The following is a 72,089-nucleotide window of genomic DNA, read 5'->3' on the forward strand; positions in this document are numbered from 1 at the left end:
GAGCTTTATATATGCTAATCTCTGTCACACAGGTCACAAGATGACCCAGCAAATAAGTAAAACGACATGCTTGTTATTTGGACAACTCGAGACATTTTTCTGGTCATCTAAATTAGCCTCTTTGGTTCTGATCTCTACGGCAATGAATTCAAAGAGAGGAGGACACACTTAAAAATTAGTGCGATCAAATAGTTGGCCGACAAACAGATGATACAGCTTGAGTTATCTCTGTCATCCACACTCACATGACAAAAAACAGATGCGGGATTAGGAAGGACGAACATGACTGGAGTCACTGATTAAAGAAGCCTTGTCCGTGACACTGGAACAACTCTTAATGCAAGAATGTCAATAATCTTTACTTTTTTTAAAAATGGGATTACATGAAGTCCCCAGTAAATCATACTATGAAACACATGGGAGCTGATAGCAAATCACCCTTTTTTGTTATTGTTATTGTGTATCTTTTGAGAATACATCAACATGCAAGAAGCTTATAACCTGATAATATTATTACACTGAGCTGCATGGAAGTAAAATGCAACCGAGGTTAGTTCTTTCAATACCTGTCTGAATGTATTACATCCAAGCAAGTAGAAAATCCTGCTTACATGTACCAGAATCCTTAGTTGAAAATGGAGGTTAGTGAGGAGATATTCAGTACTCCCTGTGGATAGGATCGGTTAATTGGCGACAAAAATGAAAGATTGAGGGGAACGTCAGAGGGCCCAGTGCAGTGAAACACATGACGAGTTGTCTGTGTGTGTTACTCCAGACACAGAACAATGGAGTTAAGTGGGTCGCCATTGTAGACTGGCTGTCTCAAACAGCTGGAGAGATGAAGTGGGGGTATGACTGAGTCATGAGGAAGGAGCAGGGGGGGAGGTGGTGAAACCCAGTGGGAGTGGACCTAAAACATAACCAGACTGGGGAGGGAAAATGGGCAAAAGGGAGTATCGTTATTAAAGTGTTAAAACAATATTCAAACAAAAGGTCGATCATTCAACGTATATGGTTCTGCTTTGCCAGATTTCAAGAAATGAAGGGGTCCACAACAGTACAGCAGACTCTGATCAGACTAAAAGCAAGTGTATGTAAATAATAGGTGCTCACAGACTGGATTTCTTTCACAAAACATCCAAGCTGACTCCTGAACATCTAAGCTGTAAAATAATAAGTTACACTGTAACTCAGGCGTGATCATGCACATCACTGAACCATAGCCAGTTTAAATGTTACTATTTCAAGGCTGTTCTTTCCACAACCCATAAATCAGGACTCCCAATTATCACATCAGTGAGAGGTCCAAAGGCGCAGACACAGTATCAGACAGCCGGCTTCACTGCGAGACATGCGGCTCTTAGATTATGTTACACTACGAGACTTCCTGTAGTTTGTTTGTACACCTAAAAACATCTTCACTGACTATTTAAGCTATCTAGCTGAAAGCTAACAAGCAGGGTTGCGTGTTATCGTTAACCGCCATCATGAAGTGTGTATTTACGGTGGCTGTTAACGCGAAGACTGTTGCTTGGTTGGTCTGCCCCACAAAGCAACGCTGTATTGTTCACTGAATGAGCGCTGTCAAGGAAACAAGACAATGTTTTCATGTTTGCCACATTTTCTTCTCGACAATGGGTACCAACAGCTAAAACCGGCTGAGCTTATGGCTACATAGGTGGCTAGCAGCTGGTATAAACCCTGGTATTCGTAGCTATCGATATTACAAGAAGGGATTGCTTGGTTGTCTTTGTGGCCAACACAGAGCTATGAAAATAACCACCAGACAAAACACCAATTCAATGTTAAACTGAACAGTACCTCTTCTGTGTCGACTTTGGCCACTACAGGAACATTTCCTGGCACAAGTTCTTTGTTTATGTGATTCGGTGGCTTGTTTTCATCAATCCGCCTCGTCTCTCTCCTCCAGGAATCGTGCCGCCCTGGCTGACAGCACCACTGCTTGGGATGACAGTGCCCCGCCCATAGCAACCAATCGGATGCTAAAGCGCTACAAACTGAGGCAAGACGCGTTTCCAATTGGTTTGCTGCTGTGCCAATCAATGGGAAACCAAGGGCAGGACACCTGCTAGGGAAAGATGCAGAACATTATGACGTGATTAAAGAACTATAGCTGTACTAGAGCAAATATGTGTATCTTTCTGAGACACATTTAATTCCTTTAGCCTGTACTTTTAAATGGTCCCTTCTTCACAGCCTAATTTGTGCAATTAGGACTTAAATCATTTATTTCTGACAAGTAGCCTTTAAAGCAATGAAAGCTTTGCTTGCTTTCACAGCAGTTTCATTATTGTAGATTTAATAGCTAACAGTTAATGCAGAATATAATCTTGAAGAGTGTTTTACCTTGATTAAAATCAGTACCTCTTCAGAGATTACTTTCTCACTCAGCTTGCAATGGGTGCAGCTTTTTAATGGATTTAAGGAAAGTTTTTAGGAGCTCAAGCTCTCTGCTGTGCTCACAAAATAATTCTGGGTACAAAATGTTGTCTAATTAGTCAGTGTTATACATGACACACTGACTTCTTTACAGGTAAGTGCAGTTTAGTTTTTGCACAGAATGGAAAAATGTTTAAATGTAATTCATGTTTATTCTTGTCTGTTTTTTTTTTATTTCAGTCAAAACCTAATACAACCAGTAAACACAAATAAGTGTTTGAAGTTGAATCCATAAAAAACACCACCACATACAGAAAATACACTAACAAGATAGCTTTTTGTACCAAATTTTATATAATAGAAATAAGTATATACACATGAATACAACATGACAGGAAGTGTCTTCCCATTTCATTATGGTGGAAAATGAAAGACAATTAAAGCACCCTTTTATTCAGCTTTATAGCTTTACTTCTATTCTTCTACTCTTCCTCAGTTATTAGTTTTTTTAATGATTGTCATTGAGTTAATGCAGCTGTTGAAAGGCAAGAAAGAATTCAGAAAAATCCAAATATAAAACAAAACCAGAACAGTCCAAGTAGTTAGGTCCCCATCTGTCAATAAGTGCATAAACCAAAATATATCATGATTTAACCAAAAACATTTTAATCCAGACAATATGAACTCAACAAATTAAGCCTGAGTAAATGGCATGCAGATGCTGCAGCATATTGTTAAAGCTTAAAACATGTCAGAGCAGACATTGTACATGCAGATGACATAAACAAAATGTGACAAAAAGTCGAGAAGATTATATTGGTCACAGAACAAGAAAAATATGACAAACCTGGGCATCAACATGCAAAGAACAATGAAAAATGCTGCACAACATTCAATTTGTGCCACCTAAAGAATATCTTTGCAAGGTCACACCCATCAACGCTCTGTCCTTTGCAGCCTCTTTTCACATTTCAGTGCAAAGCGAAATCTAATCAAGAATGCTAATTAGGTCTGTAAACCCAATACACTGATGAAGGAGAAATTACAGAACAAGAGGATGACAACAAAAGCAGAGACAGAGACACATTTGAAGAAAAGAATGTAATAAATACCATGGGTTGTTTATTTTGCCATAATGCATGACAACTATATACCTTCATTTAATTACATTATCAAATGATGTCATGGATACAAAAATTACATTGGCTTTAAAAGTCACACTGCATTTGCATTTTAATTGGTAGACAAAGTAAAAACAAAACAAACAGAAGCTGGATTTTGCTGCACAGTGAATGAAAACAAAATCAAAAGGCTGATTTGCATTTTTATGTACATTGTGCCAGCAAATGAATTCCATAAACAAAGTTTCAGTGCTACATTTTAGACAATCCAAGTCCTGTCTCTTTTTTTAAAATTCTGCATCAGAAACCATTTATCCTTGAACCCATTTCTCGCTGTGTAATGAGCTTTTATGAGCCCAGTTGTTCAGTCTCTCCACAGGAAACAGTGTCTGTAGCCGTGAGATAAAAGAGATATTTGGAAATGCCTCCCAACTCTTTGAACTCAATCAGGAGTCTCTTAAATGGGAACTCCGGTATTTTTAAACCTACAACTCATTTCTGGCATAAAATACGTTTATCTACTCACCGAGAACAGTTTGGCAAAAGTCGTCGTCCCTTGGAAGCTATTTAGATAACTTGTGATTCATATAACAGAGTAAACGGGGCAAAGACGATGCAGCCTCTAAATAAGGCATTATCTGTCTTTATTTCACCAATACTTTAAGACAAATGAATGAACGAATGTGTACTATAGCTCTGTTAGCTCATAGGTGCTGTTATGTGGCTACTTGCGGCCACAGTTTATTTACTCCTTGCTCTGTGGCAGTCGGTTAACTTCAGACAGAGTTTGCTACTGCTAGTTTTGTGCAACATGGAAGGATATTTATCAAATTTTGACAACGTGAACGACGACTTTGAGTAAGATGGACGTTCTTACCGGAGTGAATGAGCTGTGCTGCAGCCATGCGTGTCGATGAAGTCGTCCCTGTAGAGGTGTGTGTAGAATTCCCTCCGTTAGCTCTCCTATAGCTGCAAGTAGCGACATAACAGTGGCTATGTGCTAACAGAGCAATAGTATGCGTTCGTTCATTCATTTGTCTTAAAGTATTGGTGAAACAAAGACAGATAATGCCTTATTTAGAGGCTGCATCGTCTTTGCCCCATTCACTCCGTTATATGAATCACAAGTTATCTAAATAGCTTCCGAAGGACGCCGACTTTCGCCAAACTGTTCTCGGTGAGTAAATAAACGTATTTCATGCCAGAAATAAGGTCTAGGTTTAAAAATACTGGCGTTCCCCTTTAAGTACCAGCTGAGGACTATAAGGGCATTAGGCATTTTTCTTGTTTTACTGAAGAAATTTGTAGTCCCATGTGATCACCCTCAGAGTTTACAATGTTATTGCAAATTCATTCTGAAAAATATAAAGAGTATGGCTACATGTGCATGTAAATACAGAGGCAGCTGCAACTCAAACACGGACACTCACCCACTAAATGTTGGGTCAGTGGTTTAAGCCTTTGTTTCTCATGTCCACACGTAGAGGTGACTTTGAGTGAGACTCCTGACTTCAAGGTGCTACTTTAGCTTATAAATGGAGAGAAAAGCATCACATTCTCAAATATCAGAGCATGATGAAACAGCACAATGAGTTTTGTTAATTTCCCCATGGAGGCTTGTCCCTTTTAAACAGTGCTGTTGTCATGTGGGATCCTAAAAATGTAGCAAGGTATAGGCCCATGACCCGTAGAGTACAAAATGGCACGGTTTATAGAATGCTTCTTCAGGCGTAACGAGGATCGGCGCCAATCAGTGAAGCCTGCTGCAGATAGGCAGGTGGCTGGCAGCAAGGTGCCCGTGGCGTCTCCATGAAGATTGTGGAGGAGGTGAGGCTTTTGCGGTCTTTCTTCAGGGTATGTCTTCTCTGCCAGCGACAGAGTAAAACTTCCACCTGCTCTCTGAAGAAGCTCGTGGTCAAAGTGTACAGGATGGGGTTCAAGGCACTGTTGATTGGAAGGATGAAGATGACAACCCAGCTTGAAATTGTACCTAAAAAGGGCAAGCAGAAGCCAAACAATCGACAATTTAAAGCTGGATTTGCATGTGTTTTTTTGCTGCTATATAAGCAGAAGTTTCTATGAACAATAAATTGATCATTTTCAAAATTATGCAGGTTTGAATTGCTCAATTTAATGTTATGAACTGTCTCAGAAGGGGCTTTTTAATTTCTTACCGGGTATCTCCACCTCCAACAGTGAGAGAATTTTGACTAAAAATATGGGAATCCAGCAGAGGGCATCAGAGAACACAATGAAGAAAAACCTGTTAGCCACAGCCACATCTCTGTGCAGTCTGCTCCTTAGGTCTGTTGCATTTATGCCAGTTTTATAGATGGAGTAGAACATGCTGGAGTAGGAGAAGACGATCACCAGGAATGCCACCAGGTTAAGACCTAAAGGGATGCACAAGCTATTCACACACGTATTCACAGAAGGAAGAAGCATAAAGACATTTTTACTTTTGTAAAGTGTCACCAACAAAAATGCGATTACATTGATCAAAATTAATAGAAATATCTGTGCGGAAAAATAAGCTTGGGCTTCTTCTGCCATGTCCTGGGGATACTAATTCACACAAAATATTGGGAGCTTGGACAGGCCTTTTGGTCTTTTTCCTCATGTCAGTGCTTTGCATTGGAACAAGATCAAGAACAACTTTTAATATTGTGGCTCATCAGTGTATTTCATATTGTTAGATTAATGATACAGAAGAATCAATGAGTAATCCTCACTTTAATGTCCCTGTAAGTTGAGATGGAGTTACTTTTGATGACTGCATATACAGTGTGATGGTTTAGTCCAACTCACTGAACCCCTGATCTGGCAAACAGTTGATTGGGAATCAAATGTTTAACACATGACAGTACTGCTTTTGTTTGATTAATTTTCTAAAAGGTTTTCATGTAAAACCTTAACTTTTCAACTTTAACTTGAAAAGAAACAAATATTTTCAAATATTACTTTTAACTGGCCTCAAGAAGCCAGCTCTATACACCTGGACCGATCATGAGCTGATTGTTCCCATCTACACTGGTAGAACGGATCGATCTTGTATCTTTATCTGCAGGCTAGGGCTTCTAGCGTAAGTTTTGGAGCTTCACTTCAGTCAGTAATGTTTTAAACTACGTAGCTGCCTTCACAGTTGGAGCAGAGCGTGTCTCGCAAAAATTTGCTTGTCATTTTTTCTACCATTGCCAATCAGGGCTGAAGCCAGTAAATATCCATGACTAGTCATTTCGCCTTGATCTAAATGCAGATTGTACCCTTCTACACTGAAGACAAAAGCCAAAAGTTAGTGGGTGTTAAAGCAACACTAAACATTCACTAATTAAAATGTCTCTCTTAATTGAATGAAAATGCTGGCTTAAATGAAATGCTGGCATCCTTTAAGACGGAATATCAATTCACTGATGTCCAACTTTCACACCAGAGCTCAGAGAGAACAGTGAGTAATAAGAGCCCTGGCGAATCATGCATTGTTGATCGAGTCACTGTGTTTTCAGAGTGCATACTAGCCTTCTCAAATATGAAAAGTTCTTCACTGTTATTGAAACAAAGACACTTGAGTTCAGATTAATCTTGTAACTTAAAAGACGAAAAAAATGTAATTTGCTGCATATTCTACGGCAATTACACAGAAAGCCTGCAGGACTAAATGGATTTTTTTTAACTGATTAAATATAAGCACCCTTTCCTGGAAATATCTAGTGTATGCATGAACAGAGTTGCATTTATTTTAAAACTGTGTTTTCAGGAGAAAAAAGCAAAACTTTTTTTTTTTTCAATTTACCCAGAAAAATCCCTGTGGAATATCCTCTGGCAGTAGGTTTTTCTTGCATGTCTGAGTGCAGGGGAAAGCAGACCCCATTACGTCCATAGTAGTTGCCGAATACCTCCTCATTCATAAGCGGCACGGCAGCAATAATGAATCCCATCAGCCAGATAGAGGACAGGACCACCTTGCAGTAGAAAAACAAAGTTTTCTGATACAGAGCTTTTCAAACGCCACCGTAAAAATGATTTATGAACATTCATGACATATTGGATTTCCATATTCTTATTGACATTTGATCATCTAAAGCAGACTCAAAACATCAAGTTTAGCCTGATCATTTTCTGTTGACTGACATTTCAGACTCTATCTCCGTCTGGAGAAAACAAGCAGCAGATGGCAGAGCTTACACACGGACACGTTCATTTAATGACAAAGTTGTGACACTGTGTTGAACATCAATAAAACAGAACGCTATGGTTTATGAATCTCATAAACCAATATCTTATCTATGATAGAGAACATGTCAAATGTTTGAAGTGACACATTTTATTGTTTCATAAAAGATTTAGCTCATCTTCAATATGATGGCAGCAACATGTCCCAGGGACAAGGTCATGTTTACCACTGTATAGCATTCACTCTTCATTTAACAACAGTCTGTAAATGTCTGGGAAAGGAAAAGACCAGTTGCTGGACTTTTAAAAGAGAAATTATGTCCCATTCTTGCCTGATATAGGACTCTGCTGCTCAACAGTCCTGGGACTTCTTTGTTGTATTTTTTTTTTGTTGCGTTTCATGATGCATCAAATGTTTTCTATCAGTGAAAAGTCTGGACTGCCGTCAAGCCAGTCCAGGACCTGGAGTATTCTGCTATGAAGCCATGCTGTTGTACCAGATGCATAATGTGGTTTAGCGTTGTCTTCTCTTAAAAAGATGCGGTCTGGATGGGAGCAAAAGTGTCCCTAAAACCTGTATATGTCTTACAGCAGTGATGATTCCTTTTGGGAAATTTTCCAGATGGGAAATTTTCCAATACCACGGGCCCTAATGCCCTCTAGTACCTCAGTGATGCAGCCTTTTGAAATGAAGGCTGATAACAAGGTGAATAGTCCTTCTGCTCTTTAGTCCAGAGGACACGCTGTCCATGATTTTAAAGAAGAATTTCAATTTTCAATTTGTCTGACCACAGACCACAGTTTTCCATATTGCTTCAATCCATTAAAATTATCTTTTGCACAGTGGGGACAACATATGTGAACACGTTTCTGGATCATGTGCACATATGACTTCTTCTTTGCATGACAGATCTTAACCAGCATTTGTGGATGGAACTGTGTTCACAGACCATTATTTCAGGCAGCAAATTTCCATAACAGAATCATGTCTGTTCACATGGGCATCACAAGCATCTGATACTGATTTTTAGCCATGCCCCTTGTGCACAGAGAGTCTTCAGATTATTGGAATTTTTTGTCGATTTTAGGTATTTATCATGGAGAAGTAAATTAATAGGAACATTAACACAAAATTAAATGAATGCTGTTGGGAATTGAAGTAGAAATTTATTTCACATTATCTATTGCATAAAAAATTTTTTTTGCTATATTTCCAATTAATTTATTGAATTATATATTTAGTAGAGCAGATGAATGACTGTTCATAAATAGCAAATAGTATATACACACACACACACAAATTAAGATATTCATTTCACTTATCAGTGAGATGAGAAGACACACCCCTGTCTGAAGTTTGCCCGGGCGCAGATTGCTGAAGGGGAAGACAATGACCAGGAATTTTTCAAGAGTCAAGTAGGTCAGGAGGAGGACAGACACCTGCAGGAAATCAATAAATGAGAGCAGTATTTCCTTGTAATAAAATCTCAAAGTCTTCCTTATCTTGAAACTGATAATAAGACTGAATGTTGCCAACATCCTTGCATTGTTGACTCACTCAACACCAGCCTTATGGTTTATAGAGTATGCCGAAATGTTTTGCTAAGATTTCGTTGGAATACTCCTGTTTTGTATTTATCTAGTATTTGCCTTATTTCTGTGATCTGAATCCTAGTCTGCTTGATTTATGTTTTATTTTGTATAAATGTTTTTCCTCTTCACCTTGGTTAGTTGCAGTACCAGTTTTATTTAGCAGAGGATGCTTCCGTGGTGTGTTCTTATCTGCTTAGCTTCCTGTCCTTGTTTTACCTCTTAGTTTGGGTGCCACACATTAATTTTGTTGGTCAATACCCTACTTTTTACATATGCCGCTTGATTTTCTTTGGTTTTTGTCAAATCACTGCACCGGTTTGGTTGAGAAGGTTGACAGATTACTGTTTTTTGAGGACTTCTTTGACGTACCTGCACTTTAGCACCTTGAGCTTTTAACATCAATGTATATGTATGTATCTGTGTGTGTCATGGATGGAAAAAGTGGGTCTCAAGTGTTAAAATGTATAAAGGTTCAAACAAAAGAAATTATTGTGTTTGTCACATTGAAAAGATCAGTCAATCAGATTCAATGAGGCGCTGAAACAAGCAAAAGCCATACCATACTTTGAATAACCCTGAACTTACTCTAAAAAATTATGCCTTTATCTGCAAGCATATTTGTTCATATAATTGTAAATGGGGTGTGTATACAGTTTATTAAAGTACCTCTGAAGAAAGCATGGCTAGGAATCCAATGGTGCGACACTCCACGCTCTCCATCCACAACAGGGCATTACGATTGTACTGTCCGCGGAACTTTACATCAAAAACTCCAACGAAAAACAGGTAAACCCCCATGAGGCAATCCGCACCTGGATCATAAGACATAGAAGAGTCCATTTACAAAGAACTATTCTGAGTGTGAGTTTGCTAAAGCTGCTTCTGCTTCCTGCAGCAAAACCAGAAATGTCTCATTAAAATACTCTAAACAATACAATATAATATCTACCTTTAAGTCAAAAGTAATCACCTGCATGTCGATTTAGATGATGGCGTATGGAAGCAGGTAGTTGGGTGGGTGAGAAAATAAATTCTAATTATGCTAATGTTACCATAATGAGCCAAGATCCTTTTTTATATATATATATCTTGAGCATTTGTTTAGTTTTCCTGTTATACTCAAATTTTGCATGATCAGATATAATATCAGCTTATTCTTTCTGTAGGACTTAAAGCAACAATATCATTGAAAAAGATCCATATGAATAAAGGTTAGGTGAACAGGAGGAAGCCTGGAGTTATGTGCAAATTACAAAGAAAGAAAAGAGGGCTGACTGGCACAGAGAGGGTGAGTGACAGGGGATATTATTGCAGCACAGACATAAAAAGCAAAAATAAAAAACTGACTCAGAACACAAATAAAGAAAAGAAAAAATGTACTTAAAAGGAAGTCAAAAACACATTTATGGAATATTTTGGAGAAATCTTCCAGAACTGATTTCCACAATGTTAAAAATGTCCAGCCTTTTTAAGTACTTTTCCTTATATCCAGAAAACCTTCTGTGGTATGTGTAATAACCCACCAAGATATGTTTTTTTTCTGATTAACTTACTGCAAAATGTGATTTTAATAATACAACTAATGCTTTTTAAAGCTCCACTTTAAAAAACAATGTCTTTAAACTTAACCAAATGAATTCAAATTAAATGAAAATTAAACTTACTTGGGGTCTTTGTGATAGACTTGAGCAGTTTACTGTAAATGTTTTCTTTAATTCTTCACTTTGGCAACAATAGTTTTCAATGTACTCTTTCATTGAGCAAGGAACTTATAATACTCAGACATTGGAAATGGACTGTGGACAAAAAAAATCTTTATATATATAATCTAAATATTTTAGATAGTAATTATTTGATTATAATTACTCAAATTATTATTTAAACTGGCTCCCTTGGACTCTGTTAGCAAAAAACTGCACTTAGATCCTAAACTTTGGCACTAATGTAATAAAGAGTCATTGGTTTGTTTGTATTACAAACCCACTCGGCCTCCCCCCTCTCACGTGTGCCTGGATAAAGGATTTTCTCACTGACCAGCTCTCCTCAGGGATGTGTGCTGAGCCCCCTCCTGTACTGTCTCTACACCTACAACTGCAGTCCAGCCCACAAAAACAACCGAATCGTCAAGTTTACTGAAAACACCACAGTGGTCGGACTCATCTCAAATGGAAACGAAGCAGCCTACAGAGAGGAGGTCCTGAAGTTGGCAGCCTGGTGTTCAGAGAATAACCTGGCTCTGAACACCAAGAAAAACAAGGATTTCATCATCGACTTCAGGAAGCACAACACCGACCTAGCCCCCCTCTACATCAATGATGAGTGTGTGGAGAGAGTCCACACCTTCCGGTTTCTTGGCGTCCTCATCTCCGCTGACATGTCCTGAACAAACAACATCACGGGGGTCATCAAGAAGGTTCAGCAGCAGCTACACTTCCTGAGAGTCCAGAGGAAGCACAATCTGGAATCAAACCTGCTGCTGACCTTCTACCACTCATCCATTGAGAGTCTGCTGACATACTGTATCACTGTATGGTACGGCAGCTGCACCAAGGCAGACAGGGAGAGGCTTCAAAGAGTAGTGAAGACAGTGCAGAGAATTATTGGCTGCCCTCTCCCCTCCCTGATGGACATTTACACCTCCTGCTGCCTCAGCAGAGCAATAACCATCATAAAGGACAGCTCCCAACCTGGCTTTGATCTGTTTGACCTGTTGCCCTCAGGTGCATCAGAACAAAGACCAACAGACTCAAGAACAGCTTCTTCCCAAAAGCCATAACCACTCTGAACTCAAACATGCACTGATTTCTCAGCCAAACCCCCTCAACCCCCACACTTCTCCTACCCACATACTGTGCAATATTGAAATACTTAATATTTGATATTCAATAACACTTGAAAACACTGTGAACCCATTACTGTGCAATATCTGTATATAAGAATTTCTGCACAATACCGAAATACAACCTGGATATTTCTCTGCACAAGCAGTTTTTATGTTGCACATATCTTTGCACTATGATGTTGAGATCTTGATATGTATATTTGTTTTGCCTATGTGTTTGCACTGAATGTGGAGTTGATTTCAATCTCATTGTACTGTGTATGGTGACAATAAAATACATTCTATTCTATTCTATTAATGGGCTCTCCTCTCTCAGAAGGCTTTAAGACAAAATGTTCCCACACTACAGTTGTGGAGTGGGACTTAGAAACCATTTGCACGTCATTATTTCATCCTTGCAGTCCGTAGGAAAAACCCCAATCTTTTAAAGCAGAGAAACTCATGTGTGTGTGTGCGTATATTCCTTTTTTTTTATTCTTATATTTCACGAGGACCTGGTACTAACACAAAACACAAATGGGGGAAAGAATGTCCTGGTTAGGATTAATTGTACGATATGGATTGAGGTTAGGTTCAGGTTAACTGTTAACTTCAGCTTCTGTCTTTCTGTTTATTCAATTTTGGTGCTGGAAACTACAATTATATTGGATGAGTTCAGAACCATCATGTGAACTAAAATAATAAAAATAAAAAATAAAATATGACATTATTGTGTACACCAAGCATGATTAAGATATATCAATGTATACAATAAGTAAAAGAGGAATTTTAGAGACAGGCGTAATTAAAATAGAACAATGTTTATCATGAGGGGTTTTCTTGCTCCAGCACTACCTTACAGGTTTTCCCCTATTAATACAATTACTGGCAATGTGAACAAACATCTTGATAGATGGTGTCTCATTACAACACATATTATCAACAATGACAAACAACTTAAGAATAACAAAATATGTATTTGTTTTATAAGCAAACATCAACTGTAGAGATAAGAATTAAAATGAACAGGGCAATAGGGCAATAATTGCTGCACATCTTAACCTTTATAACTCTTTAAGTTCCTTAAAGCGTCTGTTCAGTATTTTAACCTACATCTTGAATACTTTCCTATCCTTTATAAATATTTTTCACTATGACTAAAGAGCCATCTGAATGAAAAATACAGAACATAAAAATGAACAGAAATGCTCTCTGCTCACTGTCTACTGGTAAAGTTTCAGATGTAGTTATCCTACAATCCTAAAATTGTACACTGACAAAGGTCACAATCTCAGTTTTGACTAAGAAAATGGATTCCATCACAATCCTTTTTCCCCGTGTTCAGTGTAGGTTGTAATTCAGAGGGGATTGAAGATGTGGTTGCTTCCTATTATAAAACTAGTAAATAATAATCCAGACATTTACTTTAGTGCTTTGTATCACGAATAACGGAAAATGCACAACGTTATAACTGCAGCCTGTTCATCCATGTCATGATAACTCTCAGGTAATAAACTATATTTCAATTTCTGATAGTTATTACCTTAGAGTTATCCTCTCTGTCTCAAATGTGAAGCCTCAGCTTCTGTTTTTTTGTCTTGCCTCTTCGAGAGCATTTTTGTTCATCATATATTTAACACTAAATGAAAATATGCAGTCTAATTAATGTCCTGTAACATTACAATTCTAATCTAACTATCACTTTTTAAAGAAAATTATATGGTTATTATTGTTTTATCAATCCCAACTCCTATATGCAAAGTCAGATGTATTTTAGCTCTTCTGTATTTGCGGACAGGGTAGCTTTATTCGGTCAGAGTCTGTGATGTGTTGTGGTGTGCGGTTTACTTACAGCAGAGGACTTTGATGCAGGCAGCATGCAGGTTGTTCTCTGCACGAATCAGTGATCTCATGCCGATGACTAAGAGATTACCAAAGCAAGTAATAAATGCCATGACCCAGACAGACACCCGCAGCACTATGTTAGCCAGTAGGTCCTCAAATGATGAGATGCCATCTGTGTTGGGCTTGCAGGACCTGACATGAGGTGCATATGAGCAGTACTGGAACTTCTTAAAGTAGCTGGTTGAGGCCATGAAGCACATCAACATGAAAAGGTAGTAGCAGAGAAAACAGTGGAAAACAAGTTAGACAAGGACATACAGAGGTTGTAAAAAAATGACTGCTTATTCTGCTGAGATAGTTCATCATCGCATAAAATTACAAACACACATACATGTGGGAGAGGTTCATCATCGGAAGAAACATTTTTGTCTGGATATCTGGGATCTCAATCCCTTCCAAAGCCCTGTATTGAAAACAATATATGTCACCGTTGTACAGTCTGCAGCAAACAATGTCAGTAAGGTTCTTCCAGACAAACAAATGTAGGAGTGTGTGTACTTACAGAGACTGAAGATGTGTCAAGTGGTTGAAGTGGCTTGGGTAAATGTGAAGAAGTGGATTGTGAGATATATTTCTGTAACAAGAAATAAATAATGACAAACTCAGTAAAACTCAGTGTGATGAGAAAGTGTCCTTGTCTTCTGTAACCCTCGGATTCCTCTGTTATGGGTCTGATTTTATTTGTTTTTAAAAACAAAAAAGTGGCAAGCAGATTTATAAGAAGATTAACTCTTACTAAGAGTGTTACATGCAACACTGGGACAGAGTTACAGAGAGTGCCACATGCATAGAAAGACAGGACAACATAACCTGCACGTGTGCATAAACATAATTGCAGTGCTAACATCACAAGACAAGCTCACTGAGGACAATGGGAAAGACAGACAGTGCAGCTCTAACCGAGTATACGGTATAAATTAGTATAAAGTGACAAGTGAAAATTTATGTGCAAAACATTTAAGTAAATGTAAACAGTGAATAGAAGGCAGCAGCAAAGAAATGTAAACACAGAACAGTGAACATTCTTCTATTCCAGAAGATAGGTGGGTGATGTAGTGCATTCTTGAGGGTGTGTATGTTTTCAGTCCAGTCTCTGTGTTTAAGAGTCTTGTGGCTTGGGGGAAGAAACTGTTGTGCAGTCTTTTAGTGAGGGACCGAATACTTCGGTACCTCTTGTCAGATGGCAAGAGGGTAAAGAGTTTGAGTGACGGGTGTGCGGGATCAACCTGTATGATAAATGTCTGTGGAGGAAAGAGAGGCACCAACAGTCTTCTCAGCTGTTCTCACTATCCACTGCAAGATCTTGCAATCCGATAAGGTGCAGCTTCCATATCAGATAGTGATGCAACTATTCAGGATGCTCTCAATAGTCCCTCTGTAGAAGGCGGTGAGGATTGGTTGTGGGAGATGGGCTAGAGAGGTTGCTGAGCTTTCTTGGCCATATAGCTGGTGTTGAGGGACCAGGAGAGGTTCTCCACCAATTGAAGATGCAGGAATTTGGTATTCTTGGTGATCTCTACAGAAGATCAGTTGATGTTCAGTGGAGAGTGGTTGCACCATGGTCTTCTGAAGTCAACAATAATTAATTTTGTTTTGTTCACATTCAGAGACAAGTTGTTGACTTTGCACCACTCTGTTACCCACTACACCTCCCTGTATGCTAACTCACTGTGCTTGCTGATGAGTAGCATGTCGTAGCATGTCATTCGTGAACTTGATGATCTTATGTGACTTCTTTGGCACGGCAATGGTGGTGTTGGTTTGAAGCACATCAGAATGATAGATGTGGTGCTATGGAGATGTTGAAGATGTCACTAAGAACATCTGCCAGCTACACATTATCTGAACATTCTCCCAGGGATGTCATCTGGTCCAGCTGCCTTGCATGGGTTAACTCTGCAAAGTGAGTGAGTTTTCCTCACATCGGCTGCGGTCTTACACAGTACCTGGTCACTGGAAGAGGTTGGTGGACTTCCATTCTGTCATGTAAATCTGCAAGCCAAACCGTGCATAGAAGTGTTTTAGCGAATCTGGTGAGCTCATACCAATTGTATGGGAGGCATCACTATCACAGGCAGGTGTTGGTGTCCTGTAGGTCGCGATAGCCTGGATACCTTGCCACATGTGTCGGGTGTCGCCACTGTCTTGGAATTGCCTGTGGATTTCTGGCCGTGTGTGTGCTTTGCTGCTCTGATGGCCCAAGACAGGTTGGCCTTCGCTGATCTTAAGGCTGGCATATCGCCTGCTCTGAAGATGGAGTTTTGGGTCTTCAGCACCTCTCACACCTCTACAGTAATCCATGGCTTCTGGTTAGAGCATGTAGTGATGGTCTTGGAGATAAATACGTCGTCAATGCACCCGTTGATGTAGCTGGTGACAGATGACGTGTACTCCTCCAAGTTGGTTGCAGCCTCACTAAACATATGTCAGTCAGTGTGTTCAAAACAGTCCTTAAGAGCAGAGATAGCTTTATGTATCAAGACATTAAAAAAGGAAAAATCAGGTCTTTACGAAGGGAAATACAACTACAACTGAACAGCAACACATGACATGTACTGTGTCATCATTTGTCTAACAAAAATGACACCACAAGGTTGAAACAATGTGTGCAAAATAAATCCCCTCATTCAATAGCTTGCAGAACCACCTTTAGCAGTATTAACCCAAGAAGCTCATGGTTGACTCAATAAATACAAGGTCAATGCAACTGCAAAACAAGCCCAAAGCATCACTCCTCCCCCACCATGCTTGACAACTGGTATGAGCTGTTTGTGTTCTGCACATTTGGCACTGTGAATTATAGCGCAGCATCTCCACTATGGTCCCAATCGTCCAAAATTGAGACCAAGGTGGTTTGCTCAGATTCAGCTTTCAACTCTGCAACTCTGTACCACCATTTTCTGGCAACCTTTCCCAACAAGCCATTCTTGTTCAGTCTTCTTGTTAATCGTGCCCATACTTCACAGTTTCAATCAGTGAGTCCTGGGATATTATTTATTGTTTGAGTCATAGCTCTGCAGCATTTATCCCAGAGTTCAAGGCAGAAGTGACAACGATGACATATGAGAGCATTTGAGGAATTTCTTTGCTTTATAGATGTACAGCACAGACATAGCTATCCCTGGGGCTGTTACCCAGAGTTTCTCTCAGTGTTTCTTTCGACTTTTCAATTTTTCAGTCAAGCCAGAGGTGACGGACAAGGACAAATGAGGCTTGGTGTAGAAAATGTTTTCCTTGAGAACCTGAACATACTGTTATTTTAAAGGTGACTGCAGGAACATTCAAACCACAAATCTCTTAAGTTCTGCTTATCTTTTAAAACTACTTTCAAACTGTAAATTCACATCTCGCATATTAGTGCATTTTGGGGAAAAAAAGTAAACATGATGCAAAGAAGAGACTGCTAACATTTGTATATGCCATTTTACAGATAAACACTGGCTAATAGTCTTATGTTTGTGTTTAGATGCAATCAGGCACAAACAACCCAAGACCTGATTAAACTTTGTCAGCCCACAAAGCTGAAAAATTAATGGGGTATAGATGAATCCATTTAGCCAAAATCAACACTAAATTCTTGCAGAACATATATCATGGAAATTGTTTTTCCAGTGAACGCTGTGGCAACAGCAGGAGTGGTTTTGTCCTATTGAGTAATAAGTTTCATCGATCAGTGAATGAGTGTAGAGAGGGATATTCGTGTGGGCTAAAACATTAAACTCTGATGTAAACTTTTCTGCATGTCCTTTCTGTGGGGATGATAAATAACTGCTGTCTATATTTAAGCTAAATTTAAATCACTGCCAAAATTTTCCAGTCCTTTTGACCCTGAACAGGATGATGCAGGTATAGACAATAAAATAAGGAATGACTGAAAGATTGTGCTTTGATGAGATTGCCTCAGTGTGCAGACAAACTTTAGTCTAGGGAAATTTTTACTTTGGCTGAAACTGGTAACACAACAACTCTTAATGCTAGGCAACATCCAAACAGAAACCACAACTGCAGTCCATCAATCAGCCTTTAGCCCTGTGCACAGCAGAGCAGACCACACAAACATATGTTAGAGCCATATGAACCAACTCGGACTCTGAGAACCTCAGGGAGGGGTCTCCTGCTGGTGCCCAGAGTTATGACTAAACAAGGTGACGCTGCATTTCAGTTTTATGCTCCTAAGATCTGGAACAGTCTTCCAGAAGATGTGAGACAGGCCTCAACTCTGGCAATGTTTAAATCCAGTTCTGAAAACAGTTCTTTTTGGCTGTGCATATGACAGCTGAAAGCATTTTGTCACTATTTTATCGCTATACCTTTTTATCTAATCAATTAATTTTATGTTTTAATGATTTTATTTGCCTTCTTGTGATTTTATGTAGCTATAAAGCACTTTGAATTGCCTTGTGTACTAATTGTGCTCTACAAATAAACTTGCCTTGCCTTACCGTTAAACTGCCTTTAGTTTTACTTCCAGTGGGAGCCGTTAAGGCGCACCATTTAACCCTAATCCAATATTGCATGGATAATATAGCATACTATACTCTATACTCTGGGTCAATCTACATATCAGTTACTTACAGTTTCAGGAGAGACTTGGCGAGGTTCTTAAATGTGGTCTTTGGCAGCTCCCGTATCCTGTTGCTGGACAGATTCCTGAACAAGATCAAAGTGGGACAAAAAGGAAAACAGACAAAAGACAAATTCAAGACTTGAAGATTCCTCTGCAGGTTTTAAAGTTTACACATTCAGAGTTAAACATTGAAACAATGAAAGCCCAAACATGTCATGTTTGCATGAAATTAGCCTTAATCCTTAGCCTTAAGTTTTTTTCTTTTTAACTTATTGTCAGTCATTATAAAAAACATTTAATGTATTTAATCTGCTTTATTTGGTACAATGTTTTTCATTCCTTGTGCACATTTTTTATTAATTAGTTTTTTTTCGGTTTTTCATTAAATTAATTTCGTCTATGTCAAAATGACAAAAACTGAGGGCATAATTATCTGAAAAAAAAACACTTATTTTCTTGACTGAAAAACAGTCCCAGTCCCATCAATGATCAGCTGCTATAAGGTGAAATGCTTATGTGAAAAGATTGATAAAGACAAGAACAAACTGGCAATTACTTACAGTTCAGCAAGTTTCCACAGAGACTGGAAGGTGTTTTCGGGGACTGCTTTGATCCTGTTGTCCATCAGTAATCTGAACAGGATAGATCTGCTGTTAGTAGCCATGCTGCATCATAAAAAGTTCTGTTTCAGCCCCCCCCCGAGCTGTGACTAGATGAAATCAAGTCTAATACTGATCTCATGTTACAGCATCTAATTAAGCTGTTCTCTTTTCTGAGTTGTAAATCAAAATTTTCTAAATGTCTCTTCTCAATGCACATTTGCATATTCCTTCTTTAGTGTGGGCAGAACCACAGCCCAGCATTTGGACAATGGCTCTGTGTTCTTTCTACATATAATCTGAGACCTCAACCTCAATACACATTTTTCAAGTCCACCAATCAAGATGAGCATTTAGGTTGTTTGTTCATTTTCTTAAATACAATCTATGACAGTGACCAGTAAAGTGCCACCCCTTACAATGGCAGGAGGGACGTCCAACTCATTCTCAAGTCATTTGTTTAAAGGGGTACTCCGGTATTTTTGAACGTAGACCTTATTTCTGGCATGAAATACGTTCATCTACTCACAGAGAGCAGTTTGGTGAAAGTCGGTGTCCTTCGGAAGATATTTAGATTACTCGAGATTGGCGTATATCCATATAACGGAGTGAACGGGGCTTAGAAGATGCATAGACGATGCAGCCTCTAAATAAGGCATTATCTGTCTTTATTTCACCAATACTTTAAGACGAATGAATGAATGAATGCGTACTATTGCACTTTTAGCTCATAGCTGCAATGTTGTTGTTATTAGCGGCTATCAGGGGCTTATAGAGGGCTTTCTCCACACTAGTCTACTGGGATGACGTCATCAATGCCCACCGCTGCAGCACAGCTCATTCACTCCGGTAAGGACGTTCATCGTATTCAAAGTTGTCGTCCACATCATCAAAATCTAATAAATATCCTGCCATGTTGCACAAAACTATCAGTAGCAAACTATGTGTGAAGTTAGTAGACTATCACAGAGCAAGGAGTAAATAAGCTGTGCTACAGCAGCGAGCGTCTCCATGTGCTCCAGTGTTCCCCCACTATTAAAAAATATTTCCTATATTTGATACCCTTTAACAACCATGTTAGGTTTAAAATAGATAGCAAATGCCACCCATACTTTTGGAAATCCAAATTAAGAAATACACTTTATACAGCTGCCTTAATGAAGAGTTGTTGATAGTTTTTCTGATTGGGCGCAAGTGAAAACACTATGACAACAAATCTCAAACCAAGTTAGATTACAACACATGAAAGATATTAAAGCACTGAATCAACAGCATGTCCGTCATCATGATATTCATTACTTGCATTATTCATGAATAAAGTTTGGCTTAAGACTGGATGGGATGAACATATAGAGCGAGAAAAGGAAAAGCAACAGTGAATCACATTCCTTCTCCTTTTGAGGGAGGTTGAAAATATTCACTTGAGACAAACTTTAATAATTGTAATTCCTCTTAATTCAAACTATGGCTGAGGCTCAGTGGTTAGAGCGGGTCCCTCTCTGAGACTGATCACTGCTTGAGTTTCTTGTGGTGAAAGGCCCTTACTATTTAGTTCTTTGTCATCATTTCAAATTTTGTCAGTGCAATGTTCTGGCCACCATACAACAACCGTGCAGCCCAATTCTTGAATCTCATATAACTAATTTCTACTAATGTGGTGGAACAGGAGCACACTACTGAGAATTTGCTGTTGTCTTTGATGTAGATCTGCAAATGCAAAGGAGGGAAATAGTGAAGTTGAGATAATGTAGTGAAACAGCAAAGGTTTTAATGAAAATTAATCCTATCTCTAAAGAAAAGTAATGCATTGAAAATTACAAAGACCAAACACTGCATGATGAGCAAGAGCTGAAAAAATAAGACATTTCTCTTATTTCTCTCTTGAAAGAGAACAAGACCACCGAAGTCAGATTGTGTTTATGCACCACTGCACCTTTATGGCTCTATTATTAGGCTCCACTAATAAGTTTTTAATTGCTTACACTGAGAATTTAATATTTGAACTACAGCTAATGGTTCCTACTGTGTGATTACACAACAGAGGCCTCTGGTCATAAAGATGCAGGTTTTTTTTTCTACCAAAGCTATGGCAGATCACACTTTTCAAAAACTTGTCAGATTTTCAATTAAGTCGGTTACTATCAAACATACAAACTGCCAGACTGCTTTTAAAATGCTGGGGAAAAATGCAGATTGGTAAAATATTACATTAGATAAAGCTGAAAGACTAATGCTTATTTGAGGAAGAATTTTTTTTTCTGAAGACAAATCTGCTGCCTGAAAGGCAATATCATGGTGAAATATATATATATGACTGTAACTAAGTATTAAGAACGTCTGATGTGGCCATATCTGGGAGATCTATTCATGTGCCAAATATCTCTGAAGCAAAATGCCCCAATTTGAATTCTACAGCCAGCTTAAAAGTCTAAACAACGTGTCTCGAGCAATTTAAACCGTTATCACACACAAACACTGGAGATCTCAAGGAAAATGTGCAACCAGTTTTGTCCAGACTTTTCCCACAATTGATGTTGCTTGGCAAGAAATGCGAGCGAGGGTTTTTTTCGCAACATGCTGAAAATAGCCGATGAGATGCCTTCGTGTGCTGACTGATTACAACATGTATCTGTACATATCCACAGCAATGCAGAGGGAGCAGAGAGCAGCATACAGGTCTGAGGAAAGTACAAACTCTCACCAGCAAACACACAATCACTCGCGCAACAGCAGCATATGCTCCAGAATATTTCTTGACATGTTCATATGCTGTCTCACTCAGGGTTCTTCTGGAGATTTTAAAAGAGGGCTGGGTGGAAAATCTCCCCAAGAAAGTGCAGATACTGTTCTTGAACATCTCTAGAACATTTCAGGACTCCAGTATGTATGTATGTGTGAAAGAGCCTCTTGTGGTAATTACATTTAAAGTTATACTCACAGAACTTCAAGTTTGCTGCACGTCTTCAAGATAGAGTAGTTTAGAGTTTGAATTTGGTTCCCCTCAAGATCACTGAGAGAAGACACAAGAGACAGAGAACATAAGATGTATGCTAAACAAGACACAGAAGATGCAAATACAGTGCATGATGATTTTCAAAAGTTTGAGCGTCCCAGCAGTGGAAAAAGAAAACATAAAACATATGTGTCTGGTATTTGGCTGAAAAGAATAGCTGGACAGAATTTGAATAAACTGAGCGGATATGAGTTCTTAGCTGGAGCATGCTCCTGACACACACACACATAAACGCGACAGCATGAGGTCATAATGAGTGTCATTCTCATCCTGCAGGGGCTTTCCAAACTGCACAATCCCAAAATATCTGGTCAAGCTGATCGGTCACAGTGACATTAGCTGAGGATACCTTTCAGTCCAGGAGGAGCACTCGTAAAAAAATCTCAGCTGTGCAACTCTATCTGTCACCCTTATCTACCTTGTCTTCTTTGCTTTTAAGTACACACACACAAGCACCAACACACATCCACACAACTAGTATATTCTTTGGTGCATAAAAATCCACTGAATCTTCCACACGCATGCACTACACACCTTCATACACACAAGAACACTGTCAGAGCAGACTCACAGCCAGTCCAACGCGGGCATATGTTGACAGAAGCTCGGATGAGGAAGCTGCTGCAGTGAGGTGTGCACCATGGATCTGTGGAGAGGGCAGAGATTAGTAAGGAAGAAGAAGAGCTGCCACTGTAATGACTGTTATCTATACTTTAAGAAATTTCACACCACAAACACTACTCTTTTTGTCAAATTGCATGCAGTCCCACCCAAATTACCAGCAGGTGAACTATTGCTGGATCAGATATATGCCAGGACAAATGCCCCATCAGAGGTAGAGTAGCGACAACTGCAGCATACGCAGATTTTAATCAGCTACAGCTCAACATCAATGGAAATAGGATCATTTTTATGATCCAATCAGGCTCAATGACAATGATTTTTTCGTTTTCAGATTTGATAATCTGATCAATGGGAAATTACATGTCTACACTTACTCTGACAAATTATCTGTGAATAAAACAAATGTTTTTCTTTGTGCACAAGCTCAGACTCCGTGGGGGTAAATGCTTATAGGCAGCAAAAAAGTGTGCCTATATGCTGTTGAGTTCCCTGCTACTCTAGAAGTAGCACCTGAAAGATAATCTTGTTTATTTGAAGTTTTTTATTTTTTCAACTAAATTAACAGAATTTCATCAATAAAGCTGGAAAAAAATGCTTTTCCTTCTTTCTTATATTGGTGTGTGGGCCTACTTTTTAAATGTCATGCTGATTAAATGCTCTGCAGCAAATAATAAATGAGATCTCATGAGATCTTCAATTAGTGAAAACACTTTGAAACTGTGATCAGAATTATTTCAAACAGACTGTAAAAATGTGTTCACGTAAACCCAGCTTATTTTTGTTAGGATTACAAAAAACGTTTATTGCTGAATTTTATGAGGCTCCATCCCTGATGTTTGCCTTGGCAGAGGATGCACCTGATGTCAGCATTCATTAGTGTATTTAATTTTTCTGTGCGATGGACTTTGGTTATTCATTACTCTTGGGGAACCAGATTTTTCCCATGTTCCATGTGAGCTCAGCTGGTCCTAATTAATGACAAAGAAACCTTGGTGGTATAACATCCAAATGGTCTTATTCATAAATGTACATGAACTATGCATTCAAGAGCAAATATTAAAGTTGCAGTCTAACTTTACCTTTAATCTCTGCTGACCGGAGTTGAGCTCTGTAGCACAGTCATAAACTCACATAATCTAATGACTATTGTACACACATATAGGGAAGTTTTGAGTCCTGTCTTTGGGTCACCACAGTTTAATATGACACTGAGATAATAAGAGGCTGTTCTCTCTCAAGTGAAAGGTATACATCTACAGTGGGAAGCGAAGCAGAGTCACGTTAGAAGGCCAAAGATAGAACGACGGAAAGAATAAGGGGTGGAAATGTTGGAGGAACTACTCGTCGTCACAACAATTTCTGTAAGTTAGACCTTATCTAAGTCGGCTTATCTAAGTCAGCAATATTTTCCAACAATCTTAAGCCAAACCGAAATGACCTGCTGGTCACCCTAAGTTGATTAGGGGTCGACGTCTTGAGTAGTCATATTTGACTTGATCCAAACTAGTCAAGCAAACTAAGCTGACAGGACAGACATCCATCAAAATCAAAAAAACTCCACCAGCCCACAAAGGTCTTCCTATGTAATTTAATACAGAAAGGATTGAACATGAAGTAAGATGTGAAATTTAGCTAAACAGACGTTTCAGCGAGTGCAGCCTAACTAAAATATTACATGTGGAAAAGCTCTTGATCACTTATGGGTATTTTGGTGAAAACTAATTAGGAGAAAAAGTAATCCGAGTGGTTTGCACTTTGAAGCTCAAATACCACACATAATGATATGGGTGAATGAGGGGTATAATTTTGTATGTATACCTTTGTGATTTGAACATGATGCATTTCTGTGATCTGATTCAGGTGCTTCTTTCCTCTGCCGAGTACTATCAGGTTAGCAATTATTCTTCAAAAGTTTTTTTTTTTGTTCGAATAAAAATATCAACATGTATAAATAAGTGAAATAATTCACAGGATTTGAGATTAAAATCACATACAGATAAAAAAATTAAACTCACAGGTACATGAGAGAATGGAGTCCAATGAAGGCATCCTGCGACAAACTGCGTAGTGGATTATGATCCAACATCCTGGCATGGAGAAAGAAAGCCTAAATTCTTCAGTCATTTGACTATATTCATGCATTAATGAACAATTTAGAAGAAATAATGATCTACTTTCTATTGTGCAGTGAAATGAAAAGATCAAATGCAATAATCTAAGTATAAAAAAAAACAAAAATTGTTCACAATGTTTTCAACCAGTCAAAGGTCTGGACTGCAGGCAGATGGAAGCATATATTGCTCTAAAACCTTGCATATACCTCAGTATTCATGATGCCTTTCCAGATGAGCAACTTGACATGCACTAAAGCACCTCCCCCATAGAGATGCAGGGTTTTAAACTGAGAGCTGATAACAAAGCTGGATGGTCTCTCTTCTCTTTAGTCCAAAGAACATCACCTTCCATGATTTCCACAATTAATTTTCAAATTTCAGTTTGTCTGACTAAAGAACAGTTCTCCGCTTTGCACCGGTCCATTGAGCTTTGGTCCAGAGACGACAGTGCCATTTCTGGATCATGTTCACATGGCTTCATGGATGGCAAAGTGAAGTGCGTTCACAGTCAGTGATTTCTGGAGATGCGCCTGAGACCCTGCTGGGATTTCCATGGAAGAATAGTGACTGTTTTTAAAGCAGCACTGCCTGAGGTCCCAAAGATCACAGGCATCCAATATCAAATTTCAGCCAGTTTCTCTTAATCTTTTGGTGACAAAATGTACTTTAGATGTTGTAAAATTCAACATCTTTACAATTTTACAATCAGGGACATTATTCTGAAATTGATCCCCAATTTTTAGATGCATTTGTTTTTTTGTTTTTTTTTTTGCAGATTTTTATACCCCACAATGTCACTGGCCTGTTGTCAATTAACCTAATTACTTTCAAAATGTCCCTCAAGCTGTTTCCTCTCTTCTAATGTAAAAAAATATATATTGGTTATTGAGACTTTTCTAAATCATTGCTTTCTGTGTTTATTTCAAATTTAACAATGTCTAAATCTTTTTGGAACTGCCGTACAAATCTAGTTTCTTATAAAATAAGATCTGCTGCTGTGCAGCTGGCACTCGGTCAACATGTTTTTATAGCAGAGAAGTTGTTGCTTGAGTCACTGTCGGAGGAGTCCTTCCAAGTTAGTAGAAAGATCACACTGAGAATAAAATATTCAAAATTGTTGCAGACTGGTCCAAGAACAAATTAATCCACATAATTAGCTCTCAGCTTCATTAGATGGATTGCCCTTTTCTTTTTTTTTGTCTTTTAAAACTTTATGGGGAAAATACCATCTGCACAGCTGCACATCATTAAGGCCTGGGTACCAATGCTGCAGCTCTTCGTGTTCCCACATGATTTAAGAGCATCAGGGGTATTTGCTGTCATCAGGGTCCCTGAACCACAAATCTGGAGAAACCCCAGATGTGTATCACGATATCCATGAATGGATAAAAAACAGGAATTTTATCTTGAACTTTACATTTAAAACAGATCATCACGATTCCCCAAAAGACATATAACAACTGCATAAACTACCGAGTCCCTGAATGTGGTCTTACATGTTTCAGTCATCACACAGTGTCCTTCCATTCATATTGATATTGGGTATAAGCCTAACATAATATACAAAAAAAACAACTTGTATGGTACACAATTAAATGCGTGTATAAGTGAGTGTATGTGCACATCTGTATGTGTGTGTTACTCACAGCCACTCTAATTGATTCAGATCCCTGAACACACCAGGAGTAAGGGAGGATATCAAATTCTCACTGAGAAACCTAAGTGAAAATATACAGAGAAGAAACATCAAAAGTCTACCCCAGTCATGTTTAGTACCCTAAAACGCAGCAAATCAGGAAGTATAAGTTAATCTGTTGATTTACTGTAAATTGTAACTTTGCACAAAAAGAAAAAAAAAAAAAAAATTTCCTCTTCAATAAGATTAATTTGATTTGAACATTTTTCCACCAGTTTCTGACTTTTCACAAAGTATTTGATTACCTCATTTAAGTGAAAATCAAGAGCACAGTTACAATATCTGCAGTCTTATAAGTAACCTTATCTCTGAAGACAGCGCTTGAGAGTACAATTCAATTCAATTAAATTTTATTTATATAACGCCAAATCGAACTGAAATATCATCTCAAGGCACTTCTATGGTAGGGAGGCAGCAAAATCCAGCTGTATTGAATCACAAAACAAGATTTAAGTTTTGTTCCTGCAATGTGTTTATCAGAGTTGAAAAATCTAGAGTTTCTTATTGTGGCTAAAAAGTCCTCCTAACCTCAATGTATTAACTTAAAGAATCTGGCTTTGAGTTTATATCTGTTGCAATATTCGGTATGATGTGGTTACTCTGCACTTCGTCTGACTTCCATTCTTGGACATAGCACAGGAGAAAGTAGCTGTCGCTCAGCTGAAGATTTCCACTTTAGAATCTGAACAGTCGTCATTGGAAGCATACATGAGTGTTACATGCTGACTTAATCAAGAAAAAAAACAAACAAAAAAACAACCAGCTATATACTTGTATTCTTCATTATACAGTTGACAGATACCACAAACTCAAATAATAAAATCCACATAGCTGTTCTGGGAACATTAAAACCAGGATACTTACAACTTTTTCAAATTGTACAGGCCACTGAAGGCATGTTTGGATATGAACTGGAGGCTGTTGTTTTGTAGAAACCTGAGAACAGATGATAAAAATTATCTTTCAACTGTACAATTTAAGATTCTGATCCCACGAGTGAAATAAAAATAAAAAGACATTCAGTCACATACACCAAACCTTGGCATGAGTGGAGTCTCAAAAGCTTCACCATTGCACAGTGATTTCTTTCTCTTTTGCAGCTCTAAAACAATGACAGGAAATAGACCCAGCACAATACAATTTCTCCTTTTAGCACACAGATGCAAACTAAAAGTTACTGACCCATGATCCCTGACATTGTTAAGAAATGTGCAAGTTTCTGTGAAGTCGTCACTATGGAAGTTCTATAACTTAACTATGTGGACAAACCTAGTTGGCAAATTAGGAAACAGTGCTGATGGCATTAGTTTACATGTGGTTTGTGTTTTAGCCATTTTCCACAATAAACATCAAAGTGGAAAAAAAAAGCTTGCGTGCAGGGGATTTTAGTTCTAATGTGTGGTTGCTTTTATTGTCTCTTACTTCAAACGGACTGAAAAAACAAGCTTCAAAGTAAAGGACAGCTCCAAATACTTTTATCCATTTATGCTTCACCCTTTAGCCTCTTAACTGAAAAAGACGCATATTACACCAAGTCTTGACAAATCCTGATTAACTACCAGCCTATTGTAGATGATGATGTTACCCGTGTCATGCCAACAAGCTTCCATTAATTGTCATATGATGTCATGTGATGTTAGGTTACAGATAAAACAAGCTTGTTCATTGTGCAATTTGTGGTTAAAAACTGATACATTTTTACCTTTTACATTTTATGACCAACACAAAAAGAAAGTTATTGCAATAAAACTTGCTTATTTAACTGCAGAGTGACATGCTCTGAAAAAAGCGAAACTGTTGCCACAAATCAGCCAAAACGCAATCTAACAGATAACTATTAATCTTGTCAATACACCCGAGAGTGACACCATGTATTGAAGTGTTTGTTTCTATGTATCATCATTGCAATATTCAACAATGATATCACATATAGCATTTTTTCCTGATATCATGTAGCCCTACTTTTTATTTCGTCAAAACACTGCGTAACGAATGGTTTGGAAAGAAATGGGAGAGTGCAAAAAGTCTGATATTCTGTCTGATATCAGGAAAGATTGAAATGCCATAATTTCATCAGTACTGTTTAAAATAAAATGTACACTGAATTACTTTCTTAGATGATGTTCAAATCAGTGTTGATTTACTGTTATGATAACAAATTAGGGTATAGAGAATATTATTTTAATTTTACTGTAATTCTATAACTCTGCCTTTAACCGTCTTTCATACAACTTTCGACCTTGTCATCTGGGTTATCACCACCACCAGCAGCATCGTGACTCCGAAGGAACCTGGTCCTACCACCTGCTTGCACTTTATCGCTCATGTGATGCTGATATTAATTTTTTTCCTACATGCCTATATTTTGCACCAAGAATTTTAGGCTGCAAATGATACTTCCTCTTAAAACAATCCCTGTAAATGGACAAGGAGCTTGATGATAACAAAACACCTAAACATCCTGCAATTGACATACATGTTAATGATTGTTGATTTATTCCCCACAGCACCAGTCATCTAACCTTTCTAAACAAAGTAAGTTTAGTTTGTTAAGTTCAGTCCTCTAAACCAACTATTATATTAAATGTCACTTTCTGAGAAGTCTTTGAAAGTCTTTTATACTATGATTATCACAACCAAAAACATATGTGTGTTGTTAAAATCATGAAGGGATGACAGTGTTTAAATTTAATGATGGCAGAAAGATGTGGGACTGTCCCACTGCGGGTAGCATCTTCATTTCACTTTAACACATTCAAGTTGAAACCTGAAAGTCATGTGATCAATATAATGTGATCTAAGATGTTGTCATTTATGAAATCATAGGTTTGCAGAGAAAGGAGGCAAATTACACAAGAAAGATGCACAAAGGATTTTGATAGACATAAAATTGTGCAGCACACTGATAAATGAATTCTGCTGTCACATCCCCAGTGAGCTGTTAGGTAGAATGCCAGCAACCTACTTAAAGGAACAGTGTGTAAAAGACGCTGTTCGTCAGATTCTGTAATTACAGAGTGCGTTTGAATGGTATTTGCTAGATTCTGTCATTTCCGATTGAACACTCCACACTTCGGAGAAACTATGGTGGCCTGACGCTGCATGCAGCACACACTACCCAAGACATCCATCACTCAAATGTGTCATGATGTCTTCTGCATTGAGTGAAACCACCTTCTCAAGTTCTGAGGTTACTTTTAGAGATAAAAATTATTCTCCATTATATTAGTGTTTTGTGGCACCCAGGTATCTGCGTGGTAATAAAAGCTAATATTAGCTACGTAAGGCTAAAGGCTGTTTGTATTTAGTCTGATAGAGGGATAGCTTCCTCATGTCCTTCTTCCTCTTCTTCTACAACGTAACATCTGGCTTCTTCGTCTGCAAAGAAGTAGCGGTGAATCATGCTTGCGTCAGCCTTTGTCCCTTCTAGACCACTGTAATCAATATGGCGACGAAAGTGGTGTCCTTCCGCATAAGCCTTTGTGTAGAGCGGACCACGATATATGTAAATAAAAAGGCGAAATCTTAAGTAAAAAAAAACATAACTTGTTTCATAGGGTGACTATATAGCACTAACAACATAGTTATATGTATTATATTCCATTTCTGTTAATAAAACACCATAAATATTACACACTGCTCCTTTAATATAATCATAAATAGCAACAACCAGAAAGCTGCATCATGGAGAAGTGAAGAATGGAGAAGATTAAGTTCACTTTTAACTTTGATATTAAAACTGGATTTTGAGAAATTAAGACGGGCATGTCTGTAGTTATAAAGATGACCGAGATGACCACTTCACAAGTTCATACCATAGCAAAGCTTAATGGATGTGAGCTCTGCATCACGGTACTGACTGATGTTTCAGTTAAAATGATTGCTATTCATGAAAATGTGCATTTTGGACTTCCTCTTAATATGTTTTAATTGACTTAACTCTGAGTGTGTTACTGAATCAACCCAGCATCTATGTGAATACTTTAAACACTTCAAACAAATCTAAAAGCAGGGAGTTTTCCTTTGTTCATCAGCGAGATACTGTGGAAAAACTGCAGCTGTGGAAAAAATCTGAATAGCATTTCCATAGCTGTAATTTTGAAGTTTTCTGCCTATTAATCATAACCTGAGTACAAATCAGTTTTTTGTCATTTTGGGTAGTTATTTTCTTCAGTTTCCCACAGTTAAAAATCTCAGGTTGTAACAAAATAGCCCCAGTTATTCATTATGAATGTAGAAACGCATAAAACCAAACAAAAGTCTGTGCTTTGGGGATTTGCATGGTGGGATCAAAATACTCACAGTCGTTCCAGTGATGAGTATTTTGAGAAGACAAGATCAGACAAAACTTGGATCTTATTACTCTTCAGGGACCTGTAATAGAAGTCAAACATTGGCACAATTAGAAAGCACTAAAAGACAAATGAAGTCCAGACATTAAGACAGAATGGATGGAAGGTTTTAAATATTATGTGCATAAAGTAGTGACACACAAAAAAAGCTACTTTAAGAAGAAATGGTTTTAAAAAATTTCTTCCTGTCAACTCATCACATTAGTTACTACTAATCATGTGTCAGAGCTAAAGTCAGTCTTGGTAGATGTATGTTTGTACAATGCTCTTATAGGACTGAATTCCTTTGTGTTTGTTATAGAGAAGTTTACCACATCAGTAGCAAAGACAGCTGTAATTTCTTCACATTCAACAATGGCCTTTTTTACTCAGGAAATTGTAGTTGTTTTTTTATAGCATTGTTACAAGCCTGGCTCAAGGAGAGATCACATATATCATTCTCAATACTTAGACTGCACGTCTGATAAAACTTTCTGGAAGGCTTTAGAAAATGTGACACCAAATGAAGAGAGAACATTAAATAAGCTGACCAGTGACTCAAACCCTAGAAACACAACTGGTGGGAACAACTCAAAAGCCTTTAAAAAGCTTTGGAGCATCTCAAAAACGTTGTACTGTATTTCAATCTATTTTTTTCAAACACACGATGATTGAGGATGCTCCATCTTTTTTTTTTGTTGAAGAAAGGAACCAGATTCAAATTTAAATTGTTCAGCAGTTTTTAATTTTTAGCTTTCATGGCTTGGAGATGCTCACTGGCTGAACTACAAAGTAATCACTTCAGTGGGAGATAGAAGGCAGAACTCTATTGATTGTCAAATTTTAAAGAAAAGTTAAGAAACATAAAGATATAAAGTCTCAAACAAAGAGGTACAAACTTTTCCAAAAAGTAATGTACTCAGACAGATTGTACAATTCAGACAGAGTTCAAATAAATACATAATGACCAATATTCACACCCTCATTTTTATAAAAATGAAGAGGAACTGCTCGTCAGTCACTCAGTTCCCTCTCTGTTTTTTGGTTATTAAGATGGGATATTTGGGTAAATAATGGGCCTGTAATGTTAATTAGTAATGCAATTGTGTTATTTTTGGAAGCTGGGACAAATTTAAGTAGAACATGTCATTCCAAAATAGTGAAAAATCCCACTTCTCAGACATTTATCTAAAGAAAAATTTTCCTTTTAAAGCTCAGGCTGAGGCAATCCTCATTGCATCTCAGTGATTATCAGCCCTTCCAGAGACACAATATGGTTTTAATGTGTAAAATCTTTTTTTCTGTTGAACCAACCCTGTTGACCTCTGGAAAGCTGTTCTGTGACAGTGGAGAAAAGTAGAGGCCAAAAATTGAGGGACTGATGATTAGTTCAAGAAAGGAAATATTGTTGCCTTTTACAAGAACTGAAAGCCAAGGTCAGTTCAGCTAAATTCAAAGAAAGACTTCAAAGACTTTGACAATCCAGATCAAACACAGGTTATGCTGTGTATTTTAAATTATAACAAAGACCCAGTTACATGTTCTATTTGAACTATGGAAAACCGTTACTGGTACTCAAAGGCTATCCAACTGCGTTTCACAATGACAATGTAAGGTAAACTCTAACCCTAAACTCTAACTCTAAAGTTATTTAATGCCTTCAAAGTCATTAGTAAGTCATTTAATTTAAAAAGCATTTACTGCAGAGAGGACAGAACAGCAGGAGGGTGAAAATGTAATGCACCATCTTTTCTCGAGTTTAAACAATGATTTCTGTCTGAAGGAACAAAAAAACAAAGGTGCAGAAATGTTACATGAAAGGACAGTTATCTCACTACTGTTCAGGGTTGATCTGTAGAAATGTTAAGGTCGGAGGCAAGTGTCAGAGTAACTCTCATGTAAATGCCAGACAAGCTCGTCACCAGAACAAAGATGAGGTTAGAGCATTGTTTAGTCTCGGTGAGTAATCTTGCTGCTGTAAAAAGTTTTGCACTAACTGTCTTTGTGTAACAGTATGTGAGCTTAGCCAGGGAAAAAAAAAGTCAAAAGAGCCACATACATGAAACATAATACAGTGCACTAAAAGAAACCTCCAGAGCCTTTAACCAGCATCAAATACATGTGTTTTGTTATGAGTATAAACACAACGTGAAGGGACTGATTTATTCACGAGTACTGATTTATTTGGGGAAAAAAGTTCAATTAAGATAAAAGAAAATGAGCAAAGTACCATTCAATTGTGTTTTGCTATGACCTGATTTGGGAGTCACACACAATTCAATTCAGTTTTATTTATATAGCGCCAAATTACAACAATTGTCATATCAAGGCACTTAAATAATATAGTCCAATTCAAGCCAATTGGAATTCAATTCATTGCCACACACAATGCAAGCTCATCAATTAAGATAAACAAAACATCTCACCCATTTTTCATGATGACCAATAGTGTTAGGTATACATCTGCTGTAATGGCTTACCCCAGCTCTAATCCTCCCGAATGGCCTAAGATAACATGAGAAAATAAGTGGGAAGAAACTTCCATGGCTAAAAGTTGTCATCTCTATGGCCAAGAATGTCATACTGAGTATGAGGCACTGGATGGGAAAAAAACAACCTTTTCTATTGTTAATTGCACTTGACTGGTGGGAATGAGACAGGATAATAAGGTGAAATAAAGTAGCCTTTTTAAGCTTTAAATATTTACTTGGTATTTTCAACCAGAGCAAAAGGTTGCTTGCAGATCAGTCTTTTAAAATTTCACATGATATCTCTAAAATCTTTATAGAAGATTTGTAATTAATTTGTAATGTTGGTGTAGTCTCTCTCAAAAGGGTTAAATTATGGCCAGTTAAAAGGATTCAGGACCCAATACTGACAAGGGGGACTCTATCACAATAGCCAGCAGAGAGACTCCAATAACGCCAATGGATCCATTTAAGGGATTTAGGATGCGAAATGTCAATGGAACACATGGATAAATGAGACTGGAAACAGAATCAATCAAATCCCTGACCAGGAGAAAAGAGATCTGGTATGGCATTATTGGACATATTGTGGGACTGCTAAATATAGGGGCTGCCGGTGAAGCCAAAGAGTATGATTAGATGCCTCATGTTGTATTCATTGAACTCACAGGCCAGTGACATGACCAATGACAGAAGAGAAAAAGATGATTCTTGCAGTAAAGTGTTAATTGTGTGTGAGTGGAAAGACAGAAGTGGACGACTATGGAAAAGATGGGATCTGTAATAAAAAAGCTTTTTTTAAGCTACTCAACAGGGAGGTGCTTGATAATACAAGAATGAAGAGAGTTAACATAAATCACATTTCAGATCAACATACAACAAAAATGTAGACAGACCTTAATTTAGTTTCATAAAAATATTGGGAATCCTCTATCATGAAATATATCATGAAATGTAAAATAGACCCACGACTGTTGAGCAGCTAAGCTCATATATCAGACTGAATGGGACAATATTTCTCTTCCAAAGGTCTAGTAACAGATCTATACATAGTGGTGAACATGGGCCTGTCCCAACCTTTTTGGAGACATGTTGCTGCCAGATAAGATCATATATTTTCAGTTGGTGAAAGGTCTGGACCGCAGACAGGCCAGTTCAGCAGTCAGACTCTTCTACTACAAAGCTATGCTGTGTAATATGTGTGTGAGCAAAACTCTGCAAGGCAATGCCTCATAAAGATAGAATTTGGATCGAAGCATATGTTGCTCTCAAATCTGTATATGCCTTTCTTAGTTCCACAGGCACTAATGCATCCCCATCTGAGATGGAGGCTTATGTACTGAGTGCTGGTAAGAAGCCAGATGGCCCCCCTGCTTGTTTAGTCTGGAAGTTGCAGCATCCATGATTTCCAGAAAGAATTTTAGATTTTGATTAATCTAACCACAGAACATTTTTTAGTTTGCCTCAGTCCATTATAAATTGAGCTTTGACCTGGGACATTGGCAACATTCCTGTATCATATTCATGTGTCTATTTCTTGGCAGGATAAAGTTTTAACCTGCATTTGTGGATGGCATGGTGAACTGTGCTCATAGACAATGATTTATGGAAGTCAAGTCACCTTTAATTATATAGCATATTTAAATTTTGTTTGTGTGTTTTTCCTTATTGATTTATACTGCAACAATATAAATTTTCCCTCTGTGGATATACTATTCAACTAAAGTGAAGTCTGGAAGCAGGAGGACAGTTTGTCTGGCTGTCTTGTAAACCCCCCAAAGAATCTATCTCTAACCACCTGCACCACCATAGTGGTGGCATGATAAATAGCATGTGGGTGAATGAAATAGGTGTGCAAAAACAAACTAATGTCAAACTGTCGTCCCTTCTCTGAACAAATCAGCAATAAATCAAGCTTTGCATCAGACTTTAAGAAAGAAAAAATATACATTGTGTTCACTGTTTTTGCTGCCCTGCTGTACTTTTATGTCTCTTTAGTATCCAAAGTGAGGTGAGTTCGAGATGTTCACCGGTGTGATACGTCATGTCTGGCTTTAATATATTTGGCGAAGCAAGCTAGTAGACTATAAAGCAAAAGTGACTTGGACTAGCGCAATCAAATTTCCTGGTAAAGATCAATATCTGCATGTAGGGTGAAATGACACACACAGAAATGTCAAATGCCAAGATTGAAAAAGGAATGATAAGAAAGTGATGTAAAAGCCAAACGTCTCATCAGAGTGAATTAGTTTCTGATTAGAACATACTAAAACATCTGAGAGAGAAAACAAATAAAGCAAAAAGGTGATGCAATTCTCATTGATATTGACTTAGGTCTGTTTTTTATATTCTTCATTCACCTTTCAATAGAAAAGCTTCTCTCCTGTTTCGTTAAAAAGGGTGAAAACATATGCATTCTTTACCTATATTTCAATATGGATTACATACAGTGGTTTGATGGTCAATCCTTCTGTTGCTAACTTCATCTCCAGAACTATAGAAATACCTAGGTCCTGTCCTAGATAATCCTGAGAACACGGGATCTCTAAGAGCTTTTCATTTTGAATTAAATTTGGTAGTCACAAAGGTACAAGTGTTACTTCAAGTCTTATCTGACCCTAAACCCAATCATTTTATGTCAGCAGTTAGGCCATATGACTGAGTAAAGGGATTCATGTCTCCACAACATATGTACTACAAGTTGAAATTTAAATGCACAGTAGTGACACTTACAGCCAGGTAACATTTGCAGAGAGAGGAGGAACACCCTGAAGGTTGACCTCCACACACTCAACATCTGTTTGTATGCAGATACAACTCTCTGGATACTCCTGTAAGACTTCACACACACAAATACATACTTTTCAAAATTTGAGTAGTGATCTAATTTGAAATTGCATTATCTTTTTTTTTGGCCAAAGTGGTCATATTTACCAAGATTTCAATGCTTTGCCTGTTTCAATGTATATGTTGGAACAAACAGATATTTAGCATTTTTATCATTTATAGATTTTAATCAATCTAAAATTGATTAAAATTTGATACTGAAACAAATTATAACTGACACTGATACTGACCATGTTAACTTCATTGGGCACTGTTAGAGATCCAATAAAGTAAGTTCTGTGGTACCCAACTTTTGACACAATAACAGCTTTTGATTAATAAATAAACCTCAGCTTCTTCTGATGTCTACAATATGGACAAGATGATAAGAATAATCAAACAAAGTATTAAAAACATCCTTCAGAATTTGCATAAACATTTTCATCCCCTATCACTTTTGTCCATCTCCTTTAGGTCTAGCTGAAGCTTTTTATAAGCAACAAGAAACGACAGTGGATATTGTCTATGCAACAATGGAAGATGTATGGAATGGAATTATGCAACAATTATGCAATAATTCTGACAGTTGTTTGACTGTGTGCCAAAAGGAAAGAAACCGAATTAAGTCGTAATCACCAGTAAAAAACACAGACTTACAACAGTCATTCAGGAAGTGAGGCATTGCAGGTCTGTTCCAAAGTGTTTCACCAATCAAGTCTGCCAATCCGACGTTGTCACCTGCAAAGCCAAACAAAAAAAACATAATTTAGTGAGTTTATACATTACAAAAATAAATCTAATAAAACAAAGGAAATTGAAAACTTGGATGGAAGGTGATGATTCTACTGTGAGAAACATGGCAACCACAGAACAGTACAAGATAAACTGGATGAACATTCATCACCAGCATGGAGGGATTCCATTTAGTCCAATAAGTCCAACATTGAAACCACGTCTCAGTCTTTTTGATGATTTCCCTCAAGGTTTTGTAGCTGGTACACAGAGGGAGTTTTAATCAAGAGTGAATGTACTGTAATGGGGACAAGATTTGCTGAAAAAAAAACAAAAGTTTAAGGAGGGCTTCTTAGGATTTTAAGATCAATTTGTAAATTGATATTTTTTCACCTAAATATTTTTAGCATAACTATCTGTCATTTCATAGAGAGTATTCATATATAAAAAAGGCTTTGTCAACACAAATGCTTATATTAATGCAAGTTTGTCTAAGTAACCTTGCAGCCGACTCTTATTCTGATGAGACAAATTAAGCAGTCCCACCTCATCAGTGTAACTATCCCTCCATAATTAACTTTTTATGTCTGTAACCTAGCAACCAATTATGGGCAATGAACTAGAAAGCATACAAATAACACAGAAGAGTTTACATGAAATATCTGATGGAAATTCAGATAAGTCATTTAGGATTTCATGAAAGCCAGATTTTGCATCATCTGTATAAAGTGGAGCCACGTCACACATGCTGTCTCAGTGAACACATATTCTGTGTGAATTCAAAGCAGCTCTGATGATGCTTCACTGAATCTGTGGGTGAGTCACTGGTGATGACAAGCATAAACGATAGAGATATGTTTTCCATTCTTGTGATGGGATCTTGTTTCACAGCCTTGTTTTGTTCCTCCGTTTTTTGGAGCGTTTTTGATTTGTAATGTTTCATAGTTCCTCCTCTAGTGGAGTGTTCTGTCACGCCTCCGTTAAAGGAGTGCTTTAAGATTAGTTTAAGTTTCATATTGCCTCTGTTTTTTGAGGGGACGTCCTTCGTTTAAATCCGCCTCATCAGGAGAGCGTGAGTTTGTTTGTTATTGCTCATAGCTTTTCTGTTTTCCTCCTAGAGTGGAGAGGTTTTTCTGTTCAAGTAAACTTTCATAGCTGCGCTCGTCCTCAGCCTTAGTTATTGAGGAGAGCGCTTAGGACTTTCACAGCCTGATTCCTTTGCTCTGCTTGGAGATCCTCATCCTGCCTTGCCTTGCCTTGCTGTGCTCTGTTTATTTAATAAACATCTCTTTGCATCTGAACCGACCCTGCATTTATGTCCTGAGGTTCCTGACACCGTTATTCTACAAACAACAGGAAGGTCTCACGCTGAGCAGGATTCTTTTGTTCAACACATGTGGTGTATGGAAAAACTAATTAAATAATGGGCTAACTAACAAATTCTTTCAGGACAAAAAGCTTGTAGTGCACTTCTGATAGCACTAATTCCTAGGTTTCCATGGAAATGTGTTTTTTTTTCTATTCAACAGTACCTTCAACAGGGTTAAAAAAATGTATATTAGTAATGAATTATGGAGTTAGACAGTTACACAGACTTTGGGGGCATGTCAGAAATACCAAATCCATGACACAGGGGAGGATTCTAAGTTGATTAAGAGGAATGACTAATGCCAATGTTTGTCACATAGTTTACGGCCGTGTCTCAGAACGGAAAACGCTGCTCATTTAGATACTAATTTGTCTATACTTGCCGATCATTTTAATCATTTGTGTTGGTCTATTCCTTGTGATGTGACAGTCTCAGAGCGTATATTTGTTCCTTACTCAGACTTTTCTCAAGAATTCCTTTTTATCAAGGCAGTGTAGCACAGCCAGGCACTGAGTACAGGCCTGCTGGTGAGGCGCAATAAAGCACAAAAATACTCTCTAATTACCAGCAAGAAGGCACAACCAACACAGAGACTAACACATGCACCATTTTAAATTGGATGATATGAAAAATAACCCTACCCTGTAGAAAAAATAGATTTGTAAAAAAGTACTGATTAATTCCCATTATCAGGCAGTAAGATGTTTCTCCACAGGATAATAAGTCAAGGAAAATGCTATTAGTTTTGAGAGTCCTGCTGAGTATATTTTTCAGAGCACACAATACTAGAATTTCCAAAAAATGGTTGGATAATGATACTTATGCCATTATACCAGAATCAAGGTTTATCTATAATCCAAAGCAACCATCTGCCATCATTTGAAGACTGCACAGTGTTGCACATTCAATGAAGATGGCACCTAGAAGAATTACTTAAATATATAAAACTGATTCAACAAATCTCCACTGACATTTTTGGAAAAATAATATCAACGTTTACACACATTTATCCAGTGATTTATGATCCAACATAGAGCTGGTCTGGTGAAGGGAACAAAATGCTCAAAGTACCTCTTATTCAAAAAATCCATGGTCGTTCGTTTTGATCTTACATTTGTGTGAATTTGCGTTGTTTTTTTTGTTTTAGTTTGAGCAATAGTTTCAAATTAGGACGCTAATTAATGAAAAAGGAAAATAGACCATTCTCTGAGCGTTTATGACAAACTGGTTGAATTTTCTAAAGAAAGGTAAAAACCAGAATGGCTGGCAGAACAAACTCACTATTCTGAAAAAAGCACTATACGGTTTATCTTTAGAAATACTAACTCGAGTTGGCCAAAGATCCAGAGAGATTACGGTAGAGCAACAAGACAACCTGGGAGCAAAAAGAAGTGTAAATAAACTGTGGTTGCCTTTAATGAAATACTGTCACATTCAGAGTAAAGTGACTGCCAACCATTGGCTTGCTTTATTTAATACAGTACGAAGTGATAAGTTTCCATTGCTCATCAAACTCAGCACACAGTAATCTGGTAGTTCCTATAAAAACAAAGCCAATAATTACATATTTCAGTGGGTTCTGTTGGCCTTTATTGAGTAAGAAGCCTGCAGTCATCATAACAATTAACAATTAACAATTAAGTTAAACACAAGCCAGAAAACACAACAGCTTTTTCACCACCGCATCATAAAATTTATACACTCTGACAAGAATGGCTCTTGTGGTAAAACAAAACAGCCAGGTATAAACTATGGGATCTCTCAGGAAATTGCTATTCACTAAAATCCTGCTTTGATGTTGTCAGTGACCGGCTCACTAATCTGCAGGAGAGCAGCCTTTTCATCTGTGTCGGGAGGGAGTAGCTCTGAAACATATGCTTTTGTCTGTGTTTGATATATTAAGCTAGTATTTGTGGAAATAAAACCACTTTCAAAGGACTCCGATGGGATTAGTTTTGTTGTGAATGAGCCTATAACTGAGCTTGAGGTTGTTGCTGTGGCTTTGAGATAGTTACTCTAATCGTAGCTGGATCTAAAAAGTTTTACTATTTCTATTTTCAGTTTCTCATTGACACACGTTTCCTTGTGTAGTTTATCTTAAAGTCCTCTCTGCCTCTGAGTCTACTTTATTTATTGCATAGCAAAGAGGCCACAATGGAGTAGAGCTGCTCGGAGGAAAAACTTTGAGAGAACAACTATCCTTTTATCTCTCAGAGAGACAGAGTGCATTTGTATTTTTATTTTATCCCTTTCTATTCTTTGAATTTACACAGTCAAACCTTCACAACAAACAGTTATAAGGAGTACTGTGAAACCTAAACACATCTTTTTTGCTCCTTTTTAATGTTTGTTTGTGTAAAGTTTGCCTGTTTTGCTGCACTGATATTTGCGCTGTGCAGCCAGTCAGAACTGGCAATAGATTTCATGAGCAGAGAGCAGACAGAAGCATGGTTGCACCTATTTATAGAGATAACCCTAATGGAAACAGAAAATAGAAATAAATAAACGTCATAAATTTTCTGGCTTTAGAATTTCGTGGTCACCTGAATTTTTGGGCCGATTTTTTAATCACCACTGTAACAAATTAGTAACGCACACTTACCACAGCGCCACTCGTCAGCTCCGTTTGGGCAGTCTTTGTGTCCGTTACACTGCAAAGCCTGAGGGAGGCATTCACTCATGTTCCCACAAGGGAACTGGCCAAGGGGACACGTAGCCTCTTTATCCACTTTGCTGGCCTTCAGTCCTGAGGAAAAAAAGGATGGAAAGATGGAAACGTATTCATTTTTCTATTGTTATTTCTCAGCAGAACCATTAAAATCTCAGAGAATATTAAAACAAAATGACTCTTTATTTAAAATTGACTTTAACCTGAAACAAAGTCAGTGTACTATAAGAATAAGAAATCTCTTATGATACATTTTATGGTTCCTGTTTTGCACATATTGCACAGCCCATTTTTTTTTATATTACATCTAATTTGCTATTACTTGTTGTTTTTTTCCACTTGTCTATTGTCAACGTCACTCAGATGTGCACGAATGTCTGTCCTAAATCTAAAAAATGCACAGACTGCTGCATGAATATAAAGGTCTATTTAGCCATAGTATGACTATTGTGTGCACATTAAGAAATCTCTCAACATTTCTCTGCAAAAAACACCAAAAGTAGGGCAATATTCTTGATACTTGTTTGATTCTTGTTTATCCAGTGTTGTACCACAAGACGCATCCCTAATGTGAAAGCACCTCTGTTGTCAGATAATCACTGTTAGACCTCTTTTTTTACTAGTTGAGTGAATATCTATAGGTGAGATTTGTGGCTGTGACCACTTATTGTTAAAAGCAGAGCGGTATCCCTACAATGTTCCTCCAATTTTTGTTTAGAATTGATTGTTTTGAGAGGTTCATGCAGCTAACATTTAAGAAAAGTTAGGTAAAGCTTCATATCTAACAACTCCTATTTCCAAAAAAAGACAAATCAAAATACCTGCTTTTGTAACTTAACAGAGCATGAGCTGATCCTAGCCTTCCATAGTCTCCATGATCAGTCAGATGCTTGGCAAAAAAAACTAAAATGAATGTGTGTTTCGCAAGGAACGCACAGGATAACACTGGGGCTGAAAATCATGATAAATCAGTTCATCTGTTGTTTGGGATGTGAGCCAGAAAGCAGTCCTAAGTGTCAGCGATGTGACTGATCACATGTACCAGCATTGTGACTCATCGGTAAATGATCGGTGTGTAACAATATGACACATGTACATGTATGAATACTGATAGATAATAAACAACAGGTAATAAAAAACAACTGAATGTAACTGAAAGTTTGACTTATGTGTCTCTTTCCTCCAGAAGTTATCAAACCCCTTGTACTTATTTTACAGTTTCCTGTCTGTTAGTTGAACTGTTAGATTATACATCTGTATATTGTATTGTGAAAAATGTTAAACTAGTGTGGATAAACAACATTTCTTTTTCAGAATTTTTTGACAAACTTGTGAAATAAAACTGTTTTATAACTCTTAAGTGGGTAATAATTTCCTTTAGTTGTTTAGTTGCTGCATTCAGACAGTTGCTGATCCTGATGAATGCCTGAGTGCCAATACATCATTTGTCTAAAAAATAAATTCATATGGAGCCTATCTACCTTATTTTTATTCTTACTTTAACCCCTAGTGTGAACTATTTGTCCTATTTCCTATCAATTTCCTGCTGCCATTTTTTAGCTTGGAAAATGAGACAGAAACAAAGCCATTTACCATTTTTTTGCCAGATCCAGTAAAGTTGCTAGTCTCTTCTGCACATGTCCCTTCCTTCTCACAGCCTCTCTCCTGACGCCAAATGAAAGCCAACCTAAAGTGGCTTCCCTTTGTGGCCATAGACAGAAAGTAATTATCTTTACTTTCTGTCTGGCCATACTTTACTACACTGAACATACAAAATGTATTTTGCTCAATTTACTTATTTCTTTTGCACATTTTAGTTAATTTGTGTGCACAAAATAAAGAGTCGATACAAGGTGAGCACAGCAGAGCAGCATGGCTCAAAAATAGTAAGAAAAACCTCCCGATAAAAAGTGCTATGTCATTTTTAGGAAGGTCTCTTGAAACTATTTCCCGCGAGTAAAACATAAATTGTGTCCTCATAATACTGCATCTCTCTCTTTTTCCTTCGGGCTCCCTCCTTGAAGAATAATGACTCATTTTAATAAATAATCTTGTGTCAGGGCAGAGAATAGTTACATCCTACATGGACATCTGTGGCTCTAGAAATAGAAGGCTGCATGCTAATCTGTAAATCAGAGTTTCAATCCCCGCCTTCCTTACTCTAAATGTCAAAGTCACTTTGACAAGACTTCGAACCCCACGTTTTTGATTGAGAAAAGCACAAGGGAAGCACATAGGGAGCAAGTTTTAGTTCAGTGGAGACATCGGTGCTGGCTGTTACAACTACACAAAAGTTAACTGTAATAATATCCTTATTGCTTCCCGAGGTTAGAAGGAATATTTACAATATTGCCATGTGACCTGGCAACAAAATAATAAGAAAACAGTAGTGTGCCTCAGGGGACACGCTAAGCAGCAGGACACCAAAGAAATAAAAGCTACTGAAAAATTAATTTCTGGCTGTATGTCTGATCCTAGAAACAGAAATGCATGGCAAAAACAGCACACTGTCAATGATTTTAGAGACCCACCGAAAATTCACAAAACCTGTTTTTAGTGGACATTATGTCTTTGGACATTATGTCTTTGGACATAATGTCCAAGACAAGCTTTCAATCTTCAGTCATGTGGGATTAAGTTGAAAAGCAGATAGTTCATCTTATTTTGGGCACACACTTAATAACAAGCAAATGATAACACTAAAACATGCAAACAAAATAAGTCAAATGTTTGAGCGAAATAACAAATTAATAAAACAAATGCGAAAAATGCGAAGAGTAAATGAACAGTACTTTGTGTACTTAATGTAGTGAAACGTGGCAGCAAAGGTAAAAAACAAACCTTTTTCCCCTTAAAGTGACACAGAGGGGCTCCAGATGGTTGTTTCTTTCTCTATCCCCAAAAAAGTGTACAATACTTATTTCTGATGCTTTTGAGAATATTAAAGTAATGACCAATTCACCCCCAAAAATGTGAAATGCTCATTGACAAAAGAGCAGGATGGTGTGAATATGAGACAGTTCAAGTATGAAAATGTATCATATTTAAATATTTGATGAGGCTCATCAAGTTTAAGTTTCATGAATTTGTTATAATTGTAAGTTGAATGCTTCTCTTGAATCTGGTAATTAGAATTCATATTGAATAAAGAACTAAGAGCTGAGCATATTTAAAGCGTTTGATACTCCTTCACCTTTTGCCTTAAGTGACTGCTCAAAGAATGAACATTTTAAAATAGTATATTGTTTACCGTATTCAAATTCTTATATGGTTTTTAAATTAGTTGCATTTCAGATATTCCCTTTATGTTTCCATTTACATGCTAAAATGCATAAGCTAATAAATTACTCAGAACCTCGTTACCTCCACCCATATAATTTATAGACATCCTTCAAAACATAAAACATTACTCTGGTTTCTCTCCAAAACAGCATCTACTTATGACATCAGTCATCCAGTTCTGTACTGAATCTTGAGTGGCAAAATCCTCTCCTGCGGGTTGTAAGTTACATTAAATTGTGTAAGATCTGTACACTTTACATAACTTCATTTGATTATCTCTCATTCTGACTGTGACCTCATTTGGTTTATAGTGATCTGAAAATGTAGCAATATGGTAGTGTCTTATTCAGGATGATGTGAACACATTATCTATAATTGAGCATATAAACATACTCAGTTAGTACATCTATTTAAGTAAGTCCTCTCTTGTTATTGCTACTGATGACCAGGAGTCAAGATGTGGATGCATATCTATGGTAGGCAACAGTACCCAACAGTTCTGCCACTGTGGTTAAGAGGCATAAAAACTACTCATACCGCAATAGTTCAACCTGCAAAACCTGATTTTACTACGCAGTGTTTGTATGTCAAACATCTACTCTCTTTTACTTCTGTTTTTGATCATTAGTACCTCTCGAGACAAATATCTGACCCTTGAACTGTTAAATGCTGTGATATGCCATAGTTGCTAAATGTGTCTGTCTGCTTCTTTGTACATAGCAGGGAGGTCACATTAGATTTTTCTGAGATGTTTTGCTGATAACAGCTGCCTACTAATACACTCACTTGGCTTGCCCTGAACCTGTTGACAGCATTGAGAGTAGAAAAACAGTCCCATATGAGCTGGAACTATACTTACAACTCAATAAAAACAGGGGAAACTGGGATTGGGTGTAGGTACGAATATAGCTGTGTTGTTTTCACAATGTTTTTCATATAGTTTTTCCCAGTCAATGCGTTTTCTTTATTGTCGTGACTATTTACATTGTAGATTCTCACTGAAGGCATTCAAACTGTGAACGATCACATGTGGAGTTATGTACTTAACAAAAAAAGGTGAAATAACTGAAAACAAGTTTTATATTCTACTTTCTTCAAAATAGCCACCCTTTGCTCTGATTACTACTTTGCACACTCTTGGCATTCTCTTGATGAGCTTCAAGAAGTAGTCACCTGAAATGGTTTTCACTTCAGAGGTGTGCCTTATGAGGGTTAATTAGTGGAATTTCTTGCTTTATCAGTGGGGTTGGGACCATCAGTTGTGTTGTGCAGATGTCGGGTTACTGCACAGCCGACAGCCCTATTGGACAACTGTTAAAATTCATATTATGGCAAGAACCAATCAGCTAACTAAAGAAAAACTAGTGGCCATCATTACTTTAAGAAAATAAAGCTCAGTCAGTCCGGAAAATTGCAAAAACTTTAAATGTGTCCCCAAGTGGAGTAGCAAAAACCATCAAGCGCTACAACGAAATTGGCACACATGAGGACTGACCCAGGAAAGGAAGACCAAGAGTCACCTCTGCTTCTGAGGACAAGTTCATCATAACAGCAGCTCAGATCAGAGACCAGATGAATGCCACACAGAGTTCTAGCAGCAGACCCATCTCTACAACAACTCTTAAGAGGAGACTGCGTGAATCAGGCCTTCATGGTCAAATGCTGCTAGGAAACCACTGCTAAGGAGAGGCAACAAGCAAAAGAGATTTATTTGGGCCAAGAAACACAAGGAATGGACAAGTAAATGGACATTCCTTGTGTTGTGGGATCGGAACTGCACGGAAAGAACTGTGTGTCTGCTACTGTAAGTTTTTATAAGCTTCTTTGCCTAAATCAATATCCGTTTTTGTTGAAAGTGATCAAAACCCATCCGTGGGTGAAACCTGTTGACATTCTCAGGTAAAGACTAGCGTGTCTACCTGGGCGTGTCCACCGAGCAAGGACACTGAACAAGGCAAACCTGTCCTACTTGCGTCATCCATGTCGCTCTGGCCTCACCAGCTGCTTTAAAATGTGCCTCAATCCTATTCCTGTTGTCTCCGGCTCGCATAGAAGGTTTCACACAACCAAACGCCACCGCAACCTTAACAACCTCTGCTCTCTAAAGCCCCCTTCACTCTGACACGCCCTTGTCTGTGGGGTTGTGGAATCGGCGGTAAACAAAGCAGATTGTATTATGGTTTATACCAACCACCTGTCTCTTGACATCCTGGCTCTCACTGAAACCTGGATTAAGCCTGAAAACAAAGCTACCCCGGCGGCACTTTCAACCAACCACTCATTCTCCCATACCACTCCTACATCTGGGAGAGGTGGTGGAACAGGCATGCTCATTTCCAACAAATGGAAATACAACCAACTGATACCTGATGCAAAATACAATACCTTTGAATACCATGCCATCTTGGTAAATGCACCGGTCAAAATCTATATGATTGTCGTATATCGCTCACCAGGACTACTCGGTTACTTTTTAAATGAACAAGACACCTTGCTCGCTTCTATCCCGGGGCATGACTGTCCCATAATGGTCCTTGGTGACATGAACATCTACCTTGACAGTCCTAACTCTTCAGATTTTCTGACACTAATGCACTGGTTTGTGCTAGATCTCATTTTCTCAAGAAACTGTGCCACAGAGGCCCTGTCTGTCACACCTCTGCATTTTTCTGACCACTATTTCATTCAGTTCAGAGTGAGTCTCCCGAGAAGACAATCTGCCTCTACCCCATGGTTTCCTTCCGCCGCAATCTCCGCAACCTGTCGCCCACCCGCTTCTCCTCCGTTGTTGGCTCCGCTCTTCCAACCTCCAGCACATTCTCCTCCATTCAGATAAATGATGCCACGGAGTCCCTCTGCTCTACACTGAGCTCATCTCTAGATAGTCTGTGTCCTCTATCCACCAAACCCGCACGATCCTCCCAGTCTCACCCCTGGCTTAATGATACTCTCCGAGCGTTGCGCACCAATCTCAGAGCTGCCGAAAGGAAATGGCACAAGTCAAAATATCCTGCAGATCTAGCTAAACTCCAGGCGCTACTATCATCATTCGCATCCAGTGTTACTGATTCAAAAAAGTCTTTCTACATTAACAAGATTCATAGTACTACTGACACCCGGAAACTTTTTTCCACCTTCAAAACTCTACTTCATCCTCCGCCTCCGCCACCTGCTATCAATCTAACAGCAGACACCTTTGCCTCATTTTTTTTACTGACAAAGTGGCAGCTATAAACTAACAGTTTACCGAACCTTGTACCACGAAATCTGCATGCAGAAGTCCTACTGCATCATTTTCCCCATTTACCCCTCTCGCTCAGAGCAGTGTGTCTAAACTTCTCACATGTAGCCGTCCTACTACATGCCCGCTGGACCCCATTCCTACTAATCTTCTCCAATCCATTGCTCCTACTGTAATTGCAGCAGTCACGCATGTGATTAATGCTTCACTGATATCGGGCACATTTCCTACCTCATTCAAGCAAGCTCAGGTTACACCTGCTCAAGAAACCTTCCCTCCCTCCAGCTCATGTGGAGAATTATCAGCCGGTCTCTCTCCTCCCGTTTCTGTCTAGAACCATTGAAAGGGCGGCCTTTAAGCAGGTCACTGATTACCTCTCACATAACAGCCTCGTTGACCTAAACCAATCTGGGTTTAAAGGTGGACACTCCACCGAAACAGCTCTGTTGGCTGTGACAGAAGCCTTAAAAGGAGCCAGAGCTATAGCTAAGTCCTCTGTACTTATCCTGCTCGACTTATTGGCTGCATTTGACACTGTCAACCACAGTATCCCTTTGTCCATACTCTCTAGCATGGGCATCACAGGGAGAGTACACTCCTGGTTTGAATCATACCTCACTGGTCGGTCATTCAAAGTATCCTGGCTTGGTCACACTTCTGCAGCGCACCACCTCGCCACAGGGGTCCCCCAAGGTTCAGTACTGGGACTTGTTCTCTTTGCCATATACACCAACTCACTGGGACAGATCATCCGATCACATGGCTTCTCATACCAATGCTGATGATACCCAGCTCTATCTGTCATTCCCGCCTGACGACCACACGGTCTCATCACGAATCTCAGACTGTCTCTCTGACATATCAACATGGATGAAAGCCCATCACCTCCAACTTAACCTCCCAAAAACTGAACTGCTTGTCTTCCCAGCCAAACCAACCATACACCACAGCATCTGCATCCAAACTGAATCCCTATCTCTTTCTCCATCAAAGGTTGCTAGAAACTTGGGTGTCATGATTGATGACCAACTAACCTTCAAAGATCACGTTAACTCGGTTGTTCGTTCATGCCGCTTTGCATTACTAAACATAAGAAAAATCAGACCATACCTAACACAACATGCCACCCAGCTCCTGGTGAAGGCCATGATCATCTCCCGCCTTGACTACTGCAATGCTCTCCTAACTGGTCTCCCAGCCTGTACTATGAAACCTCTGCAGATGGTCCAGAACACGGCGGCGCGTCTGGTCTTCGATCAGCCTAAAAGAACACACGTCACCCCTCTGTTCATTGAACTCCACTGGCTACCCTTAGCTGCCCTCATCAAATTCAAGTCACTGATGTTAGCCTACAAAATGCTCAATGGAACGGCTCCCATCTACTTGAATGCTCTTGCAAAGGCTTATGTCACAACTCGGTCCCTCTGTTTGTCGCAGGATTGTCGTCTAGCAGTGCCTACACCACGCCTAAGACAATCCAAACTCTTTTCATGTGTTGTCCCATGATGGTGGAATGACCTACCGAGCGCTACCAGAACAGGGGCGTCCCTGTCTATCTTCAAGAAACTCTTGAAAACCCAGCTCTTCAGAGAGCATCTCCTATCCTAGCACTTATCTTGTACTTCCCTACTCCCTCTATCTCTGCACTTTATATTTCTGCACTTCCCTCAATGCCTGCACTCTATCTCTACTCTGTCACCTCTGACAGAGTCGGACTCGTGGGTTCCTTCTATGGAGTTTTTATATAGCTTGTTATGTCTTCATTTGTAAGTCGCTTTGGATAAAAGCGTCTGCTAAATGCATAAACAACATTAGACAAATCTGTGCTTTGGTCTGATGAGTCCAAGTTTGAGATCTTTGGTTCCAACCGCTGTGTCTTTGTGAGATGCAGAAAACGGTGAACGGATGGATACCACATGCCTGGTTTCCACTGTGAAGCATGGAGTTGGAGGTGTGGGGGTGTTTTGCTGGTGACACTGTTGGGGATTTATTCAAAATTGAAGGCACACTGAACCAGCATGGCTACCACAGCATCCTGCAGCGACATGCCATCCCATCCGGTTTGCATTTAGTTGGATCATTAATAGATAATTTATTTTTCAATAGGACAATGACCCCAAACACACCTCCAGCTGTGTAAGGGCTATTTGACCAAGAAAGAGAGTGATGGAGTGCTGCGGCAGAAACATTTGAGAGGGTCAGGACTAAAAAGACAAAGATATGATCATCACTTGTTTTGCATTTGGAGCAAATGATGGATAAAAAGGTGAGATTAGAGAATCAGATTAGAGTGGTTGAGAGGTGGAATGAGTGACAAAGAATTTAGAAATATAATCACAGGACAAGGTTGCGAGGTCACATTGTCATATACATAACTGACAAGATCATATAGTTCATTCTAAATTCTAACATGAAGCCAATGAAGATGATTTAATAACAGGGGTAGAATAGGACTGAAGGAGATGCAATAACCCAATGGGAAAAAACAAGAATTTCATTCATTTTCCACACCTATTGTTCAGCCCAAAGGAAACAATGATCTTTGAGAATCTAAAGAAATACAACGTGTATCTGATTTTAGGTACCATTCCTGGCTAAGTGACAGATGATTCCTCTGTATGTGATATTCGAGTTAAATAAATATTCAGCAAAGTGCAAACGACTACTTGTCTCTGACGAGGCTTAATTTATATTAAAAAAAATTTTTTTTTAAAGTTGAGGATCCAGATCTGAATCGAAATCAAAAGTTAATCACCTCTAAGTTTGGCTATGTCTCAGTTATGTTAAAATCTAGCTTTTTGAGTAATGCTGCAGAGGTAAAAAAGCATTTGTCTCAAATACATGTCAGTGAGGCGTCTTTTATGAAAACGATTGTAGTGTTTTTGCTGTGATCACATGTCCTTGTGACATTTCGAAGGGATACTTCTGACTGGTCAAAGAACATCAAAATAAAACAATATGAAAATCTCCTTGTTCTCCTTTTTTTTAAATCTCTGATTCTTTTTAATATCAGCCTTTTCCTCAGCCACTCCCTGTGAGTCAGTTGTGTACTTTTTTGGACAATTCTTCTCACATTCATGTGCATTTTAACAGCACATTGGATTTTCATTCATTAGCAACACTGAAGATCCTTCCGAAAAAGATTTGAAAACAGATTTAGAGAGTTTAGAGTCCTGTCAGGTGACCTATTGGAAGTCATGGAGTCAAAGCAATCTGCTTTGATGCATATTAAATTAAATATGAGTTTGAGTGGTGACATGCTTTTCTTCTATGTGGCACAGCCAGGATATGAAATCATATGCTGAAAATTATACAAAAGTGCTGATAATAAGTTTCAATGGCCTGCATGATATTCCGACACTGTTTGCACAACACAAATTTTACTAAAGCTCAAAGTCAGCACTTCACTCGAATGCTCAGCCTTATATTTAAAAGGTAATGCAATGAAGAACAGGGCCAGCATCTCAACAAATCTGTATTATCCTGAGTGGTGTAAACAAGAGCCATCACACTGAACAGACGAAGACGGGCAAATAACTCATAAATGGTCATTCATCAGAACACAACTGTCACGTCACATTTTGAGTTTTGTTTTGTCTTGTTTTCAGGTTTTAGGTTAATCTCGTGTCATGTTTTTTCCCCTGTCATGTTAGGTTCACTCAAGTCACCTGTTTTTGTTCACAGCTGCACTCCATCACCAATCACCTCCTTTAGTAATTAGTTTCCAGGTTTCCCCAGTCTCATTGCAGAATCCTCACCTACCATGATCCAAGCTCACGTTTGCGCCAGTCTTGTCAGGTTTTTGCCAACTTACTACAGTCATAATCTTGTCCTGTTATTCCACAGTTAAGATTTTTGGTATCTGGCTCAGCTGCGCTTTATGTTCTCGTTTTTTGTAATAAATCAAGTTTTGCTTTAAGTCTGCATCTGGGTCCTCCCTTCAACACCACGCTTCCTGACAACCTAAGAATGGAAAACAATGAAAGGAGGGCACACGATCAGCAGGGAACGTAACTGTGGCCAGAACTGGCTGAACTAAAGAACAGCACTTACTTTCCAAGACAAATTGATGAAGCTGTCCAAAGGAAGAGGATTTGAATTAAAAATAATAGCTCTTGATTTTCTAAAAGAAGCAAGCAACCAGACTAAACTGTTTTTATACCCATTTTATTTGTGTGGAATGCAGGAATAGAGGGACACAGATGCTATGCTGCCGCATAACAACGTGAGACAGAAAACATTAGACAAAACACACTACTCACCTTCTAATGAATGTGTAATTGCTATGTTGCTTCACAGTTCAGAACAAAGCAGTTTCACTGTAAAGATTTAAAAGTTGCTCAGTTACAACACTCTCTGAGCTGATTTTTTAAACCATGACATACCTGTTTTCCAAGATGTGAAACTTTTTAAATGACTACATTACATGCCTACGTTTTCCTTTACAAATTTGCCGCACGATTATGCAATGTGATATTTCGCATCTATAACATGTTTCAAAATGCTTAAAAGGAATAAGGATGGTGTGGAATGAGGCATATTATATTCAATGCCACTATCTAGTGTTGTCCAGGGAATTTTCACTTTGCAGTCATTCGCAGTTGTTCAGGGTTAGGCATTAAAAAGGTATGTTTGGGGTTTGCTATTAGTCAACACATTGATACAGACTGGCATTATGCCACAAGAATATTGCCCATACAAAAAAAAAACAAGCGATGTGAAACAATGTTTCCATATCTGAATATTTGCACTTTCATTGTAATATTGCTACATTTTGAATGTGTGAGCAGAAAAACCCCTGAGATGTTTTCAAAAGCACCTTTAATATCCACATTGGAATAATGTTTGATTTCATTAATCATTTTATTTTAGCATCATATTTTAATATCAGGATAACAAAGAATAAAAATAGCTGAGAAGTCTGCTTAAACTTTATAAACAGCAGCAGGTCCTCTTTCGTTTGTGTTTAATAGGTTGCTGCTGTTACTCTTCCTTACTACGGAGGATTGTGTTGTGTGGAATTGGTCTGACAGTAACAAAATAACTCTCCCACTGCACTATGCTAAAAGCAAAATAGTGTTTGCAAGTGAGCTAGAAGCTGCTTCCATCAAGGGATTAATATTCTATTACCCTTCTGTGTATTATGAGCTGTAATACAAGGACTGGTTCGCTTGCACATCAGACATATTTCTATTACTAGGAGAGTCTGGCAAGGCTTTCACCTACACTGAAACAATAATAGATAGTAATCAGTCTACCTACCTCTTGAATGTCTTCCTGTGCTACAGAGAGCAGATTAAACTTGACACAGTGCCACTCTATAAGGCAGAGAATCTTTAGACATGGAGAAAGCAGCCAAAAAATGATTCAAACTGACATCATGCAGCCTCTTCAATATTCTTTATGGCTGCCTGAATCTGGACTATTTCTCCTCTGTCTGTCCTCAGTGATCTCTCAACTGGAAATTGTCTCTCTTTGAGTCAACTTTCTCTTCTCCCTACAGAAATAAAAGAAACAATACCTGATCTGACAAAAGTATGGAATTGTCAACTCTTATCGGCTTGTCTACAGTGATCAGGCACACTTGTCTTATTATATTCACTCAAGCGTTTGTCTAAAAGTCTGGAATGATTATGTAGCAGTCTCGCTATATTTGAGTTGTAGGTAAATGTATTTTTTTACTTTTAATTGTTCTGCAACTGATCACAGTGAACTGATGATAGAATAAAACTAAGAAAATGATGGGGTTCATTATACAGTTACTGGAGTTAAAAAGCAAAAAGGTTAAATGTCTGGTCATGTGGATGTTGCGTGCTCTCATCGTATGTCTCTCACTGATCCTTGAATTGAGATTATCTATCTCTCTTTGTTTGTTTGTTAAAATGATTTTTTTTTTACGATCTCTCAGCCTTGGTATTTCTAAGTCTTAACAATGCTGAATGGAGACTAGAGTGTCCAAGTGGTGCCTGACGAAACGAAACAAGATGTTCACATTAATTGTGATGACATAAAAACACTGAAAACTGGGCACAATGCTTTGACCTGTGTGTAACATTATGTTTTGCCAGAATCCAATTGTAAAACCAAAACACAGAATGAAAAATAAGAATTATAAAAACCTCATCTTGAATGACTTCTTCACTTCAGATCAACAATAATAGCTGAACTACAAAACCAACACCCAGTTTTTGCCTTTGTAATCTCATCCCTCAGTGTATATAAAATAAATATTGCATCTATGAAATCCTCTGACACAAGAGGAGACCGGAGCATGAGGATGACACACAGAATGGGAGGTGATGGAGGGCATGTGAATGAGGACGAGTAATGTAAATGAAAATCACACTAATTTTTTTAATCACACTTTTTTTAAACACCAGTTTGACCCCCAACTGTCTGGGAATTCTGTCCAACATATTGTATTTTTTACCTTTGTCTAGTACAGTTTTACTATATTATAATATAATATATTATATATAACCCAGTCTTCTTTCCTTGTGAGGACAGCAGCCATGATGAAATCAACTGATCTCAGTCTTTTTCATGCCTTCTCATCTACATCTGTGCAGGACACTAGACAATGCCCAAAGGAAATAAGATTACTGCCCAAACTCAAATCAAAGAGGAGTCAGTGTGTGAGGGGCCAGAGGAGGTTATTGATACATGAGGAGCCCCTCGCTTATGTACAGTGTTTATTATTGTTTAATTTTTCTGTTTATAGTCGTATTATTGTTCGGCTGAAATGTATTTTCTTTGTGGATCAACATTTATTTTTTTTTAAAAAAGCCACTTGACGTCAGTCTGGTTTGGAATTAAAATGATCTTTAACATTAAAATGATGCCAATAATTTAGAATATATATCATCTTCATAAAAAGTCTTTTCCCCGAATTCCCCGAATCATGTCTCGTTTGCCCCCCGTCCCCGTTTTCCTTTACCTTTAATTTGAGTTTGGGTCAGGTGGATGAAGAAAATGATGAGCGATACGTCCATCCAGGGGCTCTGAAGTTTTCCTGCCCTCATGTCTCTCGGCTATAACGTCTGGATCACGGTGTGTTTCCCCCCCGTGAGAACCCGACAGTCGACAGATAAAGCGGTAAGTCCCAATATGTTAAAGCAAACACGACTTTTAGCTGTCAAAAACAGGCAGAAAACAAACTAAGGCTTTGGAGGGATCAGTTAAACCTGCGCCGGACAAAAGAGACACTGAGCCCGTTCGTCAAGACAGCAAACATACTGACATCTGTGAAACAAACAAACTCTCTCTCTCTCTCTCTCTCTCTCTCTCTGTCTCTCGCTCTCTCTCTACAACACAGTCTCACGGTACACTAACCTCCACCCACTTTCATATCCTCTGTATCTTGTTTTTCATTTAACGCTCATTATTTATGTCACTTAGTGTGAAGTGTGAAAATAAAATAAAGATAAAACAAAGTGTGAAACAAAAAAGATTTTATGGCACCTGCCTTCAGCCTTCTCATTGGTTCCACTGGCCATGTACACCTGCGTAAGATTGCAGGAGTTTGCTGCTGCACCTTATGCATTTCCATCTGTTTTTTTCTTAAGGTGCCTGAGAGACTCAATGAACTGCTAAGTGAATGCCTCAGACAACTGAAACTCAATAACGGGGTGGAGGAACCATCATGGAAGAACACACCTCTGAACGTCATGTACCACAGACACGGTAGACGTCCTGGCTATCAGTGGCTGGAGACTGCTGATCTGACGGACAGTATAAAGATAATAATTAGGACCCGAGGTTGAGGTCGAGCATTGTAACCAAACCTCTGAGTCGGTAACACCACTTGCAGAGCAGAACAATGATGATCGATCTGCTCTCTCAGGTTGGGGACAAAATTCTGGAGAAGTACAGATTAGAGTTGGACTATTGAAAAAAAGAAATCAGAAAAATAAATGAAAAACTCTGAATATCCCTCTGTCCCCTTAGATCCATTTTTAGAAAACTGAGAAAAATATGATGCCACAACAAACCTGCCAAGAAAGGGCAGACCACTTAATTTCAATGACCTGGCAAAAGGGGCATTAATCTGAGAGGTAACAAAGAAGCCAAAGGTAATCCTGAAGGAGCTTCAAAGCGCCAAAGAGGAGACTGGAGTCTCTATCTATCGAACCACTTTAAGCAACATGATTAAATATATTAGACCAGGGACAAGAAAAGCCAGAAACAAACCAACAAACCGAGCACTTCTCATAACGCTCTGAACACCATGTTTTGTTTTGTTTTTGCAACAGCTTGGCATTGAAATCTGGTCAGAGGTAAATACAGCAAAATTCACAAGGAAATCTTCTTGAGAAATGAGACAGAGATGGAAATGCACTGTTCAGAATGACAATGAACTTAAGCTCACTGCAGAAGCAAAAACACTCAGGTGGTTTTGGGGCCCCATTTAAATGTCTTGGAATGGTCAAAGTCGAGGACCAGGCCTCAATCTGATTGAGAGTCTAAGGCATGAGTTTTACATTGCTGTACACCAGTGAAATTGATCCAACTTGAAGGAGCTGGAGTATTGTGTTCTCGTGTAAAAAACAAAAATTTGAGTGGCTATAAATGCTAGAATGATATAAATGAATACAGAATACATCATTCAAGAGACTCGCCAAATAGAAAATTATATTTTGTTTCTCGATTAGTCATGAGACCAGGCTGACTTGAGTGAGAATTACAAATGTATTGCCAAACTTTTTGTGTAGCTCCAACAAAACAAATGGGCGTATAATTCCAAAAAACTTTAACTTTTGCTGTAAGAGGATTTTTTTTACTGAGCACATAAAGAAAAAGGTTGAGTTTTAGTTAGTTGAATTGTTTGAATGAAGCATCAAAGACATGATGAATAGCACATATCTTGTTTTATTACAAGGGGTAACAATATGTTCAGGGAAAACACAAAGTCACTGCCAAGAAACACAACATGTCGAGATTGGCCAGATCTTTGCATTTTAAATTCTAACACCGACTCCATAGAACAAAGACTTCAAAATGAGCTTCAGCCATTAATACTTTGAAAGACCTGCCAGGGTTGAACACAACTGGACACAAAATGAAGATTTTTTATTGTAATGTATTAATTTGTTCATTAAGTCAGAAACTGTCCTTGCAATAAACTAATCAGTTAAACTGCAGTTTCACTATTATATGTTTTTATAATAGAGCTATTTTCAAAAATAAATTTACAATGAGCTTTATTTAATTTCTAACTACATTCTAACTGCTTCCCTTCTGTTTTGGAGATGTGTTTTTTACAGATGTGGTCTCACAGAGGAATCTTGTAAAACAGTCAAAAGGTTTATTAAAAAAAAAAAAAACAGAGAGAAAAACGATCTATTGATGTGAGAGTGAGGAGTCATCCAAAGGAGCAGGAGACAAGCAAGCAGGGTGTGGAACTCAGAGCAAAGTGGGCTTAACAAAAACTTTTCATAAATCATTAACAAAGGAGAAAGTTGAGCAGTTAGTCCAGCAGCAGAAAGGTTGTAACTCAAAGCCAACGTCAGCACTGAGTGCACATTTCATAGGAGCAACACGTCCATACATCTGTCCGTCCTTCCGTCCATCCATCCATCCATCCATCCATCCATCCATCCATTTTCTGTACCCACTTAATCCAGGTTAGGGTAGCAAAGCGTGGTTGGAGCCTATCCCAGCTGTCATTGGGCGAGAAGCAGGGTACACCCTGGACAGGTCGCCAGTCCATCACAGGGTCAAAGACAAACAAGACACACAACCAAGCACGCTCAAATTCACTCATAGGGACAATTTAGAATAACCAATTAACCGAACATGCATGTTTTTGGACGGTGGGTGGAAGCTGGAGTACCCGGAGAGAACACACATGCATACCATGGGGGGAGAATGCAAATTCCACACAGATAGGCCCCAGCCAGGAATTGAATCTGGAACCCCTTGCTGTGAGGTGACAGCGCTAAAGGAGCAATACACACAAAGCAAAATAATAAACTGTGAATTTAAATGTTAAAGTTTACAGAATTATTTAATAAATGAGAGGATGCTGTGCTACAAGCTGTACGGCACTACATGCCATATAACATAGCACATTAATAATAAATATATCTAAAAGAAAAAAACTTTTCAAATTAAAGTAAGACCATGTCTTGTAGTGAATCACATTATTCAATTTTGAAGAACTTCTAAGTTTTGTCCTTGACGACTGAATCAGTAAGACTGTTCTTAAAATCATTGAATATTTTATCACAACCAACAATCCCTTTGAGCGTATTATAACAAAATAGATCAATATTCCCTCTCAGGCATTAATTTAGGGGAATCATGTGTATTTTCTTTTAATTTTTTTTTCGCTGAAGTCTTTTGATTCTAATGAGCAAGTCTTTTTTTCATCATAGTTTGTAATGCTCCCCACTTGTGGGGCAACCTTACTAAATACCAGATATCTATTATGACTGTCAGCTGATTTAAATCTAGGCTGAAGACATAATCCATTTTGTTTAGTTTTCCAGTAACATAGATATTATAATGATCAGTGATAATTTATTTGCTTACCTTCACTTTGTCATTTAAATCCAAATTCTTATTGATTTTTTACTAATAAGCTGTAGATGCTTCTTTCTTGTGCTTAATTCTAAAATATTTCTATTGAAATGCAAAGAATTGAGGAAATTCTGTATAACTAACAAATCTCACTCAATAAGGTGCACCAGCAGCTACATTGATTCACAGCATGTTAAGCCCTGGCTCAGACAATTAAAAGGGGAAGTAACCCTTAACTAGATGGAACAGTTGGAAGAAAAGGTGCTTTATTGTTTTATGATTAAGGTGGTCCAAATAAACAAAGGTAGGAACTGACAACGAGCCCAAAGGTGTCGAAAATAATGTTATAAAAACAATGTAAGATGGATCAATTACAGCCAAATTTATCTTTTAAGTAAATTGTAAAGAAAGTGGTGTGCTCCCTACCAGAGCTTAAATACACAAAGTAAACATTTCTACTCAGAGTGCATCAAACAGAATAAAGTCTTATTGTCTGAACCAGTTACTGGTGACTTTGGGATTAAATCTTTGCACATAACCCAAACTAGTACAAAAAGTTTAATAATGTCAAATCTCACACACTCAAGGTCAAAATAATGCCTTACAACACCAAGGAGTTTGTGATACACACAGTAAACTATGATGAGTTAAATGAAACACAGTCACAGAGACAAATTCACCCAAAAGCAGCACTCAGGAACAGGAACAGGAACAGTTAGTTAGTTTAATTTTACACCAACAAAACAGAGGCTTGAGCAGATGAGGAAACTTGGCAAACAGTTAAATCTTCAATCTTTAAATCTCCTCCGAGAACTACATCTCAGCCTTCTCCTCCTTGGAGGTTGAGTTGTCTCCCCCAGAGAATGACCCCTCCTCTTCTTCCTCTTCGTCGGATACCTCAGATGACAGAGAGGACAGGGGCTCTGCATTGGCGCCTCCACTACTGGAAAGCTGATCATGGTGCCGGTGATAGAACTCCTGGATGAGCCGCGCAACCAGGATGTGACGAGCCAGGACCCATGATCTCTCATCAGGACCATAACCCACCCAGTCAACGAGGTACTGGAGACCCCTCCCATGGCGCCGGAAGCATAGCAGGTGGTGAACCATAAAAGCAGGGCCCCGTCAATGATCCAGGGTGGTGGTGGCGGGCATCAATAGGCTCTCTCGAACCGGCTTGACCTTTGAGATGTGGAAGGTTGGGTGGATCTGCATGACATGGGGCAGCTTGAGTCTAACCACTGCAGGGTTAACAACCTTCTCAATAACAAACAGCACAATGAACTTGAGGTCCAACTTTTTGGACTCCACCGTCAATGGGAGGTCCTTGGTCGAGAGCCAAACCTTCTGGCCCACCAGGTAAGTGGGGCCTGGGAATGATGGCGGTTGGCGGCCGTCGAGTACCAGTCCACAGCTCGTAGGAGAGCAGCCCTGGCCTGGGTCAAGGTCTGGTGGCCTTGATGAAGGTCTCGACCGATGGGCAGCAGGCTTCCTTCTCCAGAGCTAGGAACAGCGACAGCTGGAAGCCATGGACACACTGGAAGGGGAAGAGTCTTATGGCAGCTCTGGTTAGGGTGTTGTTGGCATTTTCTACCCACAGCAGATGCTTGGACCAAGTAGAGGGATGTTTAGACGCCATGCATCGGAACGTCTTCTCCATTATTCGATTCATCCTCTCCAATTGGTTGTTGGACTGGGGATGGAAACCAGAGGAGAGACTTGTGGTGGCCCTGATGAGGCAGCAGAACTCCTGCCAGAATACAGAGGTGAACTGGAAACCTCGATCCGAGACCACATCAAATGGTAGGCTATGAAGCCGAAACACGTGCTGCAGAACTATTTCAGCGATCTCTTTGGCTGATGGGAACTTGGGTAGAGGCACAAAGTTAGCCATCTTACTGAACCAGTCTACTACGTCAAGATAGTGGAGAATCCACCAGACAGTGGCAGCCCAGTCAGGAAGGGTGATTTAGCCCCCTCCAACCAGTGGCGCCACTCTTCTAATGCCAACTTCCTCACCAACAGTTCTTGGTTCCCAATGTCATTGTCTCTTTCCGCTGGCAACAGACGTCGGCTGACTTGGACCAACGGAGCGGTACCTTAGAGGAAATGAGAGGGGTGAGTGGGGCGGCCACAGTGCTGTACCCCCAGATGAACATTCAGTAGAAGTTTGCAAACCCCAGGAACTGTTGCAGCTGTTTCCATGAATCAGGGATGGGCCAGGAGGTGCTGCAGAGACTTTGGTTGGAGTCATCTCCATGCAGTCTTGACTGCTGGCTAAGGATAAGCGTAAATACGGTAAAATAGTTATTCACGTCTGTGGTAGTGACACCCGGTTACGTCAAAATGAATGTTGCATCGGTGAGTGAGCTGAGTACAGATAAAGTCATTGTAGTGGGTGACTTTAATATTCATGTAGAGACAGACCTTCTCACTGTCTTAATCATATCCTTGACCTTGTGCTGACTTATGGCATTGAGAGTGTTAACAGTTAACAGTGTTCCCTCATAACCCTGTCTTGTCTGACCATTTTTTAATAACTTTTGAATTTACATTACTTGACTATACGGCTTCTGAGAAGAATTTTACATATAGAAGGTGTCTATCAGAGAATGCTGTAACCAGATTTAAAGAGTTGATTTCATCATCCTTTTCTTCACTGACATGTGCACATATGACAGAGGACGGCTACCTAAATTTTACTCCAGTAGAACTTGACTCTCTTGTTGACAGCACTATAGTTTCAATGCGTACAACACTGGACAATGTTGCCCCTCTGACAAGGAAGGTAATCAGTCAGAAGAGGTTGGCTCCTTGGTATAATTCACAGCTGCGTGCGTTAAAGCAGACTGCAAGAAAGCTGGAGAGACAGTGGCATTCCTCTAATTTAGAAGTAAATTAGTCTGGAAAGATATATATAGTATAAAGAATATAAGAAAGCCCTTCATAAAGCTAGAACTGCTTTTTATTCATCATTGATAGAAGAGAATAAGTATAATCCCAGGTTTCTTTTCAGCACTGTTGCCAGACTGACAAAGAATCCGAGCTCTGTTGAGCCATGTATTCCTTTAACTCTCAGCAGTGATGATTTCATGAGATTCTTTATCAATAAAATAGTTTCTATTAGAGAGAATATTAATGGAATCCTTCCCACTATTATCACTGATGTATCATCAAGTAGAGCAGCTTTAGAAGTATCTTTAGAACCTGATTTGTATTTAGTCTACTTCTGCCCAGTTGATCTCTCTGAGCTAACAACAGCAATAGTCTCTTCTAAACCCTCAACTTGTATTTTAGACCCAATCCCAACCAAACTGTTCAAGGAGGTTTCCCCCTTAATTGACACTTCCATATTGGATTTGATCAATCTGTCTTTGTTGACAGGATATGTACCTCAGACTTTTAAGGTTGCTGTAATTAAACCTTTACTGAAAAAAACCTACTCTTGATTCATAAGTGTTGGCTAATTATTGACCTCTATCCAAACTCCCTTTTTTGTCTAAAGTTCTTGAAAAAATAGTTGCAGCTCAACTTTGTGATCATTTACATAGAAATAATCTGTTTGAAGAGTTCCAGTCAGGATTCAGAGTGCATCATAGCACAGAAACAGCACTGGTGAAAGTTACCTATGATCTCCTCTTAGCCTCTGAAAGCGGACTTGTTTCTGTGCTTGTCCTGTTGGATCTCAGTACTGCTTTTGACACGATCGATCACAGCATTCTGTTACAAAGACTTGAACATGTTATTGGGATTAAAGGAACTGCATTAGGCTGGTTTAAGTCATATTTATCTGATAGATTCCAGTTTGTTCCAATAAATGAAGAATCTTCCTCACACATCGGAGTAAGTTTTAGAGTTCCTCAGGGTTCTGTGCTTGGACCAATTCTTTTTACTTTATACATGCTTCCATTAGGTAACATTATTAGACAGCACGGCATAAATTTACATTGTAATTCTGATGATACTCAGTTGTACTCATCTATGAAACCAGATGAAACCAATAGGTTGGTCAGACTACAAGCATGTCTCAAAGACATAAAGACCTGGATGACTCGGAACTGTCTGCCTCTAAATTCAGACAAAACTGAAGTTGTTCTCTTTGGACCTGAGCGCTTCAGGGAGAAATTGAATTTCTCTGTTGAATTGAATTGTATTTCCTTGGCTTCTAGTTCTACAGTGAGGAACCTTGGAGTTATTTTGACCAGAATTTATCATTTGACGCACATATAAAACTGGTATCTAGGACTGCCTTCTTTCACCTTCGTAATATCCTGTCTCAGAGTGAGGCAGGGAAACTAGTTCATGCATTTGTAACTTCAAGATTGGACTACTGTAATTCTTTATTATTGGGCTGTCCCACGTATTATCTGAAAAGCCTCCAGCTGATCCAAAATGCTGGAGCCAGAGTTCTGATTAGAACTAACAGGAGAGATCATGTTTCTCCAGTTTTTACTTCTCTTCATTGGCTCCCTGTTAAATTCAGAATAGAATTCAAGATTCTTCTCCTCACATATAAAGTTCTTAATGACCGAGCTCCATCTTAAAAATCTCATTGTAAGATATTTTCCGAACAGAGCACTTCGCTCCCAAATGGCAGGTTTACTTGTTGTTCCCAGAGTTTCTAAAAGTTGAATGGGAGGCAGAGCCTTCAGTTATCAGGCCCCTCTCTTGTGGAATAAGCTGCCAGTAAATGTCCGAGAAGCAGACACCCTTTCCACTTTTAAGATTAGGCTTAAAACTTTCCTTTTTGATAAAGCTTATAGTTAGGGATGGCTCAGGTAATCCTGAAACATCCCATAGTTAAGCTGCTATAGGCTTAGACTGCTGGGGGACCTCATCTGTCACACCTTTCCTCACTTTGCTCTCTGTTTCCCCTGTTTAATTTCTCAAATAATATTATTGCCACCAGCTGGTCGAGGCGGATGGTCACCCTTCCTGAGTCTGGTTCTGCCAGAGGTTTCTTCCTGTTAAAAGGGAGTCGTTCCTTTCCACAGTCACCACAGGCACGCTCAGGACGGGAGATTGGACTGAAGACATGTTTCGGTGTAATCTGTTGGTTGCCTTAGCTAGGATATTGTTTTTTGAATTGGCTCTATATGAATGAATTGGATTATTTTGAAATTAATTAACTGTATTTCATTGGATTATGATTACAATGAATTGAATTCCAATTGGCAAGAATTGGACTATATTATCTAAGTGCCAAAAACTCGGGCCTGGGAGGAGTTCGGTGAGACCATGGAGAACGATTTCCGGACGGCCTCGAAGAGATTTTGGTCCATCATCCGGCGTCTCAGGGGGGGAAGCGGCTCACAGTCAACACTGTGTACAGTGGGGACGGGGCTTTGCTGACCTCAACTAGGGATGTTGTGAGTCGGTGGGGGGAGTACTTCGAGGAACTCCTCAATCCTACCAACACATGCTCGGAAGAGGCAGAGTCGGAGAGCTCGGAGACGGGGCCTCCCATTTCTGGGGCTGAGGTTGCCAAGGTGGTCAAAAAGCTCCTCGGTGGCAAGGCCCCGGGGGTGGATGAGGTTCGTCCTGAGTTTCTCAAGGCTCTGGATGTTGTAGGGCTGTCTTGGCTGACACGCCTCTGCAGCATCGCGTGGACATCGGGGACAGTGCCTCTGGACTGGCAGATCGGGGTGGTGGTCCCCCTCTTTAAAAAGGGGGACCGGAGGGTGTGTTCCAACTATAGGGGTATCACACTCCTCAGCCTCCCTGGTAAGGTCTATTAGGGGGTACTGGAGAGGAGGATCGGGATTCGGGATTCAGGAGGTGCAGTGTGGGTTTCGTCCTTTCCGTGGAACAGTGGACCAGCTCTATACCCTCGGCAGGATCCTGGAGGGTGCATGGGAGTTCGCCCAACCAGTCTACATGTGTTTTGTAGAGTTGGAGAAAGCGTTCGACCGTGTCCCTCGTGGAGTCCTGTGGGGGGGTGCTCTGGGAATATGGAGTGCCAGACCCCTTGATGGGGGCCGTTCGGTCTCTGTATGACCGGTGCCAGAGTTTGGTCCGCATTGCCGGCAGTAAGTCGGATACGTTTCCGGTGAGAGTTGGACTCCGTCAGGGCTGCCCTTTGTCACCGATTCTGTTCCTAACTTTTATGGACAGAATTTCTAGGCTAAGCCAGGGCGTTGAGGGTGTCCGATTTGGCGACCTCAGAATCGGGTCTCTGCTTTTTGCGGATGAGTTGGTTCTGTTAGCGTCGTCAGGCCGTGACCTTCAGCTCTCACTGGAGCGATTCGCAGCCGAGTGTGAAGCGGCTGGGATGAGAATCAGCACCTCCAAATCCGAGACTATGGTTCTCAGCCAGAAAAGGGTGGAATGCTCTCTCCAGGTCGGGAATGAGAACCGCTGCTCCTCCGCATTGAGAGGAGTCAGATGAGGTGGCTCGGGCATCTGGTTAGGATGCCCCCTGGACGCCTCCCTGGGGAGGTGTTCCGGCCACGTTCCACTGGGAGGAGACCCCCGGGAAGACCCAGGACACGTTGGAGAGACTATGTCTCTCGGCTGGCCTGGGAACGCCTCGTGGTCCCCCCGGAAGAGCTGGAGGAAGTGGCCGGGGACAGGGACGTCTGGGTTTCTCTGCTCAAGCTGCTGCCCCCGCGACCCGACCCCTGGATAAGCGGTAGATGATGGATAGATGGATGGATATTTAAGTGCCTTGAGATGACAATTGTTGTAATTTGGCGCTATATAAATAAAACTGAATTGAATTGAATGGTTATCCAGGCTGCCTGAAGGACACTCCATTTTTGTTCCCTTCTCCATCAAGATAATCCCACACTGCTTTTGTGATGTTGAGGTCCAGGTTCAGATTCATCACTCCAAACCTGTTGCCACTGGATTTCAGTCTAGTTCATAACTCTAGTTCATAACTTTTTTTTAAAATTTTCCTTCCTTAAGAATTACATTTTGACAGCCATGGAGATAATTTTTGCTGGCTTTTTTCCTGCTATTTCTTAAGATATAATTTTTAGATTCTGTTCATCTGTAGACAGTTTTTTAGGACTGACACTATTGTCCTCCACTTGTCCAGATTTTATAAAATTTCTTAAAGGATACACTGCACATCATGCTGAGATAGGCCAAGTTTTGTTTTTGCTGTTAACTCACCTTGGAAATGTAAAATTCCGTAAAATACTTTGCTATATTTAGCCATTTTTCATTGATAGAACTAAAGAAATTGTAACAAATGATGTGTCTTTGGGACAGGCTGCAAGTAACAAAGTGTCTCAAGATAGAAACAAACTTTGTCCCCTCATTGTCTATTACGTGCGGACACAACACTAGGAGAACATTTAAGTGAAGAGCTTTTTCTATGTTAAAGTTAATTAGGTCTGTGCTAAGTGGCTTAAAAATAAACAACATCACACACACACACACTCACATGCACACATTATCATGTAAATGTTCAGGTACAAGGACTGGACTGAACAGGAGTGAAAAAATAACTAAGTAAAACGTACCAAGTAAAACTTTAATAAAGCCCTTGAAAGGCCTGGGGAACTATTGCTGATCTTTAGTCCAGCTGAAAGTTTGAAGCTCTTCCACAGTGGCCTCACTTTTCATACCAGTTATACCTTTCTTTACCTCAAAATGGAAACAGTACATGCTTAAGGAGATGTTTTTGTCCTGTACCACTGTGTTAGCTGCACTGACTGAGATAAGAGTTAAAATAAAATGCAGGCTCAGCGGTTAGAATGGGTTGTACAATAACCGGAAGGATGGTGGTTCGATTCCCACTCTTGCAGCTCAAAATACCGTAGTTTGGTGGACTGACAACTGGAGGGGTTGCAGGGGTGGCAGTCCTTGCCCTTGAGCAAGGCACCCTTATCCCCATGCAGGCACTGTGATTGGCTGCCTACTGCTACAGTGAATGGCATCTGTCTCCATGAGTATGTGACCGTGACCGTGTGCATGTGCATGTGCATGTGTGTTCAACGTGTGTTCAACAGGTGCCAACCTGGATGGATCAAATGCGGAGAAATAATTTTTGGTAACATTCGTGTGTACATGACAATAAAGAAACCTTGAGCTTAATTTCATGTGTTTTCATGTGATAGAAAGCAAGAATAATGTCAGATGCAATTTATGTGAAACCAAACTTTACAAAGTCCAGACAGAAAAGTACTACGAAGCAGTATAAGTCTGGTGAATAACGTCAGTATTTGTCATCATGAATGACAATCTTCGGGTCCTCTTAACATGGTCATTTCTATTGTTAAATCATAGTAGGCTGTAAAATGATTAGTCAAGCCTTAAACCTAATAAGTGATGACTTTTGGCAGAGATGTGATAAGGATAGATTGGCTACACTTCACATTCCATTTAATGTCGAGCTCTCCTGCTAGCAGTGGCGCTGACTGTGTTGACTCTGATTTTTCAAAAGATTAAATGAAAAGCAAACCTGAATTAATTAATCAATTATTAATTAACATGATTAATTACTTAATCTACAAAGTCAGCAAAATACTGAGATGTGAGCAACTAAAGACAACATGAATCACTGATGTTACTCTCTGTTTAACGCATTTAAAAGAGAAACTTTAAGGGAGATTTTGCTTCACATTCTCCATCCATATTACCACAGACAGCTGTTAAACTTGATCTTTAAAGTTCTGGCACATCAGTTTGGCATGTGTTTTTAATGAAGTGATCTGCACTAACAGAGGCATAAAGCCAATACCAAAGACTTGAATGAGTAATAACACAGTAAAACAAAAGCATACAGTTTGTTCCAGTTGAATATGCATACTGGGATGAATCCAGGGACTTTAAATATTCCTATTATTTGTAAATAGTGAATTTCTGTCATACAAAAAAAAACCCAAAAAACATGAAAATATTAAGTTGAATAAAATTTTATTTTATCAATCCTCACAGTAAAATTACATGCTTGTAGTATGATGAATGATTGATAAGATCAATGAAATAAGTATGTAAATGAGTAGAAGAAAAACTGTAACTGTAAATGATCAATACTTTAATCATGTAAAAAGTCATTATATAAAAGTGTTATCTCATACAGGTATAGTAAGTGTTTCTATTTAAAAAAAATAGATATGTATTAATATGTATGTGTATTTTTCATGTACATGGTTCGGCACTTTAGCTTAACAAATATGACAAATAACAAAAAGAAGCCTGAATTGAATCGAAAGACATTCCTTTTTCTGGATCATATTATCTTTGGCTCAAACTGTGGCACTATTGACTCTTCCACCCATTTTTCCACCAGTTCTGAGCAGAACTGTATAATCCTAATATACAAAAATCATAAAGGCTGTGTCTTTCTATCCTTTAGATTGTAACATTAATTATCTAGTTATTTTGCTGTGGTTTTCTTTTAAAAACGTGTGACCAGACCCAAGTCTAAGATTATCTTTATTTTCCCCTTTAACCCAATAGATTTCACAACATATTTCATTACATTCAGTTTGCAAAAATTTAGTGCATTCTGCCAAATGGCACAAAAGTGAGAGAGTGGAATTCTTACATTTCAAAAGCAAATTGTATTTGATCAGCATCAGGCTCAGAGAAGGCATCAAATGGCTCAGAAGCACAAGAGAGCAGAGGAGAAACAAAAGCTCCCGCCTCCTCAGAATTAGCACACAAAGTGAGAAAAGCTCTCTCAACTTTTGCCAGGGATCAACCCTCACCCTCATCTGCTGCAGACAGATGACATTTGGAAAGACAAATGTCTGTGCTCACATTAGTACACACACATCATTACAGAGAATCCCAAAAGTGTACAATCTTGTGATTACAGATGAAAAGAACACTTGGATGAGGTAATATTATTTACAGGAGGAGTTTGTCAGCACCTGTTGAGACAGGTATATCAACCATTATTCATGAACTTCAGAGACCAGAAAACGGAACAGTTCTGATCTCTCATTTTCCATCACCATCACTCTGAATACTCTGCTGTTTTACAACCCGATAAGCTGCTTTCATCAAAGTTATAAGGGAAATAAAGTCAAATGACAACAGTTTAATTACCAAATGCAAAATTAATGACTTAAAAAAAAAGTTTCTCTATGATACATTTATTTTGGCATAATTTCCATTGCTAGGTTTGTGCAGTATTGAAAACAAACTATTTTGTTTTTACTTAAAAAAATCCTTTTACTTAAGGATTTTATAAGATGAACAATATATGTCATATACTATCATTAAAGGTAGATTTGAAAGATATATTTCTCTCTATACAAACAGCTAACAACAAAGAGGAAAACTTTTTTTTTTTCACAAGTCAGCTTATGAAAGACAGTACATGGAAAAAAAATGTGCATAAGCGATTATTATTTTTCATTGCGTAGACATGGTCAGATTTTTTGTTTCCATTCAATCCATTCCTTGCCTTCCAATTGAGCTTTCTGGAGATCGCAGGAAACTCTGCTTTGAATATTTGCATATTGGAACCACAGAAATGCTTTCAAACTTTTTCAGCTCGTGGTTCATGGGCTATCTCTAACCTCCATCTCATATAAGCCTAAGAACAACAGGAAAAAAGAGGCTAAATAAATTTAAATGAGCCACAATGACGGAATGTACATAACTTTTTACAGATGCATTTAACTACATTTCCATGCGGCTTATCCATTTCAAGTCTCTGCAGTTCAGCAGCTGGAACACTGGATCACATAAGATTCTACTGACTAACACTTGTTTTATTTTTGTAGAAAATATGCCATCATAATCATGAATAAGTCATAAATAGATTGAAGCCTGTTCGCTGATGTCATAATAACAAGTGATTACAGGCACACAATCCCAAAGGCACACTCTGAAATTTCTCTGTGTACTTTCTGTGGGTTTGTGCTTCTTTTTTCAAATGAGAAAGCTTTGATTCTTTGGAGAAAACAATGGATTTATCTAAATCTTATGTAATTTAGAGACTTGTTTTAATATTAGGTAAATGGTTACCATTGATAACATATTTTAACTATAGATCTAATGCATCCATTCATACATAACTTACATAAATATATACATGTATCTATGTTCTTCAAAACAAATCCTTCCACACTTAAGGAAATCTCTATAGCACCTGAGACACACCCTCTCAAGGTCAGTTAAATTTTTCAATAATTTGATGTGATATGATACGATTTTATAACTCTGTGAGGAACTAAATTAAGAACCACCATTTCACTTTCTTTTTGTCTTTGTATGTAAACTCATATTGCTTTCAATGTGATAAAAGTGTTAAAAGTTCCCTATTAGTGATTATCTGGGCAGATTTCAGAGTTCATACTTGGAACTTGGAAACCAAATTCCAAGTTAAAATGTTTGGATGCCTTTATCCAACAATTTTATCTGTATCTTGTTGTTGTTTCACTTTTCCTCATAAGATAGGAATTGTCTCGCCAGATGACAATTCAATCCAAATCACTCCAAAGCTTCCCCGGTGAATTAGCCATCCTCAGAGCCTTTTAAAGATGTGTCTGATCAGCTGTCGTTATTCTGGTCCAGTGTCCCAAAGCTGGTCCAATAGATTTTCCACAGGAGGGAGGCAGGCCAAAGCCTCCAAACAGCCAATCCTCAATGTGTGTTGCCACAGTCAAATCTGTATGGAGGGAGGCTGCACCACTTCCTCTAAGGCCAAGGGCCATAACAAAGTACACACAAGTGTGTCAGAAATAGCATACTATTCATGCACATTGTCTTAAGAGCTTATTGGGAAGGAGAGTCTGCCCTGAAAATAGTCTGCTCGGCAGCTTATTTTCTACTTCTTTAAATGGCATATCCAGCACAGCAACATTTTACAGCATCTATTTCAAAATGGGAAACATCAATCCAGCAATCATCTGGGGATGAGTGGAGGGGGCTTTTTGACAGAAAGTACTACAAATAATTTGCAGCCATCAATTTATGCTCATGTGCAATGCAGTTAATACTGCATTAATTGCATTATGTTAATACACATGTGAAGGATTCATCTTTGACCATAACCACTGTAAAAAATTAAGGAAGATTATTTTTATTTTTATTTTTTTAAATCCACCTTAACTCTCAAACCCTCTGGTTGGAAACTGGATAGAACGGTGATGCAGTTTACAGTGGTTGTATTTTAGGTGTCCGCTTCCTTTTGTGTGTTAATTTTTTTTTTCTTTTTATGTAGAACATCTGTGAAGCTATTAAGGCCCAAGTCTACACCAAGAGAGTCATTGTTATTATCAACACTTTTCCTGAGCTGTCATTTGTTGTCCTAGTTTTTCTTCTGTTAATGACAACCCTAGAAAACAAACTTAATTGCTTTGTTACCAGTTTGCCACACTTTGAAGAAAGAGTGAGCACTGTCTTCCACTCAGCATTTTCAATAGATCAACTTATCATTCAAAGCAGACTTGGGCCATCGTGCCATCAACCTTAAAGACGGGTGCTAATACTAAATGTTTCAGAGAGAAAGTGGGGAAGAGATGCTGCAGCAGTAGAGAGAAAAAAAAATCTAAACATTTTTAGGGTGTTAGGCAATTAAAGCAGACTTTGTATTTAAAATGCCGAACTTGCACACGAGCATCACATTGGGCTCTTTAAAACAGCAAGTATCTTTATAGACAAATATCTGCAGTAATTGTCTTGCTATTCAGTGTTCATTGAAACAATAAGGCATACTGTGGGTTGTATTTTGTCAATCCTACACAAGACTCAGGTTGCAAACCCTTGTTCTATGTGTCAAAGACTGATAAGGTCATGGCCCTTTTTCGCTTACTGCCCTTGAACACAGTCTAGGCACTAAGTACATATTCTTTTCAACATATTTATCATATTATAGTTTGGTTATATAAAGGAAAAGGAGTAAGTTGCAACACAATATACTCATGAATGCATCCCAGCGTTTACAGGCTTTAACAAGCAGTAAAGTTCAGACAACAATAAGTGACTGTCACGGAACGGTGGTGAAAGGTAGGACCCAGATGCAGTTCTTTCAAAAAAATAACGAGATTTATTTACAAAAACAAAACAGGGAGCAAGGCAAAAACAGAGGGCGCGGCAGAGCCGGATTCAAAAATGCTTAACTAGCAAACCAAGACTGTGGATAAACAAGACTATGATGCAAAACTAGACTTAACAAGACTTAACTTAACTTTCCGTGAAGGGTAGGTGAGGATTCTGCAAAGAATGAGAGGAAACCAGGAGACTAAATGCTGTGGAGGGAATGATTACTGAGTGAGTGCAGCTGATGACAAGGAAACGGGTGACATGAGTGAAGCTGATGGCGCGGGAGAAACATGACAAGAACATAAAGAACCTGAACATAACAATAATCAAAACATAAACTGTGACAGTGACATCTAGTTGAAATGCCACTAATACAGATTCACACTTATCAGTTCCATCTGAACTCGAGAATTTTTTCTTGCTTGAACCAACAAATATGTCACTTTATTTGTTTGAGGTCAGCAAAGTTATTTCCCCTGAAGGGAAATTTTGACCTCTCAGCTCTCAGCCTATTATGACCTCGCCAAAATAAATATATATATTTTTTCTCTCAAAATAACTAGAAGGAAAAAGAAAAGAAATAAAAAGGATCATCCTAATTTCCTAGAACTGTGTTATTATTGCTTTGGATCTCTAACTTATAAAATCAAGCACAGTGAAACACACAAGACGTAACAGCACAACATTTGTAAAATTCAATGTGCCTATGTGCATTGTTTCTGACTGTTGCAAAATGTCAGAAGACCTTAAAAGATCTGGGAATTCTCATACATGCTGAATTCCCAGTTGACAAACATGAGTCAATGGTTGTCTGTGAGTTCCCATCCTTCTATTTTTGTACACAATTAAAATAAAACAAAGAAACCAGAGGGCGCTCTGAAGGTTGTAACCAATGCCACTTTGCAAGAAAGCTGGAATGATGAATCTGTTTTTGAAGCCAACTAATTATGATCTCATTTTTTCAACTTTTCTGAAGAAGGTGACTTTTTAAACAAAGGCTACACAAAAATACTGAACTTTCAAGAGACACCCCTTACTGACAAATCAAAGTCTGGTTGCTTGTAAGAATCATCA

General features: G+C 38.7%; 1 protein-coding gene across 1 annotated transcript; it reads right to left on the reverse strand.

Annotated features, from left to right (window-relative positions):
* Positions 1–4,927: 4,927 nt before the first annotated feature.
* Positions 4,928–54,562, reverse strand: rxfp2a (relaxin family peptide receptor 2a). The gene is made up of 20 exons (XM_072374403.1): positions 54,478–54,562; positions 40,952–41,095; positions 36,906–36,986; positions 36,156–36,261; positions 30,926–30,997; positions 27,488–27,559; positions 26,574–26,645; positions 24,829–24,900; positions 22,761–22,835; positions 22,115–22,186; positions 19,138–19,209; positions 18,586–18,660; positions 14,513–14,584; positions 14,342–14,413; positions 13,958–14,187; positions 9,951–10,096; positions 9,036–9,131; positions 7,312–7,480; positions 5,696–5,914; positions 4,928–5,511 (listed from the first exon to the last, which is right to left on the reverse strand). Exons 1-20 carry the CDS (start codon positions 54,560–54,562, stop codon positions 5,246–5,248), a joined length of 2,268 nt encoding a protein of 755 aa, XP_072230504.1. The 3' UTR covers positions 4,928–5,245.
* Between the last annotated feature and the right edge of the window lie 17,527 nt (positions 54,563–72,089).

This window comes from Leuresthes tenuis, unplaced genomic scaffold, assembly GCF_036924035.1.
Source record: "Leuresthes tenuis unplaced genomic scaffold, fLeuTen1.0.hap1 SCAF_21, whole genome shotgun sequence".
In the NCBI taxonomy this organism is placed as follows: domain Eukaryota; kingdom Metazoa; phylum Chordata; class Actinopteri; order Atheriniformes; family Atherinopsidae; genus Leuresthes; species Leuresthes tenuis.

What these genes read in the sequence shown, in the direction of transcription:
- rxfp2a (XM_072374403.1), bottom strand. Translation starts at nt 54,562, where the DNA reads ATGAGGGCAGGAAAACTTCAGAGCCCCTGGATGGACGTATCGCTCATC. An exon ending in CTGAATCAATTAGAGTGGCT is followed by an intron (nt 24,901 to 26,573) that starts GTGAGTAACACA and finishes TCTCCATGCCAG; the next exon opens with GATGTTGGATCATAATCCAC. An exon ending in GTTGGAGGTGGAGATACCCG is followed by an intron (nt 5,512 to 5,695) that starts GTAAGAAATTAA and finishes TGCCCTTTTTAG; the next exon opens with GTACAATTTCAAGCTGGGTT.